This window comes from Orcinus orca, chromosome 3 (assembly GCF_937001465.1).
Source record: "Orcinus orca chromosome 3, mOrcOrc1.1, whole genome shotgun sequence".
NCBI lineage: Eukaryota > Metazoa > Chordata > Mammalia > Artiodactyla > Delphinidae > Orcinus > Orcinus orca.
The window spans coordinates 69,659,136-69,731,224 of NC_064561.1; the positions used below are offsets into that span (position 1 = coordinate 69,659,136).

Genomic DNA, 72,089 nt, shown 5'->3' on the forward strand with positions numbered 1-72,089 from the left:
AAGTGCTATCAAAATAAGAATTGTTGCATTGTAATGTAAGCTCAATTAAATTAATATACTTTAGATTTCAGATGTAATAGTGAATGAGTCATTTGTCTCCATTCATTGCTTTCGTTGTTTAACAATTTTTCTAAATTCCAAGAAACTTTGAGAAAAAGCAAACCTATTTGAACAGAGCAGGGAGATACATCTGCCAAGAATCTTTACATGCCCCTGTGTGTCCCCATATGGGCATTCTGAATACAGGAAAACTTAAAGTGGAAGCTGGGGCAGCCTTTGTCTTTGGTTTGCCCAGAGTCAATTTGATTCTGAGTTGACTAGAGTCAGGCAGTCTAGTAGACCCTGAGATTCCCAGACTCTATGAGCTCACAGTGGAGTCTGGCAAACCTACATTCCATCCTGTCTGTCTCCCTCCATCAGTTCTTACCAGTCCAGCTTCTTTATTTCTTTAGTCACAGTAACTCACTCTTCTACCTGCCTGTAAGTTTGGCAGGTGCTGCCCCTCCATCACAGAAGGCTATTACCATATTCATTCATTCATCCATTTTTTTGCTCAATCAACAAATATTTTGGAGGACCTACTATGTGACATGCATTGTACTAGACCCTGGAGATACCGTAGTGGGCAGCCCTCATGAAATTTACATTCTAGAGAAGGAGAAAGACAATAAGTAGGTAACATTTAAATGAACAATGTGATTTCAGGTAGGGGTAAGTGCTAAGAGTGACCGGAAGGAGGCATGCTTATTTGGATAGAAAGGTCAGGAGAGGCCTCACTGAAAAGGTGAGCTTTGAGCTGAGACCTGAAAGACCAAAATGAGCCCTGTGATGGGGCACAATATCCCACAGGAGGAAATAGCAAGTGTAAAGGCTTGAGGGTGGGAATAAGGCTGGTGTATTCAAGGAACACAAGAAAGACAAGTGTGTGAGGGGTAGTAAATGAGGAAAAGATAATACTACATAAGGTCAGAGGAGTAGGCAGGGGCCAAATCATGTAGGACCTTGTAGGTGATAGTAAGGACTTTGGGTTGTCCTTTAAGAGCAATGCAAAACCCCTAGTAATATTAAGAAATGAAGTGGTGACCGTGATCTGATTTGCATTTTTAAAAGGTCACTTGACTGCTATATTAAGAATGAAGTGTGGTTGCACAGCAAAGGAAACCATAAGCAAAACAAAAAGACAACCCTCAGAATGGAGAAAATATTTTCAAATGAAGCAACTGACAAGGGATTAATCTCCAAAATACACCTCATGCAGCTCAATATCACAAAAACCAAATAATTCAATGAAAAAACAGGCAGAAGGCCCAAGTAGACATTTCTCCAAAGAAGACATAGAGATGGACAACAAACACATGAAAAGATGCTCAGCATCACTAATTATTAGAGAAATGCAAATCAAAACTACAATGAGGTATCACCTCACACAGGTCAGAATGACCATCATCAAAAAATCTACAAACAATAAATGCTGGAGAAGGTGTGGAGAAAAGGGAACCCTCCTACACTGTTGGTGGTAATGTATATTGCTACAGCCACTAAGAACAGTATGGAGGTTCCTTAAAAAACTAAAAATAAAGCTACCTTATGACCCAGCAATCCCACTCCTAGGCATATATATGGAGAAAACCATAATTCAAAAGGATGCATGCACCACGATGTTCACTGCAGTGCTATTTACAATAGCCAGGACATGGAAGCAACCAAAATGTCCTTCAACAGAGGAATGGATAAAGAAGATGTGGTACATATATACAATGGAATATTACTCAGCCATTAAAAAGGCATGAAATAGTGCCATTTGCAGCGATATGGATGGACCTAGCAATTGTCATACAGAGTGAAGTCAGAAAGAGAAAAATATCATATAATATCGCTTATACGTGGAATCTAGAAAAATGGTACAGATTAACTTATTGGCAAAGCAGAAATAGAGTCACAGATGTAGAGAACAAGCTATGGTTACCAAGGGGGGAAGGGGAGGGTGGGACGAGCTGGGAGATTAGGATTGACATATATACACTGCTATGTATAAAATAGATAACTAATGAGAACCTACTGTTTAGCACAGGGAACCCTACTCATTAATCTGTGGTGACCTAAATGGGAAGGAAATCTAAAAAAAAGAGTGGATAGGGCTTCCCTGGTGGCACAGTGGTTAAGAATTTGCCTGTCAGTGCAGGGGACACAGGTTTGAGCCCTGGTCCAGGAAGATCCCACATGCCATGGTGCAACTAATCCCACGCGCCACAAGTACTGAGGCTGCGCTCTATAGCCCATGAGCCACAACTACTGAAGCCTGTGCGCCTAGAGCCCGTGCTCCACAACAAAGAGAAGCCCATGCACCACGACGAAGAGTAGCCCCTGCTCGCCGCAACTAGAGAAAGCCCACGCACAGCAACGAAGACCCAACTCAGCCTAAATAAATTTTATTTTAAAAAAAGAGTGGATGTACGTATACGTATAACTGATTCACTTTGCAGCACAGTAGAAACTAACACAACATTGTAAAGCAACTATACTCCAATAAAAATTAATAATAATAAAAAAAGTAACATGAAAACAAAACAAAACAAAAAGAATGCAGTGCGGGACTTCCCTGGTGGTCCAGTGATTAGGACTCTGGTGGGGGAACTAAGATCCTGCATGCCATGCCATGTGGTGCGGCCAAAAAAAAAAAAAAAAATGAATGAAGGGTAAGAGAACATGAATGAATGCTTGTCATCATACATTAATTTATTCACCTATTCAAAAATATTTTTTGAGTGGCTAATTACCAGACAGTATGCCAAGCACAGGGAAATCATGGTGAGCCAAACATCATTCCTCCCCTCAAGGAGTTTATAGGATAGCTGAGGGACAGAGAAGTACATAGCCTCTTATAATGAGCTGAGTCCTATGCTGGGAGTAATCTCCATTTGTTAAGGGTACCATTCATTCATTCATTTAGTAAGTATTTATGTGCCAAGCTCTTGGGATACAATGATGAACTAAACAGACAACATACATACCCCCATGGTGTTTACAGATTAGCGGAGGAGGCAGACATTAATTAAACACTCTCATGGACATGTCATTACCCATTGTGATACGAGCTATGAAAGAAAAATAATGTGAGAATGTATAAGAGGGAAGCTTGGATTAGTCTGGGAGGACTCAGGAGGCCAGAAGGATGAGCTGCAAATAAAGAGGTAGGTAGGTAAAAAAGGAAAGGAGGATTGTCAATTATGTCTCAATAAAACTGGGAAGAAATTAAAAAAGAAAAAAAAAAAGGAGGGGAAGAGTGCTGTGGCCCACTGAGCTCTAACCCTAGCTCTGCAGGGCAGGAAAGACTTTCTGACATCTAAGCTGAGTCCTGAAAGGAGTTAGCCAGGTGAAGTGTTGTTGGAGGTGAAGGGAAGGCATTCAAGAGCAAGGGAACAGCCTGTGCAAAGGCACAGAGGCAACAGAATATAGTGGATTCTGGGGGAAAGCAAGATGTTCGATATGACTGGGCTGGGGGACTTCCCTGGCGGTCCAGTGGTTAAGAATCTGCCTTCCAATGCATGGGACGCGGGTTTGATCTCTGGTCGGGGAATTAAGATCCCACATGCCACAGGGCAACTAAGCCTGCGTGCCGCAACTACAGAGTCCATGTGCTCTGGAGCCCATGTGCCACAACTAGAGAGAAGTCCAAGTGCCGCAACAAAGACCTGACACAGCCAAAAATACATAAATAAATAAATATTTTTAAAAAATGACTGGGCACAGCAAGGTCAGAGAGAATAGAGAAGCGAGCAGGTTAGAATCATGCCATGCTAATAAATTCTTTTGACTGGTAAAGGATTTTAAGCAGGGGAATGACCATGCCAGATGGAGTATTAGAAACATCTCTGGACACAGAAAGGAGACTGGGCTGAGCCCCACACAACACGCCACACTTTATCTAGAACAGCTGTTCCTACTGAAACTGGGCATTATGCCCTCAGTGAAACCCTTCTTGGGGTTTTCTGGGTTGAGCAAGGTCCAGTTTAGCAAATGAAATTGGCTACCCCATTACTGCTTTTCAGCCTCCACAGCCCAGTCCAGGACCAGCAGGAGTCATGAATTCGGAAGACATCCACCTGCTGTGCTAAGCAACAACACATCAGTGCCTCCAACACTGGGCACACGAGTTTCCTCTGCCTCCTGGGCCATAATACAGTGCACAGAGCAAGGTCCCCTTAGATCGCAATGCCTTATTCCTTTCATTAATTTGTTTAAGGTGAGGTTGTGACCCCCTGACTGCTATCATTTGCCCTCAGCATTTTGCTCTCACCTTGAGCTTTCAGCCAAACCTCTGGCTCTCTGGACCAAAGCCCTTTTTACCTGGTGGTGAGCAATGTCTTCTGACTGCCCTGCCCATCAAAGGGTATTCAGGTTTAGGGGGTAGGTAGAAGGTGTCCTGTGTCTTCACTGAGGCTGAGGCCCAGGAGACTAGGGTGAGATTTCCAAAATGTGGCCCTGGCAGGTGCTCCCTGCCTCAGGTGGCTTACCGTTGTTACAGGACAAAACCTAAACAATTTAGCCTGCCTACAGGGCCTTTGGGGATCTGCTCCTTTCTACAAGCTGTCTCCCTGCCAGGTAGGCTTTTCTCCCAAATCTCCCTATGGCAGTGACTTCTTATTGTTCAGGTCTCAACTCAAATGTCACCGCCTCAGTTCAGCCTTCCTGATCACCCACTCTAAGGTAGCTGGATAGTCACTCTCTATCCCATCATCCCATTGTATTTTCTTCATAGCACATGTCACCATCCAAAATTATTCATTTGTCTACTTACTTATCATTGGTCTTCTCCCTCTAGGATGTAGCCTGACATCTTGGACCTTGTCTGTCTTGTTCACTATTTTATTCCCAGTACCTAGAACAATGTCTGGCACATAGTAGGTGCTGAATGGATGAATGGTGCTGGTCTATCTTTCCAACCTCATCCCACTCAATTCCTGAGATTTGGAAGGATGGGGGTTTATGAATGTCTTTAGACCTGCTTCACTAATCAAAGCCTCTAATTCCTTCAGCTTGGAACAACTTTCCTCCTCTCCTCACCACCCACCTTCCTACCCCCACAGTTATTCTCTTTTTTCTTCCAGATTCTGATATCCTCCCAGATATTCAAGCCTGGTACACACATCTGTCAAGGCTTATCTCACTGTATTGCAATGACACATTTACCTGTCATCTACCCCACTAGCCCATATCAGTGAGCTGCTCAAGGAAGGCATCCATTCACCTCCTTACCCCTAGCACACAACACAATAACCAGCACATAATAGGTACTTCACTAATGTGTGTTGACTGACTAGATAGAAAAATGTGGTTCAGAGAAATATGAATTAGGAAACGGTCATTTTTATGGCAGTAGTAGGAGGGGTTGTCATAAATCTAGACCTAAAGCAGAGAGGCAGCCCCTTCCTATGGGCCAAACCAGGAAAATAACACCATATTAAATTCTGATAACTAAGAGCAAAAGGCAGAGGGTGTGGCCAAAAAGATCCTACTTCTCGTCATCCATGTACTCCCAAGTGGGCAAGAGCAGTGAATTCACAGGTGAGAAGTACAGGAGCATTCTCACTATCAACTCTGGCAGGATCAATCAAAGAGGCCTGGGAGAAGTGCTAGCTAAAGTTTGCACAGAGCTTCCTAATCCTCCAAGCATGTCCTCAAACCTTATCTCACTATGGTCTGGGGGGAAGGAAAGTAGATTTTATCCTATCAAAAAGGCTCAAAGGGGCTTCCCTGGTGGCGCAGTGGTTGAGAGTCCGCCTGCTGATGCAGGGGACACGGGTTCATGCCCCAGTCCGGGAAGATCCCACATGCCCCGGAGCGGCTGGGCCTGTGAGCCATGGCCACTGAGCCTGCACGTCTGGAGCCTGCGCTCCGCAACGGGAGAGGCCACAACAGTGAGATGCCTGTGTACCGCAAAAAAAAAAAAAAAAAAAAGGCTCAAAGAAGTTCACAGCCTGCCCAAGGAGACATCACCAGTTGTAAGTTACTCTATAGCTGTGCCTTTATCCTGCTATTTGGGAGCCCTTAATGTGCTCATCAAAGCATTAGCTGCTAAGCTCCTAGAAGTCTGTATAATTATTGTCTAAAATACAGAACAGCAGAATGTGTAATTAGATGCTTTTAATAAAGGCCTCTTGGATGATGCTGCTGCTGCTGATGATGAAGATGATGGCAATTTTGATAATGGTGATGATGAAGATGCTATACTTGAGGACAAGGGCCAAGATGGAACCCTTATCTTGGAATGGAGCAAGAGCCAGTATCACAGGCAAAGGGCTGATCAGGATACAGCATTACCTAGTTAATTGTCTGGACTCTTGAGCTGGGCCACCAGTGACCTCCTCAGGGCTTCACTTCTAATTGGCTGTGTAGCCTCACCAAGCCTCAGTTTCCCCATCTCTAAATGGAGAGATTATTACCTCTTACATTGTTGGGAGGCTCTTCTGAAGTAATCAAATAAGCTCATTATCACGGAGCCTATGTCACAGTAAATGCTTCATGATGATACTAGCAAATTCTTACAAACAGCATACTTTACAACTGTCAATGTTCTAAGCACTTTACCTATATTAGCTCATTTATGTAATACCCTATAAGGTAGGAACTAACATCATTACCCCTTTTTTATAGATAAATAAACTAAGGCACACACAGGGAAGTTGAATAATTTCCCCACAGTCACAGAGCCAGAAAAATGCCGGAGCTGGGTATTGAACCCAGGCAGTCAAAGTCCAGAGGCATTACACAGCTATGGTGACCACGGTGGCCATGGTGATGTGCTGCTCAGATTTCCCTTTGAGAAACTGCTGTAGTGAGCAGAGTTGACTGACCTCAAGATCTATCACAGCATCCACACCAAGGCCATGCACCCTCTGGGCTGCTCTCAGCCTATGTCTGAACCTAGCAGGGGTACTAGAGTTGGGCCTTTCCTGCACAACATGGGACTGTTCTGATGGACAACTCTTTTGTGTGTGTGGTAAAATATACATAACATAAAGTTCATCATTTTTTTTTAAAGTTCATCCTTTTAACCATTTTTAAGTATACAGTTCAGTGGCACTAAGTGCATTCACATTATTGTGCAACCATTACCACCATTCATCTTCAGAACTTTTTCTTCTTCCCAGACTGAAATTCCATACTGATTAAACATTAACTCCCCACTCCCGTGCTCCCAACTGAAGCTCCTGGCAGCCACCATTCTACTTTCTACCTGTATGAATTTGACTACTCTAGGTACCTCATATAAGTGGAATACTACACTGTTTGTCCTTTTGTGACTAACTTATTTTGCTTAGCATAATGCCTTCAGGGTTCACGCATGTTATCAGGTGTCAGATTCCTTTCCTTTAAGATTGAATAACGGACTTCCCCGGTGGTGCAGTGTTTAAGAATCTGCCTGCCAATGCAGGGGAAATGGGTTCAATCCCTGGTCCGGGAAGATCCCACGTGGCGCGGAGCAACTGAGCCCGTGTGCCACAACTACTGAACCCTGGGTGCCCTAGAGCCTGCACACCGCAACTACTGAGCCCACATGCTGTAATTACTGAGCCCACGTGCTGCAACTACTGAAGCTTGTGCACCTAGAGCCCATGCTCCACAACAAGAGAAGCAACCACAATGAGAAGGCCGTGCACCACAACGAAGAGTAGCCCCCACTCACCGCGACTAGAGAAAGCAGCAATGAAGACCAAATGCAGCCAAAAATAAATTTAAAAAAAAGATTGAATAATATTCTGTGTTTTGTATATATGACATTTTGTTTATTCTTTGGTCTGATGGCCAACATTTGCTCAGGACTCTCAGCAAGCCTGGCTGAGACTTTTTCAGAACTGCACTTCAGTCTGAAGCTCTTCCAACCCAATCCTCCTTCATTGCCCATCTCCTTTTCCAGATTGTCAAATCTGCATTGTAGTCAAAAGACTCTCATCATCTTCCCCAGCTTCCTCTCTCCCTTTATCCTTCACAGATGCTCCCTCATTAATCTCTTGCATGCCTGATCTCATCTTGGTGTCTATTTCTCAGAGGACCATACTGACCCCACAGCTTCTTAATAAACATTATTTATCATTACCATTACTTCTTGGGATGGGGAAGATGCATTTAAAGCAAATTTATAAAAAGAATTTAGGGGCTTCCCGGGTGGTGCAGTGGTTGAGAGTCCGCCTGCCGATGCAAGGGACACGGGTTCGTGCTCCGGTCCGGGAAGATCCCACATGCCGTGGAGCGGCTGGGCCCGTGAGCCATGGACGCTGAGCCTGCACATCCAGAGCCTGTGCTCTGCAACGGGAGAGGACACAGCAGTGAGAGGCCCGCGTACCGCAAAAAAGAATTTAGGACAGTTATATGGCATAATTGTGCATGGTAACTTCTTTTGGTATATATATCTCATTGTAGAAAAGTTAGAAAACACACACAAGTAAAAAGAAAATTCAATTCACCTATTATTGTACTATCCCATATTGTTTTCAACTATTACTGTCATTACTGTTTCATTTTGGGGTAGATCTCTCTAAATGTTCACCTCAACATATGCAATATCAGTTTCTTTTTTTGCGGTACGCGGACCTCTCACTGTTGTGGCGTCTCCCGTTGCGGAGCACGGGCTCCGGACACGCAGGCTCAGCGGCCATGGCTCACGGGCCTAGCCACTCCGCGGCATGTGGGATCTTCCCGGACTGGGGCACGAACCCGTGTCCCTGCATCAGCAGGCAGACTCTCAACCACTGCGCCACCAGGGAAGCCCTCAGTTTCTTTTTAAGAAAACTGGTTTCTTCCACAGAATGAATTGAGTGAAATGACCATGGATTCTATAAAATGACTCAGTTTAGGAATGCATTCATTTATTCACTCATTCACTCACTCATTTAATACATATTTATTGAACAGCTACCAAATATCAGGCCCTACTCTAGGCACAAGGGATGTAAGACAGACACAGCTTTTGTCTGCAGAAAGCATACAGTCTAGTGAAACCAAAGACACATCTCCAGGCAATTACAATATACTGCTATATAGACACAGAGCAGGGACACCCAGCCCAACCTGGTTTCTTGGAGAAGGTGGTGTCTCAGTCAAGACCTGAGGGATGGCAAGGAGTTAAGCGCCAAAAGAGAGGAAATTTTAAGAGGCATTGTAGGTCTAGAACCTAGGCAAAAGGGGTTATGTATAGTAGATTTGGTTGCTTGAGGAGCAGCTGACTCTGCCCACAACTGACTCTGAGTGTGTGTGTGTGTGTGTGTGTGTGTGTGTGTGTCTGTGTGTGTGTGTGTGTGTGTGCTTAGCAGCCACTCAGACTGAGCAAGGGATAAGGCCTTAACCAGTCAAGGAATCTTGGGCAGAGGTTCTCAGTGGAGATGGCAGAGACCCAGGAACCCACTGGAGGAGAGTAGCTAACTGATCCCCAACCTTAGATTGGAAATCTTGGCCAGTCATTAAGTTCTCCAAGGCCAGGGATGGCAGCTACTCCACCTCTGTGGAGTCTTTAGGCCCAAGACAAAGCCAAGTACAAAGAGTATCCTTGGTTGTAACTGGTGCCCATGGATTGTTTTTTCTCAGCCTAAAGAGGTCTCAGGCTACAGAATGACACTCTGGGTAATTCTGGCATCAACATGAAGTATGGAGTCCAGGGTCTTGGAAGTAATGCAGAAAAAATACGAAAGCCTAGCCTTTCTCTGAGATCTGAATTATTTATCAACAGAAGTAGCAACACTACCCATCACAGAATTTCCAAGAGAGGTTAAAGTTCAGCAGAACGTGAATATTGTTTCAAGAATTGTTTTGATATAAACTTTTTTTTGATAGGCAGCAGTTGATGTCTTATCTTCTGCATCCTATATTATTGTTGGCCAAGTTCTATTTTAGCATATGCATATAAATAAAATCATTCAATGAGATAATATAAAAAGGTCTTGAAGTGTACTGACAGGCACCATCATCTCATTAAATGTGAATATAACTCGGATTTTTGAGGAAAAAAAGTGGTAGACAACCATGGTGTGGTATTTTTAGGTACGTAGGTGAGGCAGGCGCCCACACATGCCACCATATCCCTCTGAACAGTAAAGACAGCTCTTCAGTTCTCTTGGGTTGGGAGGGGATGGGCTGAGGTGACCTGGCAGTACTTCCTCAGTGTCACCTTCCTTGAGTGTCAGAAAGCCCCCCCCACCACTCCACCTCCCAATTCGATGCTTAGCAAAGCAGCTGCCAGCAGGTAGCCTAGGGAGTCAAGGCCCATCTCTGTGGTCAGTGAGGCCTTGGCACTGAGATGGACAGGCACACACCCAGTCCTGGCAGCTGGACCCCCTAAGACAGGCAACCACAAAGACCAGTACTGACCAGGGGTCTGATGTCTTTCCCATGAGAGAAATGTCACCACCTCCCTCAGGGACAGGACTGGGTGGGGGCTGTCACTGGGTGGGTGGGTGAACACCCACTGGTCTCAGACAATTTGTCAGTCAGGGTAAAAATAACACCAGCCGCATCATTTTCCAAAATTAAGGGCAATGCTATAGCAAATGTATGCAGATGTATACAGACACAGATGGGAACAAGTGTATTTAATTGTAAATGAGTCAGAACGGAGCAAATGAGATTTCCCTTATATTTGGGTTCCAAAAATTACAGAGAAAATGTGCCTGAGGCAGAAACAAACCAAAAAAACCACCACACACACACACACACACACACACACACACACACACACACACAAAACCAGGGGTAGGTCATTGATGCAGAAGCCACATGGGAGGGAACTTTGGACATCCAGAAGGCTGGGGTGGCTTTGGTCTTCTCTGGGGGTTATGAAAGTGTCCTGGCTCCCAGAGGCCCTAAAGTGACCAAAGTGCTAACGGAATAGACACAGGCATAGACGGCAGGACTCACGGTGCCCCAGTCTCATCTGGTCCGTAGGTGCCAGAGAAAGTGGGGAAAGGAAGGGAGGGCTGCAGTGGGCTGTCCGCAAGGAGGGAGCCAAAGGCCAGCTTTTGTCACCTCAGAGAACTGGCTGAGGCAGAGAAAAGAGAGAGGGAGAAAAAACATCTCTGCCTAGCTCCACGTGGCCAAAGAAAGAGGAATGACAACAGAATACTTCTTGTTCGGAAAGCACCATCTCACTTCAACAGCTTTAAGGAAGCCACCTAGTAGAGTGCCTGGCGCTTGGTAGATGTTCAGTAAATACTAAAAGAAGGAAAAGAAAGAGAAAGCATGGAAGGAAGGAAGAATATATCCTGTGAGTCCGTCCCATTCTGTGGACTAAAGTGTTGCTGGAGTGAAGAATGAGGAAGCAAGAAGGCAGATTGCCCAAGTAAAAGGGACAGGCTTCAACAGGCATGATTGTGCCCTCTCTTGGGGTTCAGGGAATGTGGGGGACAGGCAGGAAAGTGAGGCACACTGATCCTGCCAGGCCTCCTCCCTCTGAAAGCTCATCCTCTCTACAGGCAGCAGTCTGGAATTCACATCTACCCCCTGTGCCTGAACTATTGTAATTTGCTCCTCAGAGAACAGAAAAGATTGTTTCACCACAGCAGGAGAGCTATCCTTAAGGGCAGCAACCTGACACATAAGTCAGGAAGCTTTGTGTATCTGGGCCGCCTCTGAGCTCAGCACCTCTAGTAATAAATGCCTGCAAGTAGATGAATGTATGAATGGAAGCATGCATGAATGAATGAACACAACAAAGACTCTTTCCCCACCCCAAAACGGTGTAATTCTGTGGCTTAAGCCCTTTACCTCTCCCTCCCCAGGCTTGTTTCCTCTGTGTCTTGATGATTCTCTGCCTCCCAACCTCGAGAAACAACAAACCCAGCCTTTTTACTTGGGTCCAGGCCCCTGCCAGCAGAATTCCAGGAAGGCATGAAGCACAAAGTCTCCTCTTGGGGAAAGGGCAAAGGGAGCTTTCATCCCCAGCCACCCTGCATTCTTTGTCAGTTTTGCAATCCTTGCATTCTCTCCCCAGAAAACCCAGAGGGCTAGGTTGGCCTTCTTGACATTTGACCTAAATTCCCCCCCACCCCGGCCCGCTCCACCCTAGCCCCACTCTTGCCTCTGCTCCACCCCCAGAATATTAGCCTTGAAGAAAGCCAAAACTGTGTGTCTAGGGATCTGCAGTCAGCTCCAGGGAGGGTTCTGAGTGCCACACCCCAGAAGAGCATATTTCTCAGCTCTGCAGGTCCTCTGAGCCACCCCTGCTAGTTGCCAGAAGATACAGAAGCAAAAGAGGAAACTGAAGAAATGCCTCACAGCATCACGCAGCACAGCTGTGAGCAACCCAGCATCTTGACTGCAGCTCCAGTCTGCCACATGCCAGCCTGGTGGAAGAGTTACTTAAAATGAAGTCAAGGAGAGTTGAAGAACCAGCTTCAAGCAAAGGCCTGTGTCTGCTATTCACAGGCTGTTTCAACACTGGCTTCCTACAAAAGTTCAGTGCCCAACTTCTGGCTACTTTCTGTAACATGCCTCCCATAACCCTGCCCTTGCCTTTTGTGCCCAACTCTGCATTACTTGTTCTACGTTAGAGACCTTCCATCTTCCTTCCTCTGTTTGTCTTCTCCTTCCCCCTCCTTCTTCTCCCCCTCTTCCTCACTTGTTCCATTTGCTTAACAGTACAGTTTATGAAGCTCTTTCAGACATGATGAGCTCCATGGCATATGTGACAGAGCAGGGACTGTGGCATACACCAAACTAGGGAGTTAGAAGGCAGGTTTTGAAAAGATGGAGAAAGAGACATTGTTGGAGAAAAGAGATATTATTGTTAGCATAATAACTACCAGAGCTATACCATAAGAGGGAAAAGCATCTTGTAGACACTTCACCCTGACTCTGGGCTCTGGAAAAGCAGCCCTTGTCTTGCATCTCCTCCAAGCAAGACCTAAATATCTATGCTTGAATTTTGTGAGACATCTTGTTTTCAGTTCCCACAAAACAAACTCTGAAACAGGGATTCAGGTGCACATAGTTTATTTGGGAGCTTCCTCACTCTCCTTTTCTCTTGTCCCTGTGGACTTAAAAGGTCCCTCTTATCCACCTCAAAATGTCTTTGAATCTCCACCCATGTTTTTTCCTTTGCTTTGGGCTTGTAATATTTTCCTTCCACCTGAGCTTCTGTATGCAGGCACATATGTGCCCATGCACGTGTGCATACTCACACACACACACACACACACACACCCCTCTTGCTTCTTTCAAGACTTTGTTCTGTTATCATTTACCCCCCTTGACTGAGGAGCAGGAATCCTGAAGAGAGAGTATTCCAGGCAGCAGAAGCCATAAGAGCCTGCTCATAAACTAGGTCTAAGGGTGCCCTCCCAGTGGCTTCACATCACCCAGGATACAAAATTCCTGAGCCTGGAATTCAATGCTTTAATCCAATACACCATTCTTTACCTAATCTACTTCTGTCTTTTCCTATGCATCTCATTATTCAACAAACATCAAGGGCTTTACTATGTAACAAGCATGGGCCAGGCACCAGGGAAGAGCAGTGAATAAGACAGACACAGTTACACAGTCTCAGTCCTCATAGAGTTTACAGCCCATTAGGGGTGCAGAAGAGAAAGATGGAGTGGAGATCCTAGGAAGATTGCCCTTCTTTGATCCAAAAAGCATTCACTTTCTTCTCAAGTGCACATGGAACATCCTCCAGGATAGATCACATCTTGGGTCACAAATCAAGCTTCAGAATATTTAAGAAAATTGAAATCGTATCAAGCATCTTTTCTGACCACAACGCTATGAGATTGGAAATCAATTACAGGAAAAAAAATAAAAACCACAAATACATGGAGGCTAAACAGTGTGCTACTAAATAACCAAGAGGTCACTGAAGAAATCAAAAAAGAAATCGGAAAATACATAGAAACAAATGACAATGAAAACATGATGATCCAAAACCTATGGGACACAGCAAAAGCAGTTCTAAGAGGGAAGTTTATAGCAATTCAATCTTACCTCAAGAAACAAGAAAAATCTCAAATAAACAATCTAACCCTATACCTAAAGCAACTAGAGAAAGAAGAACAAAGAAAACTCAAAGTCAGTAGAAGGAAAGAAATCATAAAGATCAGAGCAGAAATGAACGAAATAGAAATGAAGACAACAATAGCAAAGTCAATAAAACTAAAAGTTGGTCCTTTGAGAAGATAAACAAAATTGATAAACCCTTAGCCAGACTTATCAAGAAAAAAAGGGACAGGACACAAATCAATAAAATTAGAAATGAAAAAGGAGAAATCACAACTGACATCACAGAAATACAAAGGATTATAAGAGACTACTACAAACAACTATATGACAATAAAATGAACAACCACGAAGAAATGGACAAATTCTTGGTAAGGTACAATTTTCCAAGACTAAACCAGGAAGAATTAGAAAATATAAACAGACCTATCACAAGTAATGAAATTGAAACTGTAATTAAAAATCTTCCAACAAACAAAAGTCCAGGACCAGATGGCTTCACAGGTGAATTCTATCAAACATTTAGAGACGAGCTAACTCCAATCCTTCTTAGACTCTTTGAAAAAATTGCAGAGGGAGTAAACTCCCAAATTCATTCTATGAAGCCACCATCACCCTGATATCAAAACCAGACAAAGTTATCACAAAAAAAGAAAATTATAGACCAGGATCACTGATGAACATAGTTGCAAAAATCCTGAACAAAATACTAGCAAACAGAATCCAACAACACATTAAAAGGATCATACGCCATGATCAAGTGGGATTATCCCAGGAATGCAAGGATTCTTCAATATACTCAAGTCAATCAATGTGATACACCATATTAACAAATTAAGGAATAAAAACCATATGATCATATCAATAGATGCAGTAAAAGCTTTTGACAACATTCAATGCCATTTATGATAAAAACTCTCCAGGAAACGGCCATAGAGGGAAGCTAACTCAACATAATAAAGGCCATATATGACAAACCCACAGCAAACATCATACTCAGTGGTGAAAAACTGAAAGCATTTCCACTAAGATCAGGAACAAGACAAGGATGTCCACTCTCACCACTATTATTCAACATAGTTTTGGAAGTCCTAGCCACGGCAATCAGAGAAGATAAAGAAATAAAAGGAATAGAAATTGGAAAAGAAGAAGTAAAACTGTCACTGTTTGCAGATGACATGACATGATTTTCTACTCTACGTAGAAAATCCTAAAGATGCCACCAGAAAACTACTAGAACTAATCAATGAATTTAGTAAGGTTTCAGAATACAGAATTAATGCACAGAAATCTCTGGCATTCCTATACACTAACAACAAAAAATCAGAAAGAGAAATTAAGGACATAATCTCATTTACCATCACAATAAAAGGAATAAAATATCTAGGAATAAGCCTACCTAAGGAGGTGAAAGACCTATACTCAGAAAATTATAAAACACTGATGAAAGAAATCAAAGATAACATAAACAGATAGAGAAATATACCATGTTCTTGGATTGGAAGAATCAATATTGTGAAAATGACTATACTACCCAAAGCAATCTACAGATTCACTGCAGTCCCTACCAAACTACCAATGGCATTTTTCACAAAACTAGAACAGAAAATTTTACAATTTGTATGGAAACACAAAAGACCCTGAATAGCCAAAGCAATCTTGAGAAAGAAAAACGGAGCTGGAGGAATCAGGCTCCCTGACTTCAAACTATACTACAAAGCTGCAGTACTCAAGACAGTATGGTACTGGCACAAAAACAGAAATGTAGATCAATGGTACAGGACAGAAAGCCCAGAGATAAACCCATGCACATATGGTCACCTAATTTATGACAAAGGAGGCAAGAACATACAAGGGAGAAAAGACAGCCTCTTCAATAAGTGGTGCTAAGAAAACTGACAGCTACATGTAGAAGAATGAAATTAGAACACTACCTAAGACCATACACAAAAATAAACTCCAAATGGACTAAAGACCTAAATGTAAGACCAGACACTATAAAACTCTTAGAGGAAAATATAGGAAAAACACTCTTTGACGTAAACCACAACAAGATCTTTTTTGACCCACCTCCTAGAGTAATGAAAATAAAAACAAAAATAAACAAATGGGACCTAATGAAACTCAAAAGCTTTTGCACAGGGCTTCCCTGGTGGCGCAGTTGTTGAGAGTCCGCCTGCCAATGCAGGGGACACGGGTTCGTGCCCTGGTCCGGGAAGATCCCACATGCCGTGGAGCGGCTAGGCCCGTGAGCCATGGCCGCTAAGCCTGCGCGTCCAGAGCCTGTGCTCCGCAACAGGAGAGACCACAACAGTGAGAGGCCCGCGTACTGCAAAAAAAAAAAAAAAAAAAGCTTTTGCACAGAAAAGGAAACCATAAACAAGATGAAAAGTCAACCCTCAGAATCAGAGAAAATATTTGAAAATGAAGCAATGGACAAAGGATTAATCTCCAAAATATACAAATAGTTCATGGAGCTCTATATCAAAAAAACAAACAACCCAATTAAAAAATGGGTGGAAAACCTAAACAGACATTTCACCAAGGAAGACATACAGATGGCCAAGAGGCACGTGAAAAGATGCTGAAAATCACTAATTATTAGAGAAATGCAAATCAAAACTACAATGAGGTATCACCTCACACTGGTCAGAATGGCCATTATTAAAAAATCTAGAAACAGTAAATGCTGGAGAGGGTGTGGTGAAAAGGGAACCCTCCTGCACTGTTGGTGGGAATGTAAATTGATACAACCACTATGGAGAACAGTATGGAGGTTCCTTAAAAAACTAAAAATAGAACTATCATATGACACAGCAATCCCACTACTGGGCACATACCCTGAGAAAACCATAATTCAAAAAGAGACATGCACCACAATGTTCATTGCAGCTCTATTTACAATAGCCAGGACATGGAAGAAACCTAAATGTCCATCGACAGATGAATGGATGAAGAAGATGTGGCACATGTATACAATGGAATATTACTCAGCCATAAAAAGAAATGAAATTCAGTTATTTGTAGTGAGGTATATGGACCTAGAGACTGTCATACAGAGTGAAGTAATAAGTCAGGAAGAGAAAAACAAATACCGTATGCTAACACATATATATGGAATCTAAAAAAATTGGTACTGATGAACCTAGTGGCAGGGCAGGAATAAACACGCAGACATGGAGAACGGACTTGAGGACATGGAGCAGGGGAGGGGGAAGCTGGGGTGAAGTGAGAGTAGCATGACATATATACACTACCAAATTAAAATAGATAGCTAGTGGGAAGCAGCAACATAGCACAGGGAGATCAGCTCGGGGCTTTGCGACAACCTAGAAGGGTGGGATAGGGAGGGTGGGAGGGAGGCTCAAGAGGGAGGGGATACGGGGATATATGTATGCACATGGCTGATTCACTTTGTTGAACAATAGAAACTACCACAGCATTGTGAAGCAATTATACTCCAATAAGATGAATTTTTCTTTAAAAAAAAAGCATTCTGGAAGAAGCCCAGATCCAACTGCCTTCCTGGTCTCTGTGCCTCTCCCATCTGTATCCAGCCTCCAATTATTCCTGTCTTCTGGTATTCACACCTGGTGTGGCTCTTCCCACACTGTGCCAGAGTCAGTCTATGTGACCAACAGAATATGGCAAGGACTTCCCTGGTGGTGTAGTGGTTAAGAATCTGCCTGCCAATGCAAGGGACACAGGTTCGAGCCATGGTCCAGGAAGATCCCACATGCTGCGGAGCAACTAAGCCCCTTGCACCACAACTACTGAGCCTACGTGCTGCATGTACTGAAGCCCACATGCCTAGAGCCCATGCTCTGCAACAAGAGAAGCCACTGCGATGAGAAACCCACACATTGCAATGAAGAGTATCCCCCACTCTCTGCAACGAGAGAAAGCCCATGTGCAGCAACGAAGATCCAATGCTGTATATCACTACTGAGATTAGGTTATAAAAGACACTGCAGCTTCTATCTTGGGCTCATTTTTTTCCTCTCTCTCTCTCATCATTTGCTTTGAGATTCCACTGCCATATCATAAGCATCTCTGTGGAGAAAATGAGACTTCCAGAAAACAGCCATATCAGTGACATCTTAGAAATAGATCCTCCAGCCTCAGTCAAGCCTTCAGGTGACTCCAGTCCTAGGCGATGAAACCTCCTGAGAGACCCTGAGCCAGAACCACCTTGCTAAGCTGTTCCCTGATTTCCATCCCTCAGAAACTATGGGAGATAATAAATGTTTAAAGCTGCTACATTTGGCGGGCTTCCCTGGTGGCGCAGTGGTTGAGAGTCCGCCTGCCAATGCAGGGGACACGGGTTCGTGCCCCAGTCCGGGAAGATCCCACATGCCGCGGAGCGGCTGGGCCTGTGAGCCATGGCCGCTGAGCCTGCGCGTCCGGAGTCTGTGCTCCACAACGGGAGAGGCCACAATAGTGAGAGGCCAGCATACCAAAAAAAAAAAAAAAAAAGCTGCTACATTTGGGGGGTAATTTGTTACACAGCAACAGATTAATAAACTGCCTTAATATACCACCTTCCCCTTGATATCCAGGGCCTTTCTGCTTGTCCCATATGATTCTCATTGTCCACCTGCTCACCAGCATCTCTTGGTGGGCCTGGTGGAAGGCATCCCAACATGATTCCCAAGGTGTTTTCAAAGCTTCAAAGTTGGCTAAAACCCTACACACTTTTCTTTCCCTTACCAGTTTTTTCTCTTAATTTATGTTCCCTTATATACAATTCAAGGGAAAAAAGAAGCCGTAAGTTCCTGATTCATTTATACTCACTTCATCCCCATGGCCTTATGAATGGGCTTTTGGTGTGAGAGAGGCATTAAATGAGCCTTAAAACTTCTACTCTTTCTGTGAACAAAAGAAGTGAGCTTGCCAAGAGTAAAGAAAACTTGGACCTCAAAACGTTGGAGTTGGATTCTGAATCTGGAATTTGTGTTCTCTGAGTGGACTCCAAACCTGGCAGCTTCCTTGCCCTCCTCTGACTCAGTCCCTCTGCCTCATTGGGCAGCTCTTTCAGTCAGAGATATGCAAACACTCCCAGGGTGATTTCCTCACAGAGTATGAAGGAAATACACAGTCAAATACAGACTTATCTTAAAGCTATAGTGCAGAATTTGGACATGCTTAGCATTGAATTGCAGGGCTGGATTTCCTATCAGCAGAGGAGTCAAGCTCTGAACTTGGTTTTCCCCTTTTGGTTTTATAATTGTTCTTTTTTATCCCCCCTCAAATTTATTTATTATTTTTAAAATTTTTGGCTGCGTTGGGTCTTTGTTGCTACACACGGGCTTTCCTCTAGTTGCTGCAAGAGGGGGCTACTCTTCGTTGCAGTACGCGGGCTTCTCATTGTGATGGCTTCTCTTGTTGCAGAACTTGGGCTCTAGGCGCGCAGGCTCAGTAGTTGTGGCACACGGGCTTAGTTGCTCCACGGCACGTGGGATTTTCCTGGACAAGGGGTCGAACCCATGTCCCCTGCATTGGCAGGTGGATTCTTAACCACTGCACCACCAGGGAAGTCCATCTCCTTTTGGTTGTTTTTTGGGTTTTTTTGGTTTTAATTTTCTATCCTGAGAAGTAGCTCTGAAAATTCCCATGGGACATTAAATCACCTACCTGCCCCAGGTTACCGCCCTAAGAGTCAGCATTGCTGACCATTTCTCTAGGTTTTGTGATATTCCAGAGTTGGACATAAACCAGAAAAAAGAGAAGCAGTTTTGGTTATTTTGGTTGTGCTCCTCTCCTTTGGAGTGAGTGCAAATTGTTCTGAAAGGCCTAAAGGAGATAAAGAGAATACAGAATACTATTTATTGAGCCCCTACTATGTACAAGATTGTTATTTCATTCCTCACAGGAAGCGAGTGAGGGAGGAACTGATGGCAGTTTGAAAGCAAGACTTCAAATTCTTAATCCTCCTCTTAGCAAGAGGTGATATCTATTCTATGTTCTCTCCACTTGAATCTGGGCAGGCTGGCGACTTCTATGACTGTGGAGTATGGTACAAATGATGCTATGTGAATCCCATGGCTAGATCATAAAAGGCCATGAAGTTCCTGCCTTGTTGGCTGGGACACTCATTCTTGGAACATGGAATCATCATGTAAGAAGTCCCAGAGGCCACCATGCTATGAGGAAGCCCAAACCATGTGGAAAGGCCATGGTCAACAGTCCCAAATGAGCCCAGTTTCAAATCATCCCAGCTGAAGCCACAGACATCATGAAGCAGAAACAACCCATCTCCACTGTGCCTTGTCCAAATTACTAACTTACAGAATCTGTGAGCATGACAGATTGGTTGTTTTTTAATGCCACTAAGTTTGGGGTTGTTTGTTATACCATAATAGATAACCATAATGGTATTATTATTCCTGCTGTACAGATGTGAAAACTGAGACTTGGAGAAATTAAGTTTTAAGTCTAGTTAAGTGGCAGAAGGATGATTTGAACTCAGGTCTCTGACTATAAGCCCCACTGTTTTTCCAGTAGGGACCCAATCAGGGATGAGATATCAGGACAGCTGGGTTGTAGGGTCAGGGAGAATCATATGATTGCACTTTTCCTCAATTGAACCACACCCCAAATCCTGCATTTACCTTTCCATCTCAGGGCAGACATGCCCACATACTTCATCCCCTGGGACATTTGGCAAAGATGAATCCAGCTTCTCTGACTGGCTATTGTCTGATGCTGAGCGTGAAAAGCTGGAGCGGGGTTCCTGGGTCTGGAGGACTCATCTGCATACAGGTCAGAGCTGTGAGCTGGTGCCTGATTGACCCATTTTTCAGGTATATCCTGACCTCCAAGAGATGTTGTGAGCTAGGACTTCTTTGAGGACCAATCAAAAGCTCTTTGAAGACTGGCCTAAAAAAATCTGGATCTACCGGTAAGGTGGAGGTTAGGCAAGTTTGGTCCTTTGTCTCCTATGGTGAGGGGGTATGGCATCTAGTTTTTCAACTCTCTTTCCTGTTTACAATGGTGCTGAGGGTTTCATTTCACTAGTTTTATAAAGTCTCTGGAGGGTGTCAGGTGCCAGGTGTTGTAATAAGTGTGAAATATAGCTTTTTTATCAAGATTAAAAAAATCCAGCCTCAGAGATTCAAGTACTAGGAATTTGGTTGTTAAAGGCAGGAACCCTATTGTCGACTTTAAATAAATTGCAACTGAAGCATGATTGAGCACCGAATTATCACTGCAAGTCCTCTCAGGAATTCTCTAGCAAAGGATAGGCAATAAGACCTCAGTCTGGTCCAGAAAGGGGGCCAGATGGAAGCCATAGTCCTGCTACCTCTCATGACTGGGGGCTGCCATGGCCTACCTTTTTTTTCCTAGAATGTACCATTCTCCCTGTACAGGTTCACCATCCCACTCCAGAGACCTTCCTCAACACCCTCCCCACATCCTCTCAAGCTCACTTTCCTTCACAGCAATTTCTGGTGAGTGCTGTAGGCTGAGTTTTCCAAAGGTAGAGCCCTGGCCATTAACCTTTAAAGAGCAAAATGCCAAGACTGCTGCATCATAGGGAGCACACCTTCTATTTACAGCTGCTTTTTCAGATCACAAGGTACGAGGCAAACAGAGAATTTTTTTTTTTTAATAAGAAGTGCTTAGCATTAATGCAGGGGAGAAAAAGGTGTGATGTGATCTGAGCAAGCCATGGAGAACCCAGGTCGAACAGGAGATGCTGGGCAGCACACCACAAGAAGGTTCTGGGGCTGAAGCTACAATGAGCAACTCCGGGCAATTCTATAGGAAGGGGAAATTAGCATTTACTGAACTCTTCCTATTTGTCAGGTGCCATGCAAGATATTGTACATACATTATTTATTCCTCATTTCAGACCTGGGTGGTCCCGTTTTATGAATGAGTAAACTGAGGCTCAGAAAAAAGTAATTAATTAACTGAGGTTAATTGCCCCAAATCACACAGGTAGTGTGGGAGGGACCTGGGATTCAAACCCAGATTTGTTTACTCTGAATTCTTTATTTTACCTACTGCGTGTGAGAGGTATATCCTTGCCTTGGCACAGATATCCCAGCGTGTGACTCCCACCCTCCTCAAAATGAAAAACGGAACGATTAAAGGTTATTCCTAACATGTTTATAGAATGACTTGAATGAAAGGATCTTTTACACCCCTTGGGAAGTTTACAGAAGGCACTGAAAGTTGACTGTTGGACTTAGAATCTAGAGTCTATGGGGTAGAAGCATCCACCATTCCTGACTCCGCCTCCTAATCCCCCGCAATCTCCCTCACAGCCATCCACAATGCCTCAGCCCATCCACAATGCTTCTCATGTACCTACACTTCTTTCTCTACCTTAAATGCATGTAAAGATGACTCCAAATACCCATCTCTTGAGACTGGCAGAACACTGACATCCAGCCATTTTGCCCACCTTCATGAAGCTCAGTGTCTCAGGCAGGGTCGGGGAGATTCTTCCACATGTCAGCCATCCAGGCCACCACTGACACATCCGTCATCCCAGCCCACTGGTCCCTTAGGATCAGGAAGCTCTGCTGCTTTGGGCCCAGACTTGGGACAGAGTGTTCTTTGGGGGCCGGCTTCTCTAGTGCACTCGCTCAGAGGTTCTGCAAGGGGTAGGGTTTAGGTTTACACAATTTGAAATATTCCTGACTTTAGATTTCTTCCCAACCTGGCTGCATTCCAGGGCACCTTCCTCTCTTCCACGCACTCTAGGACCCTGGAACAGCCTCATCAGGGAGCTTAGGTTTGGGGGAAAAAACAAAACAACACAAAATGGAAACTTTCTGTTCATTCCCAATTATTTCCCATGGCAGGAAGTGAAACCACTGTTCATTCAGTCGCAAGCCAAAAACTTAAGAATCATTTTCAATTCCTTTCTTTCTCTTATGCTCTATAATATTTAATCCATCAGCCTGTTACCTCTACCTTCGAAATATATCCAGAATAAAAATATAACCACTTCTTTATCACCTCCAATGCTACCACCTCAGTCCAAGTGACCATCACCTCTTATTTGGACTATTGCACTCCTATCAGTCCTCCTGCTTCAATTCTCACTCCCTTTTAGTCTATTTTATGCTCAACATCTAGAACTGCACTAATATACTAGCCACTAGCCACATGTGGCTACTCAAATATAAATTCAAATTAATTCAAATTAAATAAATTAAAATTTTACTTCCTCAATCATACTTACCACATTTCAAATGCTCAATTGCCACATATGGCCAATGGCTACCACACTGGGCAGAGTAGACAGAACATTTTCATCATTGAAGTTCTTTTGGACAGCACTGATCTAGAGTGAGTTTTTTAACACTTCAGTCAGATATCTCTCACCTGCTCAAAACACTCCAATGACTTCCTATCACACTTACTAAAAAAAAAAAAAAATCCATAGACCGGACCATGACCTACAGACATTATGTGACCAGGTTCCTGCTATGCCTCCTATCTAGTTTCCTATTGCTCTCTATATTTCTCAATCCTTCCGGCCTTCAGCCTCTTTGATATCCCTCGAATGTATCAAGCATGATTCTTCCTCAGAGGCTGTGCACTTGCTGTTCCCTCTGTCTTGAACACTTTTCCCTTAAATAATCATATGGCCCACTCCCTCACTTCATTTAGATCTCTGCTCAAATCTCCCCTTTCCCACCACTATTTCATCGATTTTAAAGGAGTCATGTCCTCTCCCTCCACACCTAGTCACTCCCTCACCACTTATTCTGCTCTATATTTCTTTACAGCACTTCTCACTGCCTGACATTCTATTATGCATTTATTTGTTTTTTGTCTGCCTCTCCCACTAGAACACTTACTCCATGAAAACAAAGACTGTGTGGGTTGTTCACTGCTCTATCCCCTTGTGTGTAGAACCCTGCCTGGTGCATAGGAGAGACTCATGAATGTTTATTTATTGATTGAATGACTGCATGTTTTCTGTTCTGCAAATGTCACAGAGGCAAAGAATTACAAAGAACTTGGCCACCTTCTTGGAATGGAGAAGAGGAAAAAAATGTAGAGAAAACAAATGAATTAGTTTCTTAATAAATTATCTGGTTACAAACCGACATTATGGAATTTGGTGTATGTATAGAGAGTCTTATGTTTCTATAAGGCTTGTTTTGAAAACATGAATTTGTTCCTAACTGATTGATATATTAGGAAACAATTTGGACAAAAATGCAAATTTCACATTTGCTTCTGTACAACTTCATCCACAAGAAACACTAGGTGAGTGCAGAAAAATACACCCACCTGGATCAACCCATGTAGAAATACACAAAACACAACACACACAAACACCACACATGTGCTAGGAACCATACCCATCCACATCTGGTGTTACAACTTTCCATCAAATTTCAGATAACCTGGGCTTCCCTGGTGGCGCAGTGGTTAAGAATCCGCCTGCCAATGCAGGAGACGTGGGTTCAAGCCCTGGTCTGGGAAGATCCCACATGCGGCGGAACAACTAATCCCATGCGCCACAGCTACCGCGCCACCATTACTGAGCCTGTGCTCTAGAGCCCACGAGCCACAACTGCTGAAGCCCACGCGCCTAGAGTCCATGCTCTGCAAAAAGAGAAGCCACTGAAATGAGAAGCCTGCGCACCGCAACGAAGAGTAACGTCTCTCGCAGCAACTAGAGAAAAGCCCGTGCACAGCAACAAAGACCCAACACAGCCAAAAATAAATAAATAAATAAATTTATTCAAACAAACAAAATTTCAGATAATCCTCCTTCCTCCACTTCACAATAACTCATGAGCTGTGACTTTGCCAACACCCATTTCCACAAGCAAACTGCAGGTTTTTTCCAAATCAGAGTGCTATATTTACTATAGTATTTATGTTTTGCTTAACCATTTAATATTTGTAAAGCTATGTTACCATTTTTATCAGGTTCCTGTCTGTTTTAAATGTGTCACTGGTGAAGTTTTCACTGTTGTGAAATCCTAGGTTTTCTTATAAGCGCTGAGGGATTTTGCAAAGCTCGGTGATATTTAGGAGCATATATGTCACTGTTGGGGCCCAGGTTAGGCCATCCCAAAATGTGCCTCAGTGGCATATTGCTTATTTTGAATTAAAGTTACTTAAAAAATGGCCAACACAAGAGGGACACTGTGACTTTCCTTTCTGTCTCCTGAAAGCAGGAAATCAGTCTCTCACATGACAGATGTTCTCCCTGCATCTGGAAGTAAAAGGATACCCTTATCGCCCAAGATAGGGAATTCAGGCCAAGAAGTGTATATAAACCATGTTACTTCTTTAAAATGCTGTTTAGATTCTTCACTAATTGGGCACCCAAAACCTAAGTTTCTTTGTCCTGTCAATTCCTCACAAATTTATTGTTTCCTTGTCTAAAAAGTATAAAAGCTGCCTGCTTTGGCCACTTCTTAGGTCCCATTTCTATAAGACCTCCATGCGCATGAATTAAAATTTTTTTCTTTTTCTCCTGTTAATCCGTTTTATGTCAATTTTATTTATCCAGCCACAAGAACTCCAGAGAAGTAGAGGGGGACATTTCCCTCTCCTCAACATCACCTTCTAACAGAACTGACCCTATTAGGTTACATCTACCCTCCCACCCCAACCCACTCCCAACTATACAGAAAGCACCTGAAGGGCACGAAGAGATTTTTATTCCTTTTCTAATCCCCAAAGCTCCCCTCCCTGCAAGACAGCACGCTGTAATGTAAGGAAATGTGCGTTGCTCAGTTTATTCCACCCTAGCCTCCTTTCAAATTGGCCTTGGAATGGGGGTGGCCAGAAGGAACTCCAAAGAAACTGCCCAGGGAAGGTCTTTGTTGGCAACATTTCCCTCCCAGAGCTTCCGGGAATCCCACTTCAGGGAATCATTAACTTTCATCTGAGCAGGCGGGAGCCAACCCATCCCCTACCAACATCCCCAGGCAGTGGAGAAAGGGTATACACAGGGCTCGGGAGGTCATGCCAGCAGGCAGCCCCCTGCTCAGGCCCTGCAGCACCCAGCAGACGCAGCAACTCGTGCGGTGAGGAGATCCTGTAAGATATATTAACATCACAAAAGTTAATGGACCAGAAAGGGAAAAAATTAACATAAATTACCTTAGCCTGAAATCCTGCCTTCCTTGGCAGCTAGAGAAAAAGTTCAACGTGGTGCCAGAGGAAAATCAGGCCTGGGGAAGCAGAGGCTTTAATGGGCTAAAATATCACCTCCAACCCTCCCTCAAAAACAATAAATCCCTGATCATCTGGGCCTAGTAACAAATTATGTAAGGCAAACGGCACAAAGAAGCTAGTTTTACTCTGCTGCTCTCTGGCTAGTCCTTTGTGCAGTGGGTGCTTTATGTAGCTTTTGCTGGGTATGCAATGCATTCCTTAGGAAGATGGTAACTTCTCTCCATCCAGGGAAACTTGGGGGTGTCCCTGGCCCCTGCTGGGCCTCCTTGAGTCCTGGTAGCTAGAGCCCTCTTTAATAGAAAACAAAAAAAAAAGGAAACCAGCTTCAAGGGCTCTCTGGATGCAAAAGCTATTCTCCCTGCCTCTCCCCATGCTGCCCTGCCCCCCTCATGTGGGGCTTAGATGGCTACTGTGAGGCTTAACGAGAACAGAATTCCACCGTGAAATTTTGAGTTTCCAGGATGAGGGGCTGGGGAAAGGCGAGAGGAGATGTGAGAAAGTGTTGATGGAAACTGGGTATACAGAGCAAGGCAGCAAGCTGGCATTAGAGAAGAAAAGTTGGATGGTAACTGAGAGATGCCTGGTGGCAAGAATGATCAGGGGACTTTAAAGAACAACGATGCTCAAGATACAATTTTAAGTTATTGGCTGAGCTGTGTGGCATGTTTCCTTCAAGCTTTTAGCAAAAGTCTGCCACACATCGCTTTGAATTAGGGATGCTTTGGAGAGTGAAAAGTTTTGGCAGCATGAGAGGAGAAAGGGATGAGGGGCACAGTAGGTCAAGAATTCAGCTGAAACAGGTAATAAGAGCAATTTTTTTTTGTTTTAATTTTTTTACTTTTGGCTGCGTTGGGTCTTCGTTGCTGCACGCTGGCTTTTCTCTAGTTGCGGGAGTGAGGGCTACTCTTCGTTGCAGTGCACGGGCTTCTCATTGTGGTGGCGTCTCTTGTGGAGCACAGACTCTAGGCACGCGAGTTTCAGTAGTTCTGGCACGCAGGCTCTAGAGCGCAACCTCAGTAGTTGTGGCGCACGGGCTTAGTTGCTCCGTGGCATGAGGGATCTTCCCGGACCGGGCCTCGAACCCGTGTCCCCTGCATTGGCAGGCAGATTCTTAGCCACTGTGCCACCAGGGAAGCCCCAAGAGCAAATATTTTTATAGCCCTTATGGAGTGGTAGATACAGTTCTATGTGCTGTATATTCATATATTACTGGTAGCTCATTTAATGCTATGAAGGAGGAGCTCTGACTATTCCCATTTTATATACAAGGAAACTGAGGCACAGAGAAGTTAAATAACTTGTCCAAGGTCATACCATCAATAAGTGGCAGAGATAGGATGTGAACCCAGGCTCCAAAGCCATTCTCTCAAACACTGCACAAGAATTCCCAAAGACACAGAGTTCAGGACATGGGGTTTCCTATTGTCTTTGAGGGTGGGGAGCAGCATAAGGTGATTCTTCCTAGCTGAACATGGGGGGAAAGATGACCCCAGGAGGCTGGGAGACTTGGATAAACCCAAGAAGTTGATAGTTGGGTTACATTTAAATTAGGAGGGGAGGGCCAAGTGATGCCCAAAGTTCTTTCCTACATTAAGGGTCTGTGAGACCAAGACAGGGGTCCTGCCCTGGAAGAGGTTGTGGTGTCATTGTGAAGGGGACACATATCTGGGACAAGTAAAATAGCTTACTGTGGAATAAACAGAGAGCCTACAAGCTAACAAGGATCCAGTGATCCAAGGATCCAGGTCTTTGGGTCAAAATGATATATTTTGGATGAAATGCTTTAGGGAAAGAAGAAACCAGGGAGACTTAATGAAGGAGGTAGCCTCCTGCAGAACAGTAGCTACAATCACAAGGCTCTGGAGTCTCATTTCAAGCATTTCCCAGTCCTAGCCCCCTTCCTTCAAGTCCCTTCTTCATTCTCTTTCCTTCCATATCCCAGAATTCCTCTTGGAATGGTCAAAGGCTGGGTTGGTCAGTCAGTAGGAAAATGACCTACAGAAGCTCTGGTTCCCAAAAACGGTCTGCAGACCGAATCTAAAGGAAAATTTGGATTTCCCATCCCAAATCATCGTTGGTTAACTTTTTATTTTTTAATTGAGATATGATTCACATAGCTTAATACTCACTATTTTAAAACATACAATTCAGTGGTTTTTTTAATATATTCACAAAGTTGTGCAACCATCACTACAATCTGAATATTTTCATCATCCCAGAAAGAAACCTCGTGTCCATTAGCAGTCACTCCTCATTTCCCACTCACCCCAACCTGGCCACCACAAATTTACCTTCTGTCTCTGTGGATTTCCCTATTCTGGATACTCATATCAAGGGAATCATATAATGTATTTTTCTCGTGACTGGCTTCTTTCACTTAGCATAATATTTTCAAGGTTCATCTATACTGTAGCATGTATCAGTACTTCAGTGCTATTGGTTCCTGGCTCCAGCAGCTTCTTCTTTAGGTAAAGTGGTCTGCATTCTCCGCATTCACCTATCTCTCTAGTTTTTAGGGTGGTCATTTGTCCTGTGACCTCAGTTTCTGATGAATCTAAGAAAAGTTGTTTCTTTTCAGTTTGTTTAGTTTTTTTCTTGTTGTAAGGCAGCTGGGATTTTAATAGGAATTGAATTGACTGTGTAAATTAATTTAGGGAGTAATGCCACCTTAACAATATTGAGTCTTCCATGAACATGAAACCGAGGGCAGTCATCAGTTAGATCCCTTAAACTATAACTTGCTTAATAAATATGATCCTGTAACCTGCCTTTACTAACTAAACTTGCTTTAATTGTTTTTGCAAATTGCATACCCTCTAAGCTTCACATAGCTTAGACAACATATCACAAGACTCCTTTAACCACCCCTCTATAGATAACACCTCTGATGTATATTCCGCTATAGCAACTGTTGTTTAAATTGTTTTTCAGAAACATAGAGCTAGCCTTGCCCAGTTCAAACCAGTCAAGACCACCAACCATTCAACTGGGTCTGCTTGAGTGTCTGAAGGACAACATTGGATATCAGAGGGCCAAAAACTCCACCCTCATGCTAATGCAGCCATTTTCTGAACGTGTATCCCATGAAGGAGCCTGTAACTCAGATATGCCTACGCAGAACGCCAATTACTTTACCTTTTTCTTGCCTCCAATTATCTTTCCCCACATCTCAGACCACCCTGCTTCTTTTTTTTTAATAAATTTATTTATTCATTTATTTAATTTTTGGCTGCATTGGGTCCTCGCTGCTGCATGCGGGCTTTCTCTAGTTGCAGTGAGCGGGGGCTACTCTTTGTTGCGGGGCACAGGCTTCTCATTGTGGTGGCTTCTCTTGTTGCAGAGGACAGGCTCTAGGCGCACGGGCTTCAGTAGTTGTGGCACAAGGGCTTCAGTAGTTGTGGCTCGCGGGCTCTAGAGCACAGGGTCAGTAGTTGTGGCGTACGGGCTTAGTTGCTCCACGGCATGTGGGATCTTCCCGGACCAGGGCTCGAACCCGTGTCCCCTGCATTGGCAGGCGGATTCTTAACCACTGCACCACCAGTGAAGCCCCCACCCTGCTTCTTTATCCCATAAATATCCCAAGCCCCTCACCTTCAGGAAGGTGGATTTGAGACTTGTCCTCATCTCTCTCGCTTGTCTGCCTTGTAAATAAACCCTTTCTCTGCTGCAGACCTCAGTGTCTCAGCGTTTTGCTTGCTGTGTGTCAGGCAAATGAACCTGGTTTGGTAACAAACATGGGATATATTTTCATTTATTTAGGTTTTCTTTCATTTCTTTCAATAATATTTGTATTTTTCAGCGCACCTTTGCTTAACTTTTGTCCTTCTCTGGCTCAGCTGCTGCAGAGTTGAAGGGTTAAGATGAGGGAAGAGGTAGAGGGGATTGTTACTAGTTCTCAGCCAGGAGCAAGACCAGGACTCTCTTAGGATGACCCATGCTGGGTGTTGGGCAGTTACCAAAGGGCCTTCACACTGAAGTGTTGGGCACAGCTGTTGGTCAGCATGCACTTGGCACTGTCCCACTCTGGGCCACTCACTGACTCTCAGTTCTTGAAATGCTGAGATGGGAAATCTTTCAGACTCATTATTCCAGGAAAGCATCTTCTTTTTGGGCCAGCCTTGGAGCAGCAGCCCCAGTGACCCTGAAGTCTGGTCCCCAGCTCCTATCTGCCCTTGGAATTTCTCCTGCCAGGAAGGACAAGATGCCTTCTCCAGGAATGTCATTGGCAGAGAGGACAAGAACCATGCAAATTACATTTCCAAGCCTTTCCCTAATCATATCAAAGTCCTTTGCAAGGAATCTTCTAGCCTAACTGGAGTTTGATAATTATAAATTATTTCTAGCAGAAATGCTGATTGTGGGAAAGCAGGTTAGAGCAAATATGATTCATATTAAAGCCATGGTCAGATCATCATGAACCTACAGGATATTTATTTTTCCATCAGCTCCTCCCTGGTTCCCCCACCTCCCTTTTTGGCCTGGCTGAGCTGGAGACTCGCCTAATACAAATAACAGCATTAAAATAAAATCATGTGAAAGCTCAGGGGAACACTCCTGAGTAATGGAGAGGATAATAAGCTTGGACAACCACCCCAGCCCTCTCCTCTTACTCCCTCAAGGCAGACGAAAGTTCACGACTGATTTGGGATCCCTTCTAACAGTAAACAGGAGGGAAACTAGAGCTTAAGTGGTTTAAGAAAAAATTGTAATAATGTACCAGATCGCTTTCACTCCGCTAATACTCAGTCCCTGCATCTCTGAAGTAATTTCCACTTTCTAAGTTATGATGGTGGAGCTGTGTGTTGAACAGAACAAAAAGACAAAGCCATGAGAAATAAACCAACACAGAGGTGGCTTTGTTTGTTCATTCATTTATTCATCAAACATCTAAGAGCTGACTATCCCAGGCACTGTGCGGGCTGCAGGAGATGCAGAGGTGAAGGAGTTGGCAACACCGTCCCTGCCCCTCGTTCTTAAGGAGGGAGGTAGATGTGTAGCCAAATAAGCCACAATACCAGCAAATTTCTTGCTTCCAAGAATCTGCAGCTTAAGACTCTTCCTCTCAGCTTGGGTTGGTGGGGCAGGGAAGGTGGGGAGTGGTCATCTCACCTTTGCCTCTGGGGACTGGAAATTAGAACTTCTAACTCATCTTTGAAAAAGAGAAAAAAAAGACGGGAGGGAAGGAGAGAGAAGAGAGGAGGGTTGTCATTAATCTTGTAAAGGAGGGTTTTTCCACCGATCTTGTAGCTTTGGAATGGACAACTCTGTTGGTCTCAGAGATCTGATTCTTTGGACATAGGGTCTGGCTTGAGGGTGAGGGAGGTGATCAAAAGATTATGAAGCAAAACCAAGAAGAGTGTCTGAACCTAAAAGGTAACATTTGGCAGAAGCTGCTGCCCATAACATGAAGCTCCTCCCAGCCTGCCTTCCCAAGAGATGATAAGAATAAGGAAGAGGATGGCTAAGAAGGGTCTTGAGGTATGTGGAGAAGTGTCAGGCTCACAGCTTTCATGCCAGCAGCAACAGCAGCATTCCACTGTGGGGCAAATTACTTGTAGTCACCTAGGGGCTGCTTTACCTTATTACCACAAAAATGCTATGGTTTTTATTATTGGGTACAGTGGCCATGTTTTTGGCTCCTCCACGGCCTGGGTGTTTGGTGAGTCATCCCTCAAATCTTCTCTCAGTGTGAAATGGATTGCTGCATTTCCAGGGCTTAATTGTCCGCACCAGCTAAAAGCACTCTGCCAGTAATGAAAATACATTCACTCTTTTTATCAAGAAAAAAGGATAATAACTCAGCCAGCTTTAGCTCACATTTTATTGAACATCAGCCCAGCTTGTTTCTAAGGACATCTCTGATGCGAAGCACAGAAGACTGTCGGGGGAGGGGGGAATGGGGGACACTGAGGAAAGGTCTGGGGGGATGAAGGGCAAAACAGAGCTCAAGGCCGCCCTCCTTACCCCCTCAGAGTACTTTCCAAAATGACAGCTGTCCCTTCCCAAGGAGCTGGAGGAGGTGACTACTAAAAATTTAAAACTGCTTTGTCTCTATAGAACAGACTTGTGGTTGCCAAGGCGAAGGGTGATGGCGGAGGGAGGGAGTGGGAGTTTGGGGTTAGCAGATGGCAAACTATTATACATAGAATGGATAAACACAAGGTCCTACTGTATGGCACAGGGAACTATATTCAATATCCTGTGATAAACCATAATGGAAAAGAATATGAAAAAGAAAGTTTATATATGTATAACTGAATCACTTTGCTGTACAGTAGAAATTAACACATTGTAAATCAACTACATTTCAATAAAATAAATTAAAAAAAAAAACCTTTGTCTCTCATTGAAGATGAATGACAGTAACAGCAATAATAATAACTACGGGGCTTCCCTGGTGGCGCAGTGGTTGAGAGTCCGCCTGCCTATGCAGGGGACACGGGTTCGTGCCCTGGTCCGGGAGGATCCCACATGCCGTGGAGCGGCTGGGCCCGTGAGCCATGGCCGCTGAGCCTGCGCATCTGGAGCCTGTGCTCCGCAACTGGAGAGGCCACAACAGTGAGAGGCCCACGTACCGCAAAAATAAATAAATAAATAAATAAAAAATAATAATAACTACGGCACTTTATAGTATTCAAAGGACATGCAGAAACTCTTTGATTTGATCTTTACAACTTTCCTGAAGAGCCAGTTGGACAAATGTTATTGTGTCATTGCTGTAGATAATGAAACTAAGCTTAAGGAAGGGAAGGGACTTACCCAGTGTCATCAGCTAGTGTTAGACTCAGTGTCTAATACTTGAGTTGGGCAGCCTTTCTAGAACTCCACACCCAGAGGTGAGGTGGTTCCTTGGGGGAGTGACGGGAAGAGGGACAGCACTGGAGAGAGTAACTAGTGAAAAATGGGGTAAGGCCTTAGGGACTTACATGGATCTGAAAGATTACATTTGAAGAACCTAAAATAAGCTCTGTATTCCCTCATTCCATCTCCATAACCTTCTCTTATACCAGTACTCCAGCCACACTGTCCTCCTGCGGCAATATTCTTGAGCACCAAATTACAGTCAGCCATTCCCCACTTCTTCCTTGCTCACAGAAGCCTAATTTTACTCTCAGAAGCCTGGCTTTTGTCAGAAATTGGTAGCATTGGTTCTTCCATGAAGTTCACTAGAAGCTAGACTGCTCCTCTGCCCAACTCTACACCAATCTGTGTCATTCATTCTCCTTGCTAATGACCAGTTTAGGAATGCATATGTGATGAAATTTTTGTTATGTTCTGAGATATGAAGGGAAATCTGCACAGTGTCCAGGGAAGGGTTTCCTTGTTTTGAAAAGGGAAGGGTTTGCCCTCTTCCTCTCTTCCTGGACATTGTACCACTACAAGGGAGTTGTATGAAGTTGGAGCTTTGGCAGCCATCTTGGCATCCAGAAGGACCTCAGCACAAAAGGGTGACTGCGCAGAAAGAAGGGAATAGTCTGGCCCTGGATGATGTTGACCAACCTTACAACCCTACCCCCTCTGCCCTCAGCCTTCTTTATATGAGGTAATACAATTCCTTTCCTTTTTTTTTTTTTTTTTTTTTGGCACTACTTTGAATTGAGGCAACTTCTTCTTTCCACTGAAAGCATTCAAAATGCTACACCTCCTTTCTGTTCCTAAAACCTTTCAAGCTCCTTCTCATTTCAGGGCTGTTCCCACTGTCTGGGACACTTTTCCCCCAGATGTTCACCTGGTTGTCTCCTTCCAATCATTCAGGCCTCAGCTCAAATTTCACTTTTCCAGAGAGACTTTCTATGAACTACCCAATCTAAACCAGTTTTCCAATAACTATATTTTCATTTTAGCACTTATTAGTATCAGAAATCATGCTTGTATTTATGTGTTTACTTGTTTATTGTCTATTTTCCTCAGGAGAGTATAAGCTTTATGTGAGTAAGAACTGTGCCTGGCTTCCTCACCACTGTATTCCTAGCACCTGCACAGAGCCTAACACATAGTAGGTGCTCAATAAATATTTGCTGAATGAATAAATGAATCCCAAAGACAATCTCACCATGCTGCTTCCCCGTCTCCCTCTCCCCAATAGCTGTTTGGGTAATGTGTCTATACCTTTGGCTTTTCATCAATTCCTTTTACAAAAATCTAAATCGCAGGACCAGTAAGAAATAAAGAAGGCAGCAGAGAAGAACATCATAAAAGCAAAATTATTTTAGGCTTAAATGTAAAAGGAGAGCAGGCTGATTGCATAACATATGTAGATCTATGCAAATTACCATGCAAGTTAAATAGCAGAGAAGTTTGAAGTGGTGAAGTCCAGAGTCCCATGTTGGGTGTGTTTTCCTTCCCATCAGGAAGTAGTATCAACTCCTTAGATGCAGAAAGTGGGGATGCTGACATACAGTGAGAGAAAAATCAACTGAGGGTTACACAAGTAAAAAAGAATTTAATTTAATTTCTGGGCTTTTCTAAAAGATAAAAATAAAAAACATTTCACATATCCACTTTAAAGAGTAGAAATAGGAAGCATAAAACTCTGTCCAGTTTTACATGATGGCCAACTAAGATTACAGAGGAAGGAGAAAGGAAATGAAGAAAATAAGGGTAGGGCTTCCCTGGTGGCGCAGTGGTTGAGAGTCTGCCTGCCGATGCAGGGGACACGGGTTCTTGCCCCGGTCCAGGAAGATCCCACATGCCGCGGAGCGGCTGCACCCGTGAGCCATGGCTGCTGAGCCTGCGTGTCCAGAGCCTGTGCTCTGCAACGGGAGAGGCCACAACAGTGAGAGGCCCGCGTACCGCAAAAAAAATAAAAAATAAATAAAAAATAAGGGGAAAAGAGAGAATGAGAAATAACCCTGAAGTTACCCAAATCCTTCAGCAGCAAGAACCTAATCTATATAATAATCCATAATTTTTTATGTTCACAGAAAACAAACAAACCAACAGAAAACAAACTCACCACCATCACCACACACAAACAGCCCTCTGGTTTAAAAAAAAAAAAAGTATATATACACACACACACAGACACACAGACACACACAGACACACACACACACACATATATATATATATATACACACAATTTCAAAGTTTGTTATTAAAACTCTGTTTAAATCCCTATCTAAAGTATGGGGGAAAGGTACTCATGCATTCATTTTTTCAACAACTATTTTTGGAGTACGCATGTCCTGGACCTAGAAGTAGCTGCTGGGGAACATCTGAAAACAGGATGTGGACATAGCACCTGCCCTCATAGGGCTTGCACTCTCTCAGTTCTCTAATATTCAACGGAGAAAATAGCTTTACTTGCCTTCTCTAGAAAGAAAAGATTATTCATCTCATTTTACAGAGGAAAAGGTCCATTTCTTGGAGCACCACACTGTGGGTGGCCCCTGTGCTGCCATTAAGGATTTGAGGTCCCTGTCCTAGGACCACCAATGGAATTGCCTTTTTTCAAAGATGTCAAGGAGGTGCTGACCTTACATGCTGAACTTTCTAAAATATTACTGATTTTAAACATTTTGAGCCAATTTCCCACATCACCTGCTCTTCAGCCCTCACTCTGGCCACCACCATATCTCACTTAGTAACCACAATAAATCTCTTGTCTCCCTGCTCCCAACCTTGCCCTCTTTCTGTCTATGCTCCACACAGCAGCCACAACCATCCTACTAAAATCTAAGGGAGAGCTTGTCTCTTCTCTGCTCCATCCCTCTGCTTACTTCCTGTTCACTCAGCGAATGATCTGAAGTCCCTATTATGGCCTATGATCCCTCTCTTCTGATCTCCTCTCCTCCTCTTCTTCCTCCTGCTCACTCTGTTCCATCCGCATACCACCTACAACTACATATCAGCCTTTGCATTTGGCACTGCTCTGCCCGAGTGCCCCCCCTACCCCGCACCTCCCATATCCTCATGGCTCAGTCCCTCACCTTTGCAGGTCTTGACTCAGTTGTCACCTTCTCATGGAGGCCTTCCAAACTGCCCTATTTAAAAATCACAAATCCCTCTGCCCTCCACATTCCCTATCCTCTTTCTCGGCTTTATTTTTCTCCACAGCTCTTATCACTCTCTAACTTATTGCATATTTCACTCATTTGCCTTATTTATTGTCTGTCTCTTCCGCATAAAATAAAAGCTCCTAGAGAACAGAGATTTTTGTCTGTTTTGTTCATTGGTGACTCCTCAGTCCCTTGAAGAGTGGCTGACAAATTTAAAACTGTTTATTAACAGTCTTTTAGTTTGAACTGACTTAGTTTTATGGAAAACATGACTTCCTACTTCTCATTTTTGTGATTTTACAGAGGACCAGTGAAAACTTCATCAAAGTCTCAGGCTGGTCCTCACACTCATGCTTGGGAAGCCCTGGCCCAGAAGCTGTAAGTCCCTGGAGACAAACCCTGGCCCTGAATCCCCAGAGCCAGTCCCAGAAAGGGTGGGTCCTCATTGATACTCGGCTCGTAACAGCTAGGTGTCTGAACAGCAAATGTCAGAGCCTCCTCCTAAATGCAGGCAGATTTACTTTGCAGACGGTGAGGATACATTTTAATTTGTTGATGTGAAATCTTAATTGAACTAAACTGCTAGAGGTAGTCTCTGTTCTCCGTCATAGTCTTAATTTAGTTGGCAAAACAAGATATCATCAGAGGAAAATCACAGGCGAAGATGCCGTTGCCCAAACGCAAACACCATTCTGCGTTTGGAGGTGGGCTGGTGCGTGATTGGCACAAGCGTGAATCCTAACCACACAATGCAGGATGCCAACTTGGCTTTCCAGGGACACTCAGGGGGCATGACATGGGCTTAGACACATGGGCCCTCCCAAAGCAGCCAGGTTAGACATGGCTCCCATCCTGGTTTCAGTGTTCTATTTTTGAATTTTCAATGTTTTATTTTCTATTGTTAGAATAGGGATGAGATTGGGGGGGTTCTCACCTGAATGTACAGAAGTATGAGAGGTGCCAGCTCTTTCACTCATGGCTGGGGACCTTGAGCAGGTAACTTCCCCTATCTGGCCTTGGATTCTCCATCTGTGCAACAAGGAGGTTGGAATCCACATCCCTAAAGGCTTCCATCACAACATGCCATGTATGACACTCCGAGGACCCTCAGGCCTGTGTCAACGTCTAAACTGAGACTCCTGACTCTTGCCCACCAAATCTCTGCTGAGTCTCTGCCATGGCAGATGCTCACACCAATGGCCTCACTGTCTTCTACGGGGGGTCAGGCTATAGACGTTTCACTAACGTAGCCTCATCCTTGACTGACAGAATCTCAGGTTGCAATTATGGCAAGGAGGAGGCCTTAGGAATCATTCTCTTTTTTTAAAATTTATTTATTTTATTATTTTATTTTATTTATTTATTGTTTCTGGCTGCGTTGGGTCTTCGTTGCTGCACGGGCTTTCTCTACTTGCGGCGAACGGGGGCTACTCTTCGTTGCGGTGCGTGGGCTTCTCATTGCAGTGGCTTCTCTTGTTGTGGAGCACAGGCCCTAGAGCTCACGGGCTTCAGTAGTTGTGGCACACGGGCTCAGTAGTTGTGGCTTGCGGGCTCTAGAGGGCAGGCTCAGTAGTTGTGGTGCACGGGCTTAGTTGCTCCGTGGCGTGTGGGATCTTCCTGGACCAGGGCTCGAACCCATGTCCCCTGCATTGGCAGGTGGATTCTCAACCACTGCGCCACCAGGGAAGCCCAGGAATCATTCTCATGATGAGAGATGTTCACTCCATCCCTTTCCCAGACCTCCATCCCCAGGATCCTTCTATGCGTGCTATTTGTCCCACCGCAGCAGCTTCTATCTGCTTGGCCTCTCCATATCTGGAGAAGCTCCTGCCGGAATGTTGCTTCAAGCTCACCCTTGCTGTGGCGCCCTGAACAGGCAGAGGCAACTCATCAGTGGAGGCTGGTGGGAATTGGCCCCCTGGGCAGTCCAGCTCAGATTTTTGCATTATCTTATTTCAAGGACAGTCTCTGAAAGGGAGTTTCCAGGGAAGTGACTCAGGCCTTGGTATCTCTCTTTGAAGCACAGCTGTAGAAGGGCTGGGGGAAGCTGCCTTGAGGGTTAAGTTCCTGAGCTAGCAGATCCCCACTCTGGTGACTCATGGGCTGGAATCGAGGGTTGCAGGTCCCAGTACCTACATTTAGTCACAGGTTTGTCTCATGCTGGGAATTAGGTGACAGAAGGTTTAGCAAAGAGGCAATGCCACATAGAAGGAAGACCACAGCTTTGCAGTAGAAACCACCTGGCAAGTCCCTTCTGCTCACTGAGTCTGTTTCTTCATCTGTTAGGTGGGGATGATAATACCTACCTCAGAGAACTGTTGTGAGAACTAGATGCTATAATGGTTCTAGAATGCCTAGCCCTCTGCCTGGTCCAGATTACACTCCCCAAATGGCAGCAATTGATGCTTTATTATTATTAAAGTCCTAGCACAGTGCCTGGCATCAACAGAGGACACACAGAGCTACAGATCTCCTTTCAATTTTGGGGGGATGATGGCAAACTACAGATCACACAGACATCCCTCTGAAGTCCCTCTCTCCTTGAATTCTTCTGTCTTGCTCTGCTTCCCCCTCAGTCTGTGAGGAGGCCAGAGTCAGGGAAACTATGATAGCTGGTTGGTGGCGTGATGGCATTTGAGAGATAAACTGTGAGCTCTGCCTCCCTCTACCCTTGGTGGAAGCTGGATATGACCTTTTCTCATCACAGGACGGAAAGTTTGAGGATGCTAATCGAAAGCCAGCAGGCTTCTTGCACTGGAAGAGCATGGACTTTTGATCAGTCTTCCTTGGGGTGTGGTCCTGTGTAGAGACTGGGCTTATTAGCCTTTGATTAGGCAGGACTCTTTCTACTGGAAGTGTCAGAAACCTCCCTCAAATTCTTAAGTAAAAATTGAGTGCTTTGACTCCCAGATTTGAGGAGGATTCTAATCAAAGGATTGAAGGAAATCCAGGACCAAGGGACTGGAACCAGGGACTTGGCGTGAAAGGACGTGCTCTCCCATGAAGAAAATCAAACCTGGTGGTGTGGTAGAGTCTGGGCCCACTCTTTATTGGGAGGTCAGGAAAGGTGGATTATGGACAGATCTGTGGATAGGGCAGCTCCAGGCAGAAGTAGTATTATAGCTGGTACAAAAGCCCAAAGTCAGGAATAAGCTTGTGCAAGGAACAGAAGGAAGCCAGTGTGAATGGAGAGCAGTGAGCAGGAAGAGAACTTAAGAAATGACAACAAAGGGCTTCCCTGGTGGCGCAGGGGTTGAGAGTTCGCCTGCCGATGCAGGGGACACGGGTTCATGCCCCGGTCCGGGAAGATCCCACATGCCACGGAGTGGCTGGGCCTGTGAGCCATGGCCGCTGAGCCTGAGCGTCCGGAGCCTGTGCTCCGCAGCGGGAGAGGCCACAACAGTGAGAGGCCCGCGTACCACAAAAAAAAAAAAAAGAAAGAAAGAAATGACAACAAAGAAGGAGGCAGGGGCCAGAGCATGAAGGATCTTGTAGTTCAAGATATGGAATTTCTATTGCATTCAAAGGATTGTGGGAAGACTTTGGAGGGTTTTAAAGAACAGAGGGAGTTAATCTAACTTATGTTCTTATTTTATTTTTTAAAAAAATATTTATTTATTTATTTGGCTGTGCCAGGTCTTCGTTGCAGCATGTGGGATCTAGTTCCCTGACCAGGGATCAAACCCAGGCCCCCTGCATTGGGAGCAGAGTCTTAACCACTGGACCACCAGGGAACTCCCTAACTTATGTCTTTAAAAGAACTCTCTGGTTATTGTATGGAAAGCAGACCACGGGTCAAGGTAGAAAAAGGATTTGGGGGAATGGCAAGGGGGAGGAGTAGATTTGGGCACAGGAGGGGATAAGAGTTCTCTTCTGGTCATGTTAAATCTGAGATTATGACAAGATGTTGCATTATTTCCTTAGGACTGCTGTAACAAGTGACCACAAACTTAAAACAACAGAAATTTATTCTCTCATAGTTCTGAAGGCCAGAAATCTGAAATCAAGGTGTCAGCAGGGTTGGTTCCTTCTGGGTGCTTTGAGGGAGAATGGGTTCCATGTCCCTTTCTTCTAGCTTCTAGTGGCTGCCAGCAGTGCTTGGCTGTAGACACGTCACTCCAATCTCTGCCTCCATCTTCACATGACAGTCTCTCTGTTTGTCTCTATGTCTTCCCTTCTTCAGTCATAGTGGATTTAGAGCCTACTCTAATCCATATGACATCATCTTAACTTGATTATATCTGCAAAGACCCTATTTTCAAATAAGGGTATATTCATATGTATTGGAGGTTAGGATTTCAACATATCTTTTTTGTTGGCTGCACCATGCACCACATGGGATCGTTCCCCGACCAGGGATGGAACCCACATCCCCTGCATTGGAAGCCCAGAGTCTTAACCACTGGACCACCAGAGAAGTCCCTCAACATACCTTTTTGGGAGACACAATTCAATCCATAGCAGACATCAAGTGGGCTGATAGGTATAGAAGGCTGAAATTCAAAGGTGAGGTCTATTTTGGAGATACTAGTTTGCCAGTCATAAAAAAACAGCCATGGGACTAGATGTAGATAGAGAACAGAAGAGGTGTTAGGCTGAGGTCTGGGACTGTCTAATATTTAGTGGTTTGTGGAAGAGAATGAGCCAGCATAGGAGACTGAGAAGACGTCAGTGAGGTAGAAAACCAGGAGAGTATGGCGTCCTAGAAGTCAAGGGGATATCATGTTTCTTTCTTTCTTTTTTTAACCTCAGTGGGGTTTTTTTCATTTTTTATTTATTTTAATTTTTATTTTTAATTAACTTTTATTGGAGTATAGTTGCTTTACAATGTTGTGTTAATTTCCGCTGTACAGCAAAGTGAATCAGTTATACATATGCATATGTCCACTCTTTCCTAGATTTCCTTCCCATATAGGTCACCACAGAGCATTGAGTAGAGTTCCCTGTAGGTTCTCATTAGTTATCTATTTTATATATAGTAGTGTACATATGTGGGAGATCATGTTTCAAGTTGGAAGTGAAGTCAACCACGTTGAGAAGTAGCTCTCAGACCTGGCAGCATGCTGACCATTGATGACACTAACATTTTAATTTCAGTGGAATGGTGGGGATGGAAGCCCATCTGAGGGGCTGAAGAGAGAACGTGAGGGAGAAAGTGGAGTTAGGAACTATATACAACTCTTTCCAGAGGTTTTGCCATGAAGCACAGTAGAAAAATTGGGTGGTGATACAGGAGAACATGGGGTAATGGGAGGGTTGTTTATTTATGTTTTAAAGCTGGAATACATTAGAGAATATGTGATACTGAAAATGTTCTTGTATAGCAGTTGGCCGTTGATGGAAGCAGGGACACTCAAGCCACTGTATGAAGAGGGAAGGTAGATCATATGAGGACACATACAGGTAGGTAAGTAGAATTGCTGCTAGGAAAATGAGGGAGCACTTCTCTAATTGCTTCTATTTTCTCCATGAGTCATGAGGTGAGGTCATCAGCTGGAAGTGAGTGGTGAAGAGAGTGAAAAATATTCAAAGACAGGAGAAGTTATGAAGCAGAAGTTTTGAAGAGTGAGAAAGTGAATATATTAGAGGAGTATAAGAGGATTACAGAACAGTTAAGTGGCCTCTTTAGAGTTCCCATTCATAGTTGGGACTCTTTCTAGACATCTTTCTTCTGGGTCTATACCTCCACTGGCCCTATTTAGGTCTTATGCTTATCTCTGGTCCAGTCACTGTGCCCAGAGGATGAGATACTGTAATCAGGCAGACCTGGTCACATACTTAGCCTTGTGACTAGTGGGGCTGGTGTTATGACTGGCAGCCCCACCAGAACCACATGCAGTGGGGGAGGGGTGATTCCCCAAAGAAATCAGAGATGTTAGACAGACAGAAAGCAACAGATGTCCACTCTCCCTTACTGCTCTCACAGGGTTGTCCTGAGGTCCAGTGAGACAGTGTCTGTGAAACTGCATTGTGGGTTGCATAGCACTACACAAGGTGAGGGATTATTAGAGTAGCACTTAGTAATTGATAGATTTTTTAACTTGTTCACTCAGTGAACAGTTACTGAGCCTCTAAAAAAGGCTTTGTGCTAGGTTTATGAAAGAGAAGAAACAAATCATGAATCAGATATGATCCTCCCCATAAATATGCTTGCACTTTAGTAAAGATGTATTAGTCAGCTTTTTCCAGGCTATGATGTGATAACAAACAACATCCCAAACTTTGTGGTTTATAACAGCAAAGGTTTATTTCTTGCTCATCAGCTTCAGGTTAGCTTTGGCTCTGCTTCAAGAGTCTAGTACATGTCATTCTTGTGGCAGAGGGTAGAGGATACTGTGATGACTCTGATCACTTCTATTCTCAATTGATTGGCCAAAGCAAGACTCATGACCAAACCTATGACAATGGGGTAAGGAAATATCCTCCCTCTACAGGGAGGTACTGAAAGTCACATGCCGATATCTGGCAATTTATATTACTTTTACAGAGAGGAGAAATGAATAATTGGGAAAAATAATATAATCATCATAAAGGGGTAGAAGAACATGAATACTCATTATACAATAGAAAATGATCAGAGCCCTATGATCCAGGGCATTAGGAACTCAAAAGGAAGAGCAATACTCTCCACCTGGGGAGACCAGAGAAGAATTCTTGAAGGAAGTGGCTTTTGGGCTGGGTTTTGAACAATACCAGAGGATCTAGGTGGGTATAGAAGAAGGCACGGCATTCCAATAGAGGAAGAACAGCATGAGAAAGCTATAGAAGATAGAAAGTAAGATACTTAGACAGGGAATGGTGAATGGTTTAGTTAGCCTAAAGCAGAGAAGTTGAGAGGAAATAATGGAAAGATAGCAAAATGAGTATGTCTGTTGGCCTCCAAGAGCATACAGAGGGTCTCATCCCCACCCCATCCAACTGCCCAGCCAAGGGTTCCTGGACCAGGAGAGTGCCTGCAATTGCTGGTAAATGAGTCCAGAGTAGATGGGCCTTTGACTAGGCTCTTCTGCCCTTGTCGGCTTGGTCAAGTCCAGGTCCTAGCCCAGAGTCAGCTTCTCCCTCTCTCAACAATCTCTTTCAAAGTTTTGTTAGAAATTGGATTCCTAATGTTCTTATAAACATTTCTATGGGTTTTCTGTTGGCTTCCTCTGCCTGTGTCAGCCAGCCTGCTATCCAGAGGATACTCCCAAACTAGGAGACATTAAAAAGAGGTCTCTCGGGCTTCCCTGGTGGTGCAGTGGTTGAGAGTCCGCCTGCCGATGCAGGGGACACGGGTTCGTGCCCCGGTCCGGGAAGATCCCACATGCCGCGGAGCGGCTGGGCCCGTGAGCCATGGCCGCTGAGCCTGCGCGTCCGGAGCCTGTGCTCCGCAGCGGGAGAGGCCACAACAGTGAGAGGCCCGCGTACCACAAAAAAAAAAAAAAAAAAAAGAGGTCTCTCCAGAAGCAGTAAGATGGACAAGATGACCTGGTGGAGCACCCAACCTTGCAAAGAAAGCCTCAGGCTTCATCCTGCTGGCTTCTCTTTTCTAGTGCAGCAGTAAAATGGGTTTTTGTTTAGAATAAGATCCCATAATTTATTTTGTTCATAATGTCATAAAAGACAAATATAATGGCTCTTTATATTTGCATGTATTACAGTATGAATTTCATTCTTTTTGGATTCAGCTTATTATTACAGCAATGATTTGGGTTAAATGTTATATAACAGAAACTTTCTGCTTCTTATTGTGTGATAAGAATGTGATGCTCAGTAAAATTAATTTTGTAACAATCTTGTTTGTTTTCTTTGTAGTTATCAAATGCAGTACACAGATGGAAAAGCTTTGTGAGAGTGGGTCCTGGCTTATTAGAATTAATGAGCTGCCCACATGGTGGGCGTGTGGTCCAACTGATACTGGCCCTGGACAAGTTTGCATTTTTAATCATTAATGCCCTGAAGCCTGCTAGAAGCATGGAAAGAAACAGACTGACTAGAACATGCCAGAAGACAGGGGCAGGGCCACAGGGAGGCCTCCCACAGCTCAGGAGGGGCCTGCCTGGAGACATAAGTGGAGCTCAGGGCCCTATTACTAGGTACAAACCTTGGTGGTCCTGTCTCAAGAGAGGCAGGGAGATCTCTCCCTTGGATAGCCTCCAATGTCAAACATCTCAGTAGGTGCCAGAGCACATTTCAGGCCTAAGGAGAGGCTTGCATACCACTCATTCCATCATTCATTCACTAAAAAATATGTATTAAGCACCAACTCTGTGCCAAGCACTGGATACAGTAATAAACAAAAGAGACAAGCTCTCTGCTCTTTCAGGGTTTCATTTTAGAGAGGGAAGCAGACAATAAACAAGTTAAGGAATAGATCAGTAAGATAAGGTTAGTTAGTAATAAGTGCTGTGAAGACAATAAAAGGGTGAGGTGATAAGACTGCTTGGGTATGGGGTAGGTTTACTCTAGACTTCTAGCTGAGGAAGGCTGCTGTGCAAAGCTGACGTTTATGCTGAGACCAGAGGCATGGGAAGGAACCTGCTTTGCAACTTGCTGGCGGAAAGCATTCTAAGCATTGAGGACAACAGGAGCAAAGGCCCCAAGGCAGGAAAAGACTGCAATTATTTGAGGAACAGAAAGGAGACAAGTGTAACTGAAGCATAGTGAGCAAGAGGGAGAATGACTGGAGTTGATGTTGGAGAATTAAATAAAGGTCAGGTTATATGAAGTTTTGTAAAGATAAGTGTGTTAGTCAATAGACAATCAGGAGAAATCAGGAATCACTCTAGAGGACTTCCCTGGTGGCGCAGTGGCTAAGAATCTGCCTGCAAATGCAGTGGACACGGGTTCAAGCCCTGGTCTGGGAAGATCCCACATGCTGCACAGCAACTAAGCCCGTGAGCCCAACTACTGAGCCTGCGTGCCACAGCTACTGAAGCCCATGCGCCTACAGCCCAAGCTCTGCAATAAGAGAAGCAACTGCAATGAGAAGCCCACACACTGCAATGAATAGTAGCCCCCTCTCGTCGCACCTAGAGAAAGCCCGTGCAGAGCAACGAAGACCCAACGCAGCCAAAAATAAATAAATAAATAAATTTTTTTAAAAAAGAAATCACTCTAGGTATTTCAAGTAGAAGGGATTTAATTTGAGGAACTGGTAGCAAACATGTTGGAAGGGCTGGAGGAACGAAAAGAGGGAGATGAGATTTTCCAAAGATTAGTAATCACAGGAAGTCACTATTAGCCCTAAGGTGGAAGAACAAAATGGGCAACGGTTATAACCATAGCTAAAAACTGCTGTGCCATTGAGGCTGCTTTTAGGAACTAAATTGCCTGAGAAGGAACACAAGAGCAAGCAATGCGGCCATTGCTAGAGGTGCCATCAAGATGCGGAAAAGAACATGGCTTCTCCCTTACTCCTGCCTTCTAGTCACCAGCCAGTGATTTCAACTGGAAGAACATAACAGGAAGCCAGCTATCAAAGGAGTATAGGAAATGTGGGTTGCAGGCTCCTAGGTCTTGGGGGACAGTGTAGAGGGCAAATGTGGAGCTAGACAACAACACTCACCATCACACCAGGGTAAGGGTATGGATATTATTCTATAGGCCCTCCTTCATGAACTCTGCATCTGATATGCAGAACAGGATGCATGGGCAATTTGATCACCTCACTTCACATCTGTAAAATGGGAATGACAATAGTCTTGGGTTTGTTATGAGGATTCAGGGATATAATGTATATAAAATACTTCACACAGTGCCTGGCACTTAGTAAGGTCTCAATGAATGTTAGCTATGTATGAAGCTATACTGAAAGTACAACCATGTCATTTGGGAGACACTCAGCCTTTTAGATGAGATAAAGGTCTTTCTTAGTACTCGGGAAGGTTGGGAACCAACGGTCTTAGGAGAGCTCAGTCTAGACAAATTGATAGGATCAGAGAATCTCCATTTCCAGTTTGCTCCTACAGGGCTCACACAAAAGACCTTTGCTGTGCTCTGCTTCTGCAGTCTCTACTGGGGCCTCAGTGGGAAATACAGAGTATAAGGAGTCTGATGGAGGAGTTGGATACCAGAAAGGATAATAAGTATTGTTCCAGTTATCTACTGCTGTGTAGCAAAATACTTGAAAGGTTAAGAGCTAAAAACAATCATTTTTTTATGCTCATGAGCCTGTAGATCAAGAATTTGGATGGCTACAGTAGGGGATAGCTTGTCTCTGTTCCACAATGTCTGGAGCCTCAGCTGGTATGATTAGAAGGATGTAGGTCCCTCAAAAGCTGGGGTCTGGAATCACCAAATGGTCATTCAGTCATGTCTGGTGCCTTGACTGGAGGCCAGAGTGCCTATATATGGCCTCTCTAGGTGGTATGGCTTCCTTACAACATGGTGCCTGCAGGCTAGTCAGACTTCCTATATGGTGACTTTGGGCTCTGAATCATGAGTTTTTCAGCTAATGAGGTGGAAGCTGCATTTCCTTTATGACCAAGCCTCAGAAATTTTTCAGCACCACTTCTGCTGCAACCTATTGGTCTATAATCTGTAAGGAATACAAACCCTGGACTCAAGGGGAGGGGAAATATATTCTACCTCTTGATGGGGGAATGACAAGTTCTAGAAGAGCTTATGGGATGGGAGATACTACTGTGGCCATTTTCTGAAAATATAATCTGCCAAAGGCCTGCAGGTTAAAACCCACACTTCCCATGGGCCTGGGACATTGTCAGACATTCTAGGAAAATAAGGTCTGAGCTCCTGAGGAAGATGGGGTCAAAGGCACATGCCCCTGTCTGTGCCCTGCCTTAATCTTCAGAGGAAGCCTCCCAAAAACCCCCAAAAGGAGGTGATATGGCCCAAAACAATTCCTCAGAAGTCCTCAGAGAGTCCAATGGTAAAACTCAGGGGACACAGGTCATATTAGAGAGCAAGAGAGCTGGAAACTATGCTAGGCCATCTCATCTGAGACTGGATAATGATGATGATAGTGATGATAAGATATTTAATGAGTGCCTATTTAGGACCAGGCACTTACATATGTCTTTTTTATTTAAGCCTCCAAAGGAAATATAGAGCCTTAAATGTGCATCTTACAAAAGAAAAAAGATTGAAAATTAATGAGCTAAGGATCTTTCTTAATAAATTATAAAAAACAGAGCAAAATAAACTCAAAGAATGCCGAAAGAAGGAAATAGCAAGACGAGGAATAGAAATTGAAGAAATAGAAACCAAATATGCAGCAGAGAGTATAAGCCAAGCCAAAGCCGATTCTGTGAAAACTGAAAAATCTCTCATGATATTGATCAAGGAAAAGTTGAAAGAAGACAAAAATAAATAATGTCAGGAATGAAAAGAGGGATATTGCTATGGATGCTTCAGGCATTAAAAAGAAAACGAAAGGATATTATGAATAATTTTGTACCAATTAAACTGAAGATAGGGACTTTCCTGGTGGCACAGTGGTTAAGAATCCGCCTGTTAATGCAGGGGACACAGGTTCAAGCCCTGGTCCAGGAAGATCCCACATGCCGCAGAGCAACTAAGTCCGTGCACCACAACTACTGAGCCTGAGCTCTAGAGCCTGCGAGCCACAACTACTGAGCCTGCGTGCCACAACTACTGAAGCCCGTGCGCCTAGAGCCCGTGCTCTGCAACAGGAGAAGCCACCACAATGAGAAGCCCTCGCACGGCAACGAAGAGTAGCCCCCGCTCTCCACAGCTAGAGAAAGCCTGTGCACAGCAACGAAGACCCAGCGCAGCCAAAAATTAATTAATTAATTAATTAACTATTTAAAAACTGAGGATATATGTGAAATAGACAAACTTCTCGAAATTTGTAACTTACTAATACCAACTCAACCTGAAATAGGAAATCTGAAAAATCCTATAACCATTAAAGAAATTGAATCAGAAGTTCAATCTAAAAATCTTCCCATAAAGAAAACCTACACTTTACTGGCAAGTTCTAATTTTTTAAATACCCCATGGAAGAATTAGTATTTCCTTCTTCAGTTGAGGAAACTGGAATTCTGAGAGTTCAAGCAACTTGCCTAAAGGCCAGAACTAGTAAATGTCAAAGCCAAGATTTGAACCCTGGTTGGCCTGGCTCCAAAGCCAGGAAGTTTAGCCATTAACCTCCCCAGCCTACTCTTCAAATGCTATAACTAACAGCATATATATGTGAAATGAAGGACAAAGCCCTGATGCAAAAATGTGAAAGAGATTCTAGATTTACAGAGATGGAATGGAAAGCTCTTTCTTTCTGGGGGAACCCTAGAAACAAGAATCTAGTTATGCCTACATGGAGGAAGAATCTGAGGATTATTCCCAGGACACCACCCCACCATCTTTCAAGATCTATTCAAATGCTACCACTGCTGCAAGGCACCATAAGCCCTGCCCTAAGCCCCATAGCTGCCCCTGCCTCCAGCACCCTTTGATGCCCACTGCACTGTATCTGGGCCTCTTCTATACATTGTCTGCTGTGTACCACTCTCACTAATGTTATCCCATCTTGAAAACATGTCTTCCTAAGAATACAGACTCTAGTTTGAGAAGCCTGCATATAAAGTTAAATATTGGCACTCTAGGTGATCACTGGGGCTTTGAAAATTGTAAGGCAGCTATCATAGTCATCTAGACCATCCAGAGTATGTTCTTGTTAAAAGGTATTTTTAAAATTTTCACTAAAATAAAAACTAAAAATTTAAATATTCACATAGCAAAAGTTGTAGTCTCTGAAGATAGATTTTTACCTCTGTAATAGGCATGAACTGTTCCATGATACATTGTAAGATTTCATTCTCTCTCTAAATCCAAATTAAATTCAGTTTAAATTCTGTGGAACACTAGATAACATCTCTTTGCTTCCTCCTAGGTAATAGGATTATAAATCCACATTCTTTGCCAGGTAACTTTGCAGATTTGTCCTATGGGTGGAGTGTATTTCTCCATCCCTTGATTCTGGGCTTGGCCATATGATTCATAAGACCAGTGGCATTTTATGAGACTTGACACGAGCAGGGGCTTAAAGTGGGCTATGCATTGGGGCTGTTACTCTTGTATTCCTTTGTCTCCATGAGATGAACATTCCCTGACTAGCCTGCTGGTCCTGGAAGGAGGATGAGAGACAAATGGAGCAGAGCCAAAACACCCTAGCCAAAATCAGCCCACAGCTGATCTCCAAACACAAGTTAAATAAATGCTTACTGTTGTGTGCACTGAAATTTGGTGGTTGTTATACAGCATTACTGTGGTCATAGTTGACTGATATAAGCACCTTCTTATCAAGATTACCAGGTCCTCAGATCATGCCAGTTGCTGTACCCCCTGCCTGGGCTGTGAGGTACATCTGAAAGTGAGAGTTCTCAGGCAGCTCCATGCCCTCTGTGACAAGTTCAGCCACAGCAACCTTGCCAAGACTCCCCAAACTGTGGTCCTTTGTACTCAGACCTCACAGGCATTTATGACCCTCAGTGACTGCCTGGATTTGATTCTCAGACCCATAACCTTGACCAATTCATTTAATCTTTCTTTACGTCATCTGTAACATGGAAACCATAATATTGCTTACTTCATAGAGGTCTTGTGAGAAACAAGTGAATGCACAGAAAGTGCTTAACACAGTGCCTGGCATACATTAAGTGTGCAATAAATGCCAGCTGTTACTGTCATCATGTATTTGTTCACCTAAATATTCTTCCTCCTAGGCCCTCCTATCTCAGAGGACTTGCATTCACATGAGCTCAGGTTTCTGCTCTGATGGAACTAATACCTTCATCCCCTTCATTCCATCCAACCCTCCTGAATTGGGACCAGCCCTCTTCAATGTGAGAAGCATTAAGCCTCCAGCCCTAAGCTCTGTTAGGAAAGGCTTTATGGAAGTTGTCTTCCATGTAGCCTGATGCTTGCAGCTTCTCCTTTCTACCCAGAAACACACAAACCTTCATGGGGGTCAAAAAAGTCCAAACCTCAAAGACATAAAGCTTGGCTCTCCTCTCAGAATGGGTGAAATGCTTTTCATTCCTTTGAGGTGAGCCTGCAGCTGAGGAAAACTAAACAGGGTTATTTTCCCAATGGGTCATTCTGCTACGTCTAATTCTCAATAAATCTTCAGTTCTAGACTGTGATTTCCTTGGCTATGTTTTATTTACTGTGTACCTCCAGAGCTTAGCACAGAGCCCACACTTAGTAGGTGCTTGATAAATGTTGGGTAAATGAATGAATGAAGAATATGTGTTATAGGACCAAGAAAATTTCCAAACTAGGGATGGAGAAATAAACATCAGCACCCACTGTGTGCTCAGCCTCATGTCCAACGCTGAGGCCCATAAGGTAAAAGTACTTGAGCCTTAACTCAAGTCCTCAGAGACTTAAGTCTACAAAGGAAACAAAGCTCAACCAAACAAATCATTTTCTCTGTTCCATGTCAAAGAGAGCCCACAGACGTGCTTGGTTTGGAAGCTGCTGTGGGCTTGATAGTGCACAGGAGGCTTAGGGAAGGAAGAGGTAGGATGTGGCCCACGGTTTGAAGGTCTGAGAGGGGTTCAGGTAGTCAGCAGAGGGCCACCAGCTTGTCACATGTCCAAGAACATCACGAGCAAAGGCACAGCACAGGAATTAGTGGAAAATAACAAGGAGACCAGGCTGACCTGGCTGTAGGACTTGTGACAGAGAGTCATGGGAAATAAGTTTGGCTATTTCAGGCTGTGACCTGAGTGTGGAGACATGCAAGTCAGGCTGGGAGTGGGTCCTGATGAGTCAGGCAACAAAGAACCTGTTCTTGAGATGAGGTGTGACACCATCCATTAACAGCAGGAGCTCTCTTCCCTCTCATTCCAGGACTAAATGAGATCTGAATTCAAGCCAGAGGTTGCAAATATGAGCCCACTAGAGGGGCAGAGCCCATAGCTCCTCTGAGAAAGAGGAATTTGTATTGGTGAAAATGTTTGGTTGCAAGCAACAGGAAAACTCTAGGTAACTTAAGCAAAAATGATGATATTAGAAAGAAACGAGGGTGGCTTACATAATCAAAGAAAATACTGAAGAGGCTATCCCAGGAAGATGAAGAACCAGAACAGTGAAATCAAGGGAGATGGGATTAAGCAATAATCTCTTCACGTTGCTGTCTTGACGATAAATGAATTCCATTTTCATGTTTTTCCACTCAAGACTGAAGGGAGGGGGACTTCCCTAGATGTCCAGTGGTTAAGACTCCATGCTCCCAATGTAGGGGGCGCGGGTTCAACCCCTGGTCGGGGAACTAAGATCCCACATGCCATGTGGCGCGGCTCAAAAAAAAAAAAACAAAAGACTGAAATGGGTACTGGATAAGCCAAAACAGTAGTTTTCTACTACAAGGCATGTGCACTGGGAAAACCTAGGGCCCAGTTGGTCTTGGAGGTTGGGGAGAGAGGAAGGATGGCGCAGTTACCTGAACTGGTAGGTACATGTAATGGTTAATATTTTGCATCAACTTGACTGGGACACAGGAGTCCAGATATCTGGTTAAACATTATTCCTGGGTATGTCTGTGAGGGTGTTTCCGGAGGAGATTAGCACTTGAATTGGAAGACTGAGTGAGCAGAATGCCCTCTCCAGCGTAGGCAGGTAATAATGCTTAACCAGAAATCTGGGCATCCTATATCCCAGTCAAGATGACACATAAAATTAACCAAGCTGCTAAAGGCCCAAATAGAACAAAAAGGTAGGGGAAGGTTGAATCCTCTCTCTGCCTGACTGCATGAGCTTGGACAGCGGTCTTCTCCTCTCCTCAGCACTCCTAGTTCTCAGGCCTTCAGAACCAGACAAAAATCTACACCATCAGCTCTCAAGTTCTCAGACCTTCAAAGTAGACCACGGACTTCCCTGGGTCTCTGGTTTACAGATGGCAGATCATGGGACTTTTCTTCCTCCATAACTGTGTGAGCCAATTGCCTATAATAAGTCTCACTTCCCATTTTATATCTACATCTATACCTGTATCAATAGCTCCTATTGGTTCTGTTTCTCTGAAGAACCCTGAATAATGCAGTGTATATTTATGACTGGACCCCTAGGCTTCAGAGCTTAGAGTCCACCTCAAGTTCCTCTCTTAAGGGCCTTCAGAGTGACCAGGGTGAGAAATGAGCTAGTGGGAAGAAGGGACTAATTAAGGTTCAAGGTGGTAACCCAGGTCAGTATTGAGAAATGAGCCTATGGAATCTAATAATTTAATAGTTCTAAGGGGGAGGAGAGAGGGACTTGTCATTTCCAGGATAAGTCAAGCAGGAACAGGCCCTTTCTCAGTCTCTGAGATGCTAAGAGGGTCAGGGTGCTCTCTCAGCTTCCCCAAATCAAAATGGAATTTTGGAGGATAAAGGGCAGTGGTCAGTACCCATGCAGGGGAAGGCAGGGAGAAACTTCCTGCTTCATCTAGTTGACAGAGAGTCAAATGGAGGCAAGGGTTTGATAGGAAAGTATGATTACCCAGACTCCCTGTTCCTAAAGCCTAATGCAAGGAGAATGAGGCCATCCGAGAATCCTGATGCTGAACAGCCAGGCAGGAGGTAGTCTCAGGGCAACTGAAATCTACCCCACATGGTTGGAGCCTCCCCTGATCCTGGCCCCGACCTGGTCCACCTCAGACTGAGAGATGGGATGGCACAGAGACTTATAAGCTTTTCGGGAACTAGGTAGGGACGAGGTAGGCTTACAGGTGGGTGACATCAGGAGGAAGAGATAAGAAGGGTCTCGATTCACTCTCCATTCTTCTCTGCTCTACTCAGTGGCCCAGGAAGCTGGCCTCTATGGATAGTTTCACCCTGGCTCCTTGCCCTCAGCTCCTTGTTGGGTTTGGCCAATGGGAGGCACTGACAGGAGACAAGCCAATGGGAGGAGAGAGAGAGAGGGGTATTTATTCTCCACCCTCAGCCCCACTACTGGGCCTCGGTGTTGGCAGCAGCTGTGGTCCTTTACAGAAGGCTACCGCTCCTGGGGCAAGGGCTTTCCCACATACAGCTCTCACCAGGTTCTGGCAACACCACTCCTTCCTTTACCCCTTCCCCTTCCAGCCTAGAATTGGTAACAACTTTCTTCTGTGGCTAGCCCTTGGGTGTCTCTAGGTCCTATGTTGTTTACTGTAACCCCACCCAGGAAATATTCCCTTCATTGCCCCTCTTCAACTTACTCTATGAGTGTGCCATCTCTTTTCCGTAGGGCCCCTGCCAAGTACAGCCTCTCACTGTGGCACAGCAGCGTGGAAACCTCCAGTCACCTTAGCCCCTGGATGGGCATCCCTGCCTGGGGCTGCCTCAGATCAACCCACAAAAATCAAGGAATCTCAATCAAGTGTTCTCTGGTATTTGGCAGGACCCTTAAGAGATTATTTTGTCACCTCCCTGCCTCCACACATGGAGATCAGTAACAAGGCAGAGACCAGCCAGCCCAGGAAAGGCCGTCAAGCAAGCAGAGGTCCTCTGGCCTCAGTTGCCCACCAGAATGGGTTCTCTCCTCTTCAGGCCTGACTCAGATCCTCCTGCCGCTATCTCATCCTGTCCCTTGACCCTTCCATGGACTCTTCCCAGCAGGGAAGCCGGGTCCACCCTTTATAATCTACCCTTAAACATCAGCTGTTTTCCACTTGCCTCCTCCTTTGCCTAGAGATAATCCTTTTTTCTGTCCTCCCACGCCCTTCACAGCACGTGGGGAGCACAGAGGAAGGTTGGGACCCTTCTCTGAGCCTTACACTCCCACCCCAGACCTTGGTTTCCCCAGGAAGCAGCAGGGAGGGGGAGGCCTGTCTCAGACTGAAGACAAGACAGCTGCTCATTAGGGAAGCTGAGAACCAAGGGAGGTGACTAATGGTGTCAGGAGCAGAGCCCAACATGAGCAGAGAAGTGAGCAACAACATCAGAATTGACTGTGGGAGAAAAAGGAGAGGGTAGGAGAGTCAGTGCACAGAGCAAGCAGATTCCAGAGGATTCTCAGGATAAAACAAAACCAGCCTGACCTCTCCCTACTGGGAGCTGTCGTCTTAGGAAAGAGGACGCTCTTGTCACCTTGTGAGGGGTGAGGGGTTTTTAGAACATGGATACAGACAGGGATGTTTATTCATTTATTTCACAAACATTTATTGAGTGCCTACTTCACACTGGGGGCCAGCAGTGAACCAGAAAAACATAATCCCTGCCCTCATGGAGCTTGCTTCCTGATGCATTTAAAATGCAAACTCCCAGACTTCCCTGGGGGGCGCACTGGTTAAGAATCCGCCTGCCAATGCAGGGGACACAGGTTCAAGCCCTGGTCCGGGAAGATCCCACATGCCACGGAGCAACTAAGCCTGTGCACCACAACTACTGAGCCTGCGCTCTAGAGCCCATGAGCCACAACTATGAAGCCCCCGTGCCTAGAGCTCTTGCTCCACAACGAGAGAAGCCACTGCAATGAGAAGCCCATGCACCGCAATAAAGAGTAGCCCAAGCTCACCACAGCTAGGTACAGCCCCCGCGCAGCAACAAAGACCTAATGCAGCCAAAAATAAATTAATTAATTTAAAATAAATAAAAATAAAATGCAAACTCCCTACTGTGGTCCACAAGGCTGCACTTGGTCTGGTCTCTGTCCTCCTCCCCATCTGCATTTTGTGCCCCTCTTCCTTGTCTCACTCTCTCTAGCCTCAAAGGCCCTCATGCTGTACCCTGAGCATGCCAAGTACATTCCTGCCTGAGAGCTCTTGCATTGGCTGTTCCTTCTGCCTGGAACGTTCTTCTCCCAGATCTTCCTTTCCAATAAAAACAAAAATAAACAAATGGGACCTAATCGTTTAACTTACAAGCACAGCAAAGGAAAACATAAACAAAACGAAAAAAGCTACAGAATGGGAGAAAATATTTGCAAACGATGTGACCAGCAAGGGCTTAATTTCCAAAATATACAAACAGCTCATACAACTCAACAACAAAAAAACCAAACAACTCAATCAATAAATGGGCATTAGACCTAACTAGACATTTCTCCAAAGAAGACATACAGATGGCCAAATAGGCCAATGAAAAGATGCTTAACATCGCTAATTGTTAGAGAAATGCAAATCAAAAGTACAATGAGGTACCACTTCACATCAGTCAGAATGTCAAGCATCAAAAAGTCTACAGGGGCTTCCCTGGTGGTGCAGTGGTTGAGAGTCCGCCTGCCGATGAAGGGGACACGGGTTCATGCCCTGGTCCGGGAAGATCCCACATGCCGCGGAGCGGCTGGGCCCGTGAGCCATGGCCGCTGAGCCTGCGCGTTCGGAGCCTGTGCTCTGCAACGGGAGAGGCCACAACAGTGAGAGGCCCATGTACCACACACACAAAAAAAGTCTACAAATAACAAATGCTGGAGAGGATGTGTGGAGAAAAGGAAACCTTCCTACACTGTTAGTGGGAATGTAAGTTGGTGCAGCCACTGTGGAAAACAGTATGGAGGGTCCTCAGAAAACTAAAAATAGAATTACCATATGATCCAGCAATCCCACTCCTGGGCATATATCCAGACAAAACTATAATTCAAAAAGATACATGCACCCCTCTGTTCATAGCAGCACTATTCACAATAGCCATGATGTGGAAACAACCTAAATGTCCATCAACAGATGAATGGATAAAGAAGATGTGGTACATATATACAATGGAGTACTACTCAGCCATAAAAAAGAACAAAATAATGCCTTTTGCAGCAACATGGATGCAACTAGAGATTATCATACTAAATGCAGTAAGTCAGAAAGTGAAAGACAAATACTATACAATATCACTTATTTGTGGAATCTAAAATATGACACAAATGAACCTACTATGAAACAGAAACAGAATCATGGACATCGAGAACAGACTGGTGGCTGCCAAGAGGGAGGGGGTTGGGGGAGCGATGGAGTGGGAGGTTGGGGTTAGCAGATGTAAGCTATTATGGATAGAATCGATAAACAAGGTCCTACTGTATAGCACAGGGAGCTATATTCAATATCCTATGATAAACCATAATGGAAAAGAATATATATCTGTATGACTGAATCACTTTGCCGTACAGCAGAAATTAACACAACATTGTAAATCCACTCTACTTCAATTTTTAAAAATTTGATTAAAAAATAAATAAAATTTTTGGGCTTCCCTGGTGGCGCAGTGGTTCAGAGTCCGCCTGCCGATGCAGGGGACGCGGGTTCGTGCCCTGGTCCGGGAAGATCCCACATACTGTGGAGTGGCTGGGCCTGTGGGCCGTGGCCGCTGAGCCTGTGCGTCCGGAGCCTGTGCTCTGCGGCGGGAGAGGCCACAACGGTGAGGGGCCCACGTACCGCAAAAAAAATAAATAAATAAATAAATTAAATTAAAAAAAGATCTTCCTTTCCATGACTGCCTCCTTCCAGTCATTCAGGTCTCAGCCAAGGGACTTTCCTAGTAGAGAGAAAAGCACTCCAGGTAGCAGAGAAAGGTTGTTTGACAGTCCTGAGATGGGAAAGATTTGAAGAGCTGAAAAAAAACCAGTGTGGCTGGGGGAGAGAGGGCAAAGGGAAAGGGGAAATGGTTTAGTCTGAGTTCCCCTGAAAGCCAACCCGAAGGCTGTAATCCAGGGAGCAGGGATGAGGATCAGAGGAGGGAGACCAAGGAGAGCCCATATGAGAATTGTATGTATTGAGTTGGTCACAGCTTCAAGCAATCGGGGAACATTCTGAAAAGACTTATGGAAGGGTCTCAGAAACATAACCTGGGAAACATTTATCCAGCGCTTCCCACCCTCCTTGTCAAGAGTCGCCTCCATGGTATTATCTACCCTGCACTTGGCTTTCAGGAAAGCCAAACAGTTCCCTGGCCACAAAGAAGCCCTAGGGCAGAAAGCCAGAGGGAAAGGTCAGGGGCCTGAGGGGAAGGTGCTGTCAGGTTACACCCATAAACTGGTTGAAGCTAGGGTGAAGCTGTTTGTCACTGCAATGGCTGGAATAAAAGGTGAGGCTGAGAGAATTTGAAGTGGGGCACAAGCGGTGTCCCAATAGAGTAAGAGTAACACAATGCGAGACTGATGGGGGAGGCTGAAGATATGAGGGATGAGCAGTGCACATCAGAAGACGGGGGTGGAGGTTGCTCTGGGCAGGCAAATGCTCCTGACACGGGTGGAAGGGTAAACCATGGTGGTCTGAGGCCCCAGAGAGGACCTCCTCTTTGTAGGCTGCCCAACCAGGACACTGTCTGCCCCTTTGTGCGCTGAGGAGGCCATTTCTCACTCTTGGGGAATTTACTAAGTATCTTGCAGCATCCTCCCATGGAAAGGGTAAGAAGGCAGGGCATTTATGTGCTCTTCAAGGTACCCACATGTGACCTGTGTTGGTTGAAAGACTGGGAAGGATTCTCACAGTGTTTATCACAAGACTGCGGTCTGGCGCCTACGTATGCACATTCATTCAGGAATCACTCTCTGTGTACTGAGCATCTCCTATGTGCCAGACACTGTCCCAGGCACAGGGGATGCAGAGGTGATCAAGAGTGCCAAGGACCCTGCCCTCACCGAGCTCACATCCCAGTGGGTGATATGCAGACTTGGTACATGTTCCACGCACATTCAATGTGTATGTGGTACAGGTGTGTGCTGCCTGGTGGGGGCCTACGATGCTACTCTGCTTCCTCCATAATCTCCCCCTGTCCCCACACCTACCTCCTGCTTCCCCCAGCCTCACAATGAAGGCCCCAGGCAGGCAAATGATTCCAACCCCCTTGAGCTGGGGGCCAGCTCATTCTCATTTCTCAAGAAGTTTAATTTTGCCAACAGCCAGAGGCAATGAAAGCAGCTCTGGAAATCTGGCTGCTGGTACTCTGGGCTGGGACAGGCAGCCCAGAAATAATTGCCTCTTTGAGTGTTTTATTGGAATGTGCACGTGCTTCCTGCTTCTTGTGGGGACCATTCCCTCCCAGGGACACTTCTGAATGTAAGGAATGAATTAGACCTGTGGGCTGCTTCAAGGTGAGGGTGGAGGGTAGGTGGGCCTCAGGGCTGTACCTTGTCTATCCTGCCCCTTCCTCCAAGGCCACGTTATTCAAGCCGGAATTTGGAGAACACCTGCAATCCTCTCACATGCACCAAAGTCTCAACACCCTGTGGTCAGACAATTTCCCCCAAGGTCTGCCCCAACTCCCACAGTGCCTTGGAAGCCCCTCGCTGTGCTGCTGAGGATGGTGGCCCTGCGACTTGGTCTGAGCTGTGAAGACTGCTTTGCTGTAAGAGCCTCCCCCTTGCTGCTGTCCTTAGCTCAAGATGCCTGCTTCTCCTTGCCCTGAGTAGGGAAACAGAATGTTAATGACGATGAGTCCAGATTTTCCTGGGTGCGGAACCAGCCAATGGATCCTAATGCCACATCCTGGCTCAGTCCACCAGATCTGTGATTGTACCAAGATGGCTACCTCCTCTGCAGCTGTTGCTGGGTATGAGGGGAGTGAACAGGCAGAGAGAGAGTGGAGGGGAAATGACCATAATGAAGGAAGAAGTTTCATTTATCTGCCCCAAATCTGGTGGGGTCCTCTCAAGGTCACTGAGACTATCTCCCTGACTCCAACCTAGTCAGTGCCTCCCAGCCTCCCCGGGGATCCCACCCCACACGCCTGACTTGCCGGGCCCATGGCTATGTCAATGAATGATCGGGGGAGGGGCTCCACTTCCATGCAATTATTTCAGCTCTGTGCCTCTGCTGAAATCCTCTGGAGTTATAGGCTTGTTGACTATTTTCTCTCTAAAATAATCACGCTTCATCTAGGTTACGATATGATCTTGAGTGATATAGGGAATAGCTGTCAGGGTAGGTGCAGGGAACCAGGGCCCTGTTGAGCATTTCCTGATGTGAAACACAAGGACCTCCAGGCCTGCGGAACTCCAGCTGATGCTGCTTGTGGCTCCAGTCCTCCAGGAGGCCCAGAGAAGTGACTGCTATGCCATTTCATTCCTTCCCCATCTTGGCTCCTGGAAAATTCCTACTCATTCTTCAAAATCCTGATCAAAGATCACCTTTTCTCTGCAGCCTTCCCTGATCCCTTTTCAGGCAGAGCTCATCACTATCTTTTGACTCAATAGTTCACTCTGCCAACAGACTGATCTTGAGCAAGTTACTAATTATTATGGAACCTCTATAAAATGGGGGTAATGTAGCCTTTGAAGGGTTAGGGAGGAATTAGAGATACTGTATTCTCAGAACTTAGAATTGTGTCTGGCGCATGGTCAGGGCTCAGAAAATGACAGTTCTTGGAGTGATGATGGCAATGATCACACTTTTTCAGTGGTCTATTTACACATCTGTCACCCCTAATAGATTGTGGACTCCTTAAGGACAGAGCCACAGGTGAGTCATTGCTGTACCCATAGCACCCTGGCTGGGTCAGAGTGAGCACCCAATAAAGGGTAATAAATGTCAGCATTATTATTAGCATACTTAAACTAATACTAACCTTTAGTGAGTGTTTACCATGTGCCAGGCACTGTTCCAAGCAATTTAGCAGGACTATCTCAATCTTCACAACAATCCTATAAGGTAAGTGTTGTCATCCCCATTTCACAGGTGAGTAAAGTGAAGTTTATCAAGGTTAGACAATTTGCCTGAGGCCACACTGTCAGGAGTGAGGGATGGAGGCAGGTTTTGAACCAGGTCAGTCTGACTCCAGGGTTTTTGAACAACTCCATACTTCACTGCTGAGCGTGCTCTACACTATATCACAATCCTCAGTTTACCTGACAACAGGGCCTGGGTCTGTTTTAGTTATGCAGCCCCTGATCCCTGCACAGATTTTGGCATAAAGTAGGTTCTCCAGTTAATGTTTCTTGGATAAGTAGATGAGAAAAGGAGAGGGAGAAAGGAGAAGGTCAAGGGCAGATGAGGCCAGAAGAGGGCCAGGGAGAGAGCTGTGTCTTGGCCTTAAGGTTTGCACACCTTTTCTGGGGCCTGTGCCATTCCCACCAACCCAACTTCCAACTGTGTTTGAAAGGGTGTCCCCTTTGGGAACAAACTGAAGCTCAGAAGAAGGTGAGCGGAGGGCTCAGGTACTCCCTCCTTCCTAGGCAGCCCCTCCCCATGCCTAGGACCACTGGCCTGAGTTGTTGGGGACAGAGAGAGGCGTGTGGTACATGAGTGAGCTAGCATTTGTGAGAAGAGGAAATAAAAGCAGGCTGCAGCATCTCTGTGCCTCAGAAGACTAGAATGTGGGGACTAGGGAGTCACCCCCGCATACCACCCACTCTCTGCTGCCTCTGAACTCAATATTCAAGGCCTGATCTCACTCAGCAGGGTTGTGTTCAACCCTGATGGAGATGAATCTCCCTTTGATGGGGAGAGGACTGCCTCTTCTCATTGCTCCCAAAACACTGAAGGGGAGAGCCAGTCAGGAGCCATGTGACCTAGGGCAGCTCCTATCAACTCCGTGACCTTCAACTTCCTTATATTTAAAAGAGAGGTTGCCCTAATTACACCTAGAGCCACCCTGAAGTGCATGTGCCCAGAAGTGAGTGGGTGGAAGGTCTCTGTTCCTGTTGTCGTGTCAGTACCCTGGGGTGGGGGTGGGGCCTGCCTGCCCATCTGACCTCAGGGCCAAGGTTGTGGGGACTTTGACCAGCTGTGTCCTGGCCCAGACCTGCTTCTGCAAGTCCAGTTGGTGCTAGGGAGGGAGAGGGAAATTTTAATTTACATTTCTCCCCTTGATTCAGAGTCTGGGCAGCTCTTTTGACTGCTTCACTGGAATATTCTTTAATTCTGAGTTTCTTTTTCTCATTACGGCTGGAAAATTAAAATCTCTCTGCCTTGGGCAAGTGAAGGCTGAGTGAGGGATGGCTGTTGCCGCTGCACATTTCTTATTTAAGTCAATTTGGAAACACCGACTGTTTTCTCTCAGGGCAGGTGACTGAGAGAAGAGGACAGGGCAGACTTTAGCCTCTCTCCTTCCCACAGCATTGACATTAATCCTCCCATTTTTCCTGTAGCCCTCACTGACCTGGCCTAATCACAAACTTAATAACACCCTGGCTTGTAAAGCTCTTCCCCATGCATTATTTCCAGCTGATTCTCACAACAGCCCTGCAAGGAAAGCAGGTGTTCTTGTCCTTGTTTTTATTAATGAGGGAACTGAGGGTCCAGAGCATTTTACGGATGAAAGACAAGCCTCTGAAATCCTTGGGAAGGGGGCAACCCCTTACCTTCAGGTCCCCTTGTTTCTGAAAAGACAGATGGGGCAGTGCTGCCTCTTCTCATTGCCCCCAGAACACTGAAGGGGAGACCCACTCAGGAGCCATGTGACCTAGGGCAGTTACTGGCTCCTCCCTGACCTTCAACTTCCTTATATTTAAAAAAGAGTTTGCCCTAAATTATGCCTAGAGCCACCTTGCAGTGCATGTGCCCAGACTCCAGGGGAAAGGACAGTTGTTCTCTGCTGCTTCACTCCATCTCTGTCCCTAGGTGGTGACTGCTCCTTCCTATGTGAGAACACCCAGCTGTCTTTGCCTTGCTCTGTTCTCTCTGCAGATCTCTCAATGATTTGCCCACAGGCTCTCAGAGGGATATTTGATCCACATGTGTCTCCCATTAGAGCTCCAGAACATCCCCTCTGAGAGGGGCCTGGAGAAAGTCTGGTGGGAAGGTGGCTCCATGATTGCCTCAAAGCCCTAGCAGCACTCTGTTTTTACTGAGCATATCGGGAGGTGTCTGGGGTCTTCCAAGTTCTGGAAGAGGTTCCTTTCACTGGGGAACACAGGATCTAGGAATGCAGGCCGGGCTACATCTCAAGCAGCCTTAGAAGTTGTGACTGCCCTGTCAGCAAATGGCAGCACCAGCCTTCTAGGGGCACATGCTCTGGTGGGAAAAGAAGTTTCTTGTTCCTCCTTTGCCCCATTCGCAGCTCCCTCAAGGACCTGGTAGTTTCCACAGGCTTCTATTCCCTTTTGTGGAACTCTGGAGAACCAGGAGCCCCAGGTACCACGTGACCCTAAACCTCTTCAACAACCTCATGTTTTTGCTCCTGGTGTGAAATGACAGTCACTCTCACCTGCCTCTCTTCCTCCCTGGGAGTGGGAGCTTAGGGCAGACTGCTCTCTTCATCACCACCTCAACCCCAGGACCACAGAGGGAACTCCAAACCTAACCTGAGCCAGCAAGAGGGACGGTCTGGGCAACCAGTGGCTTCCTGGGGCTGGTGCAGGAGGGAGAGCTGAGGGAGGGAGGAGGGAATGAGAACTTTCTGAAGATGAAGTCTTTGAATAGCAACTCAAAACCTTTGGATTGGGCTTCCCCGGTGGCACAGTGGTTAAGAATCCACCTGCCAATGCAGGCAACACAGGTTCGAGCCCTGGTCTGGGAAGATCCCACATGCCGTGGAGCAACTAAGCCCGTGTGCCACAACTATTGAGCCTGCGCTCTAGAACCTGCGAGCCACAACTACTGAGCCCGTGTGCCACAACTACTGAAGCTCACACACCCTAAAGCCTGCGCTCTGCAACAAGAGAAGCCACCGCAATGAGAAGCCGGAGCACCATAACGGTGAGTAGCCCCCACTCACCACAACTAGAGAAAGCCTGCGCACAGCAACGAAGATCCAACTCAGCCAAAAATAAATAAATAAATTAAAAAAAACAAAACAAACAAAAAAACCTTTGGATTGTTGAGGTAGAAAAAATCAGACAGATAATGGGATGAAATTTCAGTTCTACCTCAAGCTGTGAAATCTTAGACAACCGCTGGAAACCTGTTTCCTCCTTCACTTTCCACAGTGGTGATTATTCCATATTGTTGTTGCAGGATTGAATGAAATAATGTACATAAGACACTTACCGAGGCCTCCAGCATATATTAGGCACTCAGTAAATGGTTGCTATTATTAAGTATTAGTATCAGTATCAGTATTATGATGGAGATTTAGGAAGTGGGGATTGGAGACAGACTTTCTTGTTTGCAGGACACTCGGCCACAGTGAGTTAGTGGGGGGAGGAAATCTCCAGACAAAGGGTCTCCACCAGAAGTTCTGTGTGATCTTGTGAAAGCCCAGCCTCACCTCTCCAGTGCCGTCTTGTTGACCCAGACATAGACCCAAAGAGGCTATTATCTTTCCTTGCGGCAGCTAACTTTACACCAGGAACAAACAGCACCTTGGGAAAATAGAGTCACAGAGACTGGGCAGTCAAGTTCCTCTCAACGTCAGATAAAGGGGCTCCTGTTCTGATTCCCATCAGTGGTGAGGGATGATGCTCAGGCTGCCACTGAGCACAAGGGCCTGGCCAGTTGGAACAATGGTTGGGCAGGTGCCAAGGCCTTGAAAAAAAACTGAGGTCCCAAGAGAGAAACCAGAGCTGCCCCAGTAGGCACTGCCTTCCCTTTATGCCTCTCACTCTTTGCTCCTCCTCACTGCCCTGTTTCTAGCCCCACCCAACCCCATTTCTGACAAGGAGAGTGGGACCAAGGTGAGACCTCGCAGGGTAAAAATTGGGGCTCCTCTCCCGGGGAGGGAGTTTAGAGAGTTGGGCTTCCCCCTACATCACTAGCTCCGGAGGCCCTAATATGACTGAAGGTCCAGGAAAATGGGGTCGCAATCCTAAGATCCTGAGAAGGGAGGGTCCACAGAAGTCAGAATCACCTCACCCCATCTCTCTTCCCCAATCCGGGGTCTTTGTTTCTTCTTTCTCTTTTGACTCGCTCCTTTCCATTCTCTTCTCTCTGCCTCTTCCTCTTTCTCCTCTCCTTATCCACAAGCTGGCTTTTCAAGTTTTCAACTTCTGTTCCTAGACCCCCTAAACTAGCAGCAGTGTCTCTCTTTTTGTTTCTCTTGTTCCTTCTCTTCTCTCTTCTCTCTGAAGCAGGAATTCCTGCGTTCTCTGATAGAGGCATGGGAGAGCTAAGCCCCAGGATTGAGCCTCAGACTCCTCAGGGGCACGTGGGTGGGGGGGGGCTGGCGCTGGGCTGTGTGGAAGAGGAAAGCATGAATTGGCTCATGCGAGCGTGAGGAAGGCATAGACAAATGGAATGCAGTATTGATTGGGCTCTGGGTGACTCACCACCCCAGAGGAGGGATCTAGGAGGGTGATGTCATTGCTGGAGTTGATGGTGACACTGCCAGCTGCACCTCATCCCTGCCCTGAGACATTCTCTTACCTTTCTAGCTTCTTTTTGCCTCCCCATTACAGGGCAAGACTGGGGAAGCAGACTTCACCTTTGGTGTCATTTAGAACCACAATGTGGTTTTCTTAGACTGAGACCTTCCTTCCCACAGCCTCACCTCCAATTCATCTGCCTGTCTTAGTAGATGTACTAATGTGCACATGGGCATTCACTGTCTCACACATGTGTGCACACGCTTACCTGCAAGAGCGCGTGCACGCACACACACACAGCACACACCACACACACTGAAATATACTCCCACCTGCCATCTGTTTCCATCAGTGAGGGGAATAAACTGGGCATCAAACAATGCTAGGGGACTCTAGGGGGTGATTCTCCCTGGAAGTGATCTGAGGAAGAGCTCCTGTGTGCTCATCTACTGGCATCTTGATACCTTGTGCCTCTTAACTTCAGGGGCCGCACACTTGAGCCAAAGTAAGCCCAGCATTTGAATAGGTGAGTGTCCTTGAATATGTTCATTTCCAAATTCATAATCATGGGGAAATTGGGAAGGGATGTTGTTGGCAGGGGATGGGGTATGTGGAAGAGGACAATTTGAGTAGAGCCAGAGACTTTAGAAACTCTCCAAGACAAATTTCATAATATCCCCCTCTCCTACCCACCCCCAAATTGACTATATCTTTCCCTCTACATCCTGGGAAGAGAGAGAGTTGGATCGCCCTTGTTAACTAAGTCCCAGGAATCCAGCTTAAGCTGGGGCAGAGGAAGGGTTCCAAATATGAATGGTAATATTAATGCTATGTAAATCGCATGCAAATACATTGAAACCAAAAATAAATAGCTTGCGGGTCTTGAAAAAAAAAACAATTAGCCTGGGGTGAAGGCAGTGGAGAACCCACAGCCCAAGTAATGGGGTAACTTCCAGAGTCTGGGTGGAGGATGAGCCCACTGCAGTCCTCTGGAGACCCTGGCCTGTGGTGGAAATGGTTTGTTTTGGCCATAAGCAACAAACTCACAAGTATTCGTTCATTGCTCATTTGACATGGTGGCAGAGGTGGATTTTCCATAAAGCTAATGAAGCTTAAGCTTTGGGGCTACACATTTCCACAGGCCCCTTCCAAAGGCCACCCTTAATTTTTTTTTTTTAAGATGTTGGGGGTAGGAGTTTATTAATTAATTTATTTATTTTTGCTGTGTTGGGTCTTCATTTCTGTGCGAGGGCTTTCTCTAGTTGTGGCGAGCGGGGTCCCCTCTTCATCGCAGTGTGCGGGCCTCTCACTATCGTGGCCTCTCTTGTTGCGGAGCACAGGCTCCAGACGTGCAGGCTCAGTAGTTGTGGCTCACGGGCCTAGTTGCTCTGCGGCTTGTGGGATCCTCCCAGACCAGGGCTCGAACCCACGTCCCCTTGCATTAGCAGGCAGATTCTCAACCACTGCGCCACCAGGGAAGCCCTGCCCTTAATTTTAATGTCTATAATTTTGTATTCTTTTTCTTAAAGAGAACTTCCCCAGATTGTATGAACTTTGAGACCCACAAAACCTGGGTCCACCTCTGCAGTGAAGAGAATAAATTCTCTATTTCTAATTTAATTAGCAGCCTCCTTTGAGATCATCTGTCTATCAGAGATGCCCGTCTGTCTACATGACCTTATAAGCCCCTTCCTCTGGGTCGAAGACCCAGATGAGCTCCAAGGCTGCTCCTGGCTCCAGGACTCCACAGTTTCCTGCCTTGAGGCTGGTGTTGGAGGAGGATGAAGGTAACTGCTTTGTTGTTAAAGGGAATGTGGCCCTCCTGCCCAAAATCTGAACTTCAGGGAGCAAGTACCTGATATTGAATAATAATTATATCTTACATTTGTAAAGCCTTTGAGAGTTTCTAAAGGGAACACGGCATTTGATCTTCACAACAACCTTGAGGGAGGGAGGAGATATATTATGGAGATTTGTTATAGACAAGGAAACTGAGGCTAAGAGAGGTGATATTAAAATAATAACAGCTCACACTCACAACCTTGTTGTAACAGCAGGGATAATTACATGTATTATTATTGTGTTCTTTCAATCTGCATGACAACTCTATGAAGTAGGTACCATTATTACCCTTATTTTTAGAAATGGAGAAACTGCACAGAGAGGTTAAGGAACTTGCCCTAGCTAGACTAAAGAGTAGCAGAGCAAAGACTCAAACTCAGGCAGTCTGGCTGCAGAGTTCTTGATCCTAATCAGTTCACTACCGAAACAACTTGTGCGTGTTCATGGGCCACAATCTAAATCCAGGTCTTTCTGACCCCAGAGCCCTTTTTCATCTCTACTAAGCATGAAAACCTCTCTAATGAACTAGGAAGTGCCAGCCACTTGTGGCCAGGGGCCTGGAGGGAGGCACAAGGTGATTGGTCTAAGGTTCAGGGTCCTGCCAGGGAAGGAAGTGTTCCTCCTGTGCTGATTGCTCAGGGTGAGCCAACAATCACCAACCTGAGATAAGCCTGAGGAGGCTTCCTCCCTCCTGGGCCCTCAAGACCCCCAAATCTTTGGCCATTTCTCCCCACTCCTATAATTCCCTGATAAATGAGATCAAGATTATGGTCAGAGTTGTGTTTAGGAAGATCGCCACAGCAAAAAATAAAGGATGATGGATTACGGGTGAGGGTGTGTTAGGAAATGGTTACAAAAATCCAGGAGAGAAGTGATGAGGTCCTAAATGAAGCTAGTGACTGTGATGTGGAGAAGAAAGATGCTGCAGGAGTGAACAAATGAAGGGTGAACAGGGATGTCTTCAAATGATACAGCCTACATTCAGGCACTGGTGGAAGAAGAGGGATAGAGAATGGGGGATGTGTAGGGGCAATAAACAATGAGGCCTGCAGGATGAGCAGCCCCTGGAAGCTGCCAGAGGTGATAACATTCTATCTTCCTGCTCTCTGGGTCCCCAGTCAGGTTGGTTCCCCCCCAGGTGCTGTGTGTATGAGTGTGCGTGCGCACAGAAGTGTAAGCCCTGGGCTCTAGGGCCACATCACAGGGAGGTGAGCTATGGAGAGCATCAGGTAAGCGTGATTTAGAGTCTCATTCCCACTGCCCTTCACTGTGCTGCAAGGACAGTTCAATGTAATATATAATTACCGCCGCCCAACAAGGCTGCACTGTACACAAAGCTCCCCACCTTCCCCCCGCTCCCTTCTGCCTGTGTTCAGACTATAAATCAGTTTTCAACCCTGAGTGCTACCTGTAAATGTTCAAGCTCAGGCTCCTCGCCTCATATTCCCGCATCCCTGGGGGGTGGTTCAGGCTCTGAGTGCCCCCCCTTCCCCTAGTCCTGATTCTGACAGCCTTCCTGTCCCCTGATTGATGGTAGGAGGAGCTGGAATTGGCTCTAGGGTCTCTGGGACCCTGGCTTGGGGAGTGGGGGTAGGTGGCTCTGTGTCTACCTGAGTTGGCCAGGCCTGAGCTGAACACTGCCCAGTGTGCATGCTCCAGATCACTTGGGCATGAAGGCAATGAAACTAACCACTTCTCGCAGAAAGGCACTCTCCTCCCAGTCCTGCAGGATGTGCCAGAAGGAAGCAGGTGGGGGCCTTCCCTGGAGAGTCTCCAGAAGATAGCACCCTCCTTATGTACTGATGTAGGGATGAGGAGGCACAAGCCATGGCTCTGCCCTGAGCTGGGATGGGAAACCCCATGGTGTACCTTGAGAATGATAAAAGGACAAATCAAGAGAGGACTTCTTGAGCTTCCCTGGTGGCGCAGTGGTTAACAATCTGCCTGCCAAGGCAGGGGACATAGTTCGAGCCCTGGTCCAGGAAAATCCCACATGTCGCGGAGCAACTAAGCCCATGTGCCACAACTACTGAGCCTGCACTCTAGAGCCCGCATGTCACAACTACTGAGCCCAGGTGCCACAGCTACTGAAGCCCATGCGCCTAGAGCCCATGCTCCGCAACAAGAGAAGCCACTGTAATGAGAAGCCCGCGCCCCACAATGAAGAGTAGCCCCCGCTCTCTGCACTGCGCCCAGCAACAAAGATCCAACTCAGCCAAAAATAAATAAATAAATAAAATTTTTTTAAAAAGAGAGGACTTCTTGATTCCTTGAGGACTGTGATTCTCCTACTTTTAAAAAAAGGTAGATGCTTTCCTTTTCACCTTCCTGTTTCTCTTTGCAAGGATGACTGCAATGGCCTCCTCACCCCTCTACTTGCATCCACTAGTACCCTCCTAACACATCTTCCTGCTGAACGGAGGTGAGATCATGCCTCTTGCTTCCCTGATTAAACCTCTTTGTGAGCCTCCTTCTTCCTTTAGGATAACATCAAATTCCTTCCCATGGTTCACAAGACCTGACCTTGCCCATCTTAACCATACCAACCTCATTGGGTACCACTCCTCCTTTTATTGCCTCACTCTAGCCACACTGCTTTCCGTTTCTCCAACACTCCTGCCACAGGGCCTTTGCACTGGCAGTTCCTGAAACCTGAAGTGTTCTTCCTCTGGCTCCTACTCTTCTAGGTCTCTTCCTATGTCACCACCCTTCGCTGATTACTTCATGTGAACTAGGTCCCTCTTTCTATGTCAGCACCCTGTTTGTTCACTTTATAGTACTTATTATATATTATGTAATTTGTAATTCTGTACTCCTCAGCTGGTTTCCTCTTTTTTTTTTTTTGGTGGGTTTCCCCCATGATACTGGAATCTCTGTAAGGGCAGGGGCCATACTGTATTGTTCACCACTCTATTCCAGATGCTTAGCATAAAGCCTAGCACACAGTAGGTATTAATTAAATATTCTCTGAATGAACTGAATGCATGGGAGGTGGTTGTCAGAGGAAGTCCTGGAAATTGAAGCTGACTCTACCAATACCCATAGCATCCTCATTTTCAAACAGCAAACAGATTCCCCTTCCCTAGGAGATCAGGCTTGTACCCAACCTGAGGGAACCAGCCGGGGCTCCCCCAGGGCCTCGACCCTCCTCCCTCTCTTTTGGGAAAACTCTCAGCTCTGGCCCTTTCTGGCTGTCCTTGGAGCTGCCCCCCTACCATGGGTCAGTGGCCAGAGTTCATCACCTCCTACTCCCCCTCAAGGTTCCTGGGTTGTTGCAAATCATGGCCCATCCCAAACTGATACCTGTGCCCACTGGTTGGGGCAGAGGACAGGAGCGTGGAAGGAAGAGGGGGTGTGTGGGCCAGGGACTCAAAATGGGAACAGGAAGGGAGACCGAGGAGGCAGCTCTTCCACACATTATAATATCCATGAAGTAAATGCAAATTAACTGAAAGCACCTTTTGAATAAGCAGCTTTTATTGAGGGAGCTGCTCTAATCCGTAAATGGCTTTATTGACCACACGGAGCTTCCTGGTGGGGGAGGGGGTGGGAAATATAAACCCGCTGTCAGGAATTGCTCCGCAGCGCCCTTGTCCCTGCGCTTTTAGATTCCAGACATGCTTCTTGAGGCTAATGGAACTGGCAGATCTCTAACCTCGGCTTCCACATTCCACTCTCCTCCCCCACCCTCAGTCTAGGGAGGCTGCCCGCTGGGTTTGCAGGAGGCTGAGGCTGCTGGATGCTGCATGGCGGATCTAGGTGTTGACTGAATCTCAGGGGCTGTAAGCAACCGAGTGTGGCTACGGTGATATGGTGCTGGGGGCTCTCTGGTACAGCTCTACACCTGGGCACGTGAAACATTCCTGTGCCTGTGTGTAAAGGTATGTGCAATGTGTCCGCTGGAGGGTTTGTGTCCATTTACACACTCCCCTTGGAACAGGCACCACTGTGTGCCTGTATGGCTGTGTTTGTGTCTGCACCCTCCCCCTAAGTCTCCATCCATCTGTACTCCTTCTCAGGTTGTGGGGGCCTGGCCTCAGCTGAGGAGTCATGCTTTTTCAAGGACTAATGACTTTTATCAGAATGACAATGAACTGATGACACATGGAAGCTCCCGGGCTCTGGAAAGAAGCCAGAGAACAACTGGGAACAGAATGGAGGCTGGTGGGACTTGGGGGCTCAAGGACCCTGTCTCTCAGAAAGCCCATTCTAGCTCTGTTCAGATTTCAGAGGGTAAGTGGATGGACAAAGGAAGCCCAGAGGATTTTAGAAATACGTTATCAATATTCCTGGCCTGGCCTGCCTGCATTTCTGGGAGCCTCCAATCCCTGCTTTGCTGTCTCTCTTGCCCTCCCAAAGTGCTCACCTTGACCATGGTTGTGAGCTGTGAGGGGTAAGGCTGGCTATTCTATTCTCCCAGACTCTGCCCTCTGGCCCTCACCCAAAACCAAGTCCTGCCCAGAGATGGAATGAGGGGACTGCTCCTAGGTATGGGATAACATAGAATTCTGAGAGAGGCAGGGACACAAAATCAGGCCTTGGAGCAAAAACTGGAAAGCTGCTCCTTGGACAGGCAGCATTATCTAGGCTAATTGGCGTCAATGATGGTAGGGCCAATCCATTTCATAATGGATTTAGGACCAGGTGACTTGTCATTGGGGAAAGGACAGGAGAGTCCAGAAGCTTGCAGAACATCCACACTAGAGGGACCTGGATTACAGAACAGGAACTTCTCTCATTGGTCAGAGGAGATAAGTGATACCCCCCTCCTAAAGGTTTCAGAGAGACTTCAAACAGACCTGGTTACAGCACACAGGGGCTTGCTTCACTGGAAAGCTCCCCACCCCACTGTACCAAGAGGCAGCCACTTTTCCCCAAGCTGAAGAGCTCCAGCCCCCTTAGCAAAGCCCGGAACATAGTAAGTGTTCAATAAATACTAGTTGGTGTGAATATTAGCATAATCTCCTGGAGGAAAGTCTCTGAGGGTGGTCTCTGCAGAGAGGGCTGAGCCTTTAGGACCCTGGGAGTCAGGAGGGGCAGGGAGCAGTGTGAAGCAGGCATGGTGCCAAGATGCTCAGCTGAAGCACCAGAGAGGGGCCCTGGCCTCCACTGTGGCCTCTCCTTGCCCAATCCTGGCTTCCCAGGAGTGTCCTTTCTCTGGGCACGGCAGGGAGTCCTCCTTTTGTCCCAGGAAGGCCCAGTGACCTTTCCCTCAAGTCTGCAAATATATTCTTGGCAAGTCTTGGAAATAAAATTGTGCTCAACATTTGTACAGGGCTTTTCTGCTGCCCAGGCCTTTACAGACATTAGCTAATTAAATGGAGGAGGATGAGACGGAAGAGGGCCTGGCCTCTGCTGTCAGGGACTCTGGCCCACCTGACCTGGGCAGCTCCAGTCCTATTCTTCCTTTCTTCTTTTTCTGCAAGATTGGACTCACTCTAAAGAAGAAGCGACTTCTGGGGAGTTGGCGACTGAGTCAGAAAACAAAGGGAGGAGGGAGTTTAACAATATGTCGAGTAGGTAAGGGTCTTCCTGAGGTCATTGTGTACCACTGCCAGCCATATCTAGCAACTGGCTCAATCTAAAAGTGCAACTATGTGTCTGCCATGAATGGGTCAATCACCTTCTCTCCCTTTGGAGGAGGACATGAGGACACACAGACAGTAACTAGAGCCAGAGCACGTTGTCAAAGGTCCTTCCCAGAGAGCGAGGGGGTCCTGTTCCTGGTCTAGGGGCAGAGCCAACCTCTCAGCCTACCTGCGAGTCACAAACAGGGACAGTAGCTCCTAGCCCAAAGAGATGCACATAAACCTCTGCCCCACGTGGCCATGAGCGTTGGAGGGGAGTCATCCTAGCATTAGTAGAATTTCTTGTTCCACTGCCCCCCACCTACTCCCCACTATCCTCATACCCTGCCTGTGCCAGCAGTGAATCACAGAGTGCAACTGTCCTCCAATGGGCAACAAGTCAATTCCCACCTGGGGAGGAGAGAAAGAATGAGAGATTGGGGTGGGGGGGTGGAGAGAGAGAGAGAAAGAAATTATCATGGACTAGAACTAGGGG

General features: G+C 45.6%; 1 long non-coding RNA gene across 1 annotated transcript; it reads left to right on the forward strand.

Annotated features, from left to right (window-relative positions):
- The first annotated feature begins 20,434 nt into the window (after positions 1–20,434).
- On the forward strand, positions 20,435–25,042 carry LOC125964022 (uncharacterized). The gene is made up of 3 exons (XR_007476519.1): positions 20,435–20,884; positions 21,354–21,434; positions 24,355–25,042. It is a non-coding gene; the product is annotated as an uncharacterized LOC125964022 (long non-coding RNA).
- The last annotated feature ends 47,047 nt before the right edge of the window (positions 25,043–72,089 follow it).